Source organism: Geotrypetes seraphini, chromosome 1, assembly GCF_902459505.1.
Source record: "Geotrypetes seraphini chromosome 1, aGeoSer1.1, whole genome shotgun sequence".
In the NCBI taxonomy this organism is placed as follows: domain Eukaryota; kingdom Metazoa; phylum Chordata; class Amphibia; order Gymnophiona; family Dermophiidae; genus Geotrypetes; species Geotrypetes seraphini.
In genome coordinates this window covers 371,187,461-371,259,549 of record NC_047084.1, presented here as the reverse complement: position 1 = coordinate 371,259,549, position 72,089 = coordinate 371,187,461, and the positions used below count along the sequence as shown (strand labels likewise).

Genomic DNA, 72,089 nt, shown 5'->3' with positions numbered 1-72,089 from the left:
GGTCCGCTATTATGTATTTGGCATGTGTTCTGAGTGTGTGACTGAGGTATTCTGTTAGGATGAATTTTCTATGTAGCACTGTTTTCCTGATAGTTGAGGACATATTGTGAGGGGAGACAGGTTTTGTTGATCCTTTTTCTGTATTTGTGATTTATAAAATGAGTTGTACAGAAAAGTGCATTTTTTTCTTTAATAAAATGATTTAAATATAAAATCATACCTATGGGCTTTGTGGATGGGATTAGACTGAACTCACGGGGATAGGGCAAGGACAGAGCTTGTGGGGATGGAGACAAACTTTGTCCCTGTGTCATTCTCTTACTAAGGAGGAAAGCCGTATAACAGCCCCGACTGAGGCCAGGGTTGAACAAGAACGTCCATGCTTTACTTCTTGGCTCATATCTTTGGCTTGTCGCAACCATGGTTCCTGATAGGCGCAGCATACCGGGCTATCTGCAACAGATACTGACTTGGCGTCTTCCTTCCTACCAAGGAACCCTTCAGGCTCTTCCCTAGGCAAGGAAAACATACTCCCAGAAATGAACAAAAATTTATGCTTTTATTTCTGACCCCTGGTCAGCCTGCATTGATATTGTCAGCAGGTTGCAATAACTTTTCAATACAGTCACAAAAAGGAAATCAAAGCTCTGAGCCAGCCTGGCCACACTGGCTTCACAAACTACACAGTCTGGCTCTAGTTCAAAAACAAAACTGTGACAGGACTTTTAGTCTTCCCTTTACCAAATCTCTTCACCAGCATAGTACTTCTATAATTGCAATGTCATTACTCTCATATCACAAAAGAGCAGGAGAAAGGAGCAAACAAATACATGCTGCAGAAAAATAAAGCTTTCAAAAGACAAAAAGAATCTCCCCCAGGAACTCCTATGCAGATTCTCCTTTTTTTACTAAGACCTCAGGAGAGCTTGTAAGCAGGTTAGTTCACCAACTCTTAATATTTCCACAAAGAATTCATACAGTGGAAAGCACATCCAAATGGAATCCACATGACATTACAGCATGTTCTCTAGTTCAGCCTGCATTTGACTATCACTGGCTGAAAAGCCTCCAGCTGTGCTGAAAACCTGGGCTTAGCAGAGCAACTGTACTTTGAAATGCTAATGAGTTCAAGGCTTAAGTCCTTCTTCACAGTACATACAATTTAACTCTTCAGGGTCCTGCTTTAGTAGGCAGGGCCGGATTAAATGGTAGGCACGTGCCTCGGGCCTGAAAACATCAGGGGGCCCACCAGCGTTAGGGTAAGGCAAAGAAGCTGTCCGGGCATCTCTTCCCCTTCCCTCACCTTCATAGCAACCATATGGGCATTCAGTAGTTGCATGCACGCAGCTGCCGCAAAGCTTCTCCTCTGATGCGAACTTGCAGAAACCAAAAGTTGCATCAGAGGAAAAGCTTCGGGGACCTGCGCTTGTGCAGCTTATTTTAAATGTGCTTTTCTTGAGTAATTGGAAATGTTTGCGAAAGACCATGTGTAAAAACAACACGGGCAGCAGTGCAGTAGCTGCTCTTCCAGGGCAGCCTGTGCTAGAGAGTTGCGCGGGGACAGAAGTCTCACCCGTCCCCGTGAGGAATCCCTCCGTCCCCACTCGTCCCTATAAACTTCAGAAAGTTATTTCATTTAATTATGCTACTGAATTAAAGGCTCTGGTAGAAACCCATTTACAAATAAGCAAAAAGACTATTAATTTGGAAATATTAATTGGGAAGAATACATACTTTGTAAACAGATTTCTACCAGAGCTTCTTTTGTTTATAAATTTTTATCAACACAACTAATATACTACTTTATCCTGAAGCAAAAAAAAAAGAAAAAAAGAAATAGAATTCTTTTCCTACCTTTGTTGCCTGGTTTCTGCTTTCCTCATGTTCTCATTCAGTTCCTTCCATCCACTGTCTCTCTTCCTTCTGCGTCTTCCATTTGCTCTGTTACTGTGCCTCTCCCTTTCTCCACCCTTCCAAATTGGTCTGGCACCCATCTTCTTCCCACCGCTCCCCCCATAGTCTGGCATCTCTGTTTTCTTCATTGCCAGCGTCTTCTCCCCACTCTCTCTTCCCCATTTCCTTTCAGCGTCCTTCTCCCCCATGTCCTGTCAGCGTCCTTCTCTCCCCTTTGTCTTCCCCATGTCCTTTCAGTGTCCTTCTCCCCCTGTCTTCCCCGTGTCCTTCTCCCCCCTCTGTCTTCCCCAAGGCCTTTCAGCGTCCTTCTCCACCCCCACCCCCCGTCTTCCCCATGGCCTTTCAGCGTCCTTCTCCACCCCATGTCCTTTCAGTGTCCTTCTCCCCCTCTGTCTTCCCCATGTCCTTTCAGCATCCTTCTCCCTCTGTCTTCCCCATGTGCTTTCAGCGTCCTTCACCCCCACCCCCGTCTTCCCCATGTCCTGTCAGCGTCCTTCTCCCCCTTCTGTCTTCCACAAATGCTTTCAGTGTCCTTCCCCCCCCCGTCTTCCCCATGGCCTTTCAGCGTCCTTCTCCACCCCTTTGTCTTCCCCAGTGCTTTCAGCGTCCTTCTCCCCCCCTCCTTCTCTCCCGCCCCGGGTGCAGCACAGCCGGCCAGGTCCCCTTACTTTTGTGGCGCTTCCCCGACCGACAACAGCCCCGGTCTGACAAACCTCCCTGCCCTTAACCGCGAATCTAAATTTCCTTCTTACAGCTGCTGTAAGAAGGTAATTTAGATTCGCGGTTAAGGGCAGGGAGGTTTGTCGGACCAGGGCTGTTGTCAGTCGGTCGGGGAAGCGCCACAAAAGGGGACCTGGCCGGCTGTGCTGCACCCGGGGCGGGAGAGAAGGGGGGGGAGAAGGACGCTGAAAGCACTGGGGTAGCCTTGGTAGCCACTCGAGCCGCGAGGCTACTCCTCCTTACCTACCCTGCCTGCAGCACAGAGCCGAACAGAAGTCTTCCCGACGGCAGCGCTGACGTCGGGAAGACTTCCGTTCGGCTCTGTGCTGCAAGCAGAGCAGGTAGGGAGAAAAGCCGCGCGACTTAGTACATCCAGCCCCGCAGGAACCCCGCTACCCTCAGAGGTGTCCCCACGGGATCCCCGTGACCCTAGGGGGCGTTCCCACGGGATCCCCGTGACCCGAAAGGGGAACCCGTGGGATTCCCGTCATCCCCGTTCCCGTGCAGCTCTCTAGCCTGTACTTCCTGGCGGGATAATTCCTGTTCAGGATCTCATTCGAAGAGAGGGACAGGTTTGCTGGAGTGTGGTCCAGGACTTTAATTTCCGTGGTGGCAGGGGGGTGGATTGGTTGGGGTTCGGTCCGGTGGCCGTTCATTTCCTGTCGCTAGCAATTATATTGGTCTCCACAGCACCAGGTGGACAGAGCCTGAGCTCTATTTCCCTTCTCAAATAAGATCTTGTCTATCCCTTCAAGTTTTTCAAAAAAAATTCTGAAAACTACTCTTTCAGCATTTTCTATCAGATACAATTCTTTCTATTAACTACAACTCTTGTTAACCAAGTTGAGCCTTGTTTCGCAAAAAAGCGTGGGATGAACAGAGGATCTAGAATCAGAAAGGATAGTAAATATTGAAGAACTAAGGCCAGTACTGGGCAGACTTGCAGTCTGTCTGTATATGGTCTTTTGGATGAGGATGGGTGGGCAGGGCTTCAATGGCTGGGAGGGTGTAGATAGGCTGGATTAATTTTTGACGGAGAGTAGTTGGAACCCAAGTACAGCACCAGGTAGAGCTTGCCCAGAAATAGCTAAGAAGTAAAAAAAAAAAATTAAATTGAATCAGGTTTGGCAGACTGGATGGACCATTTGGTCTTTATCTGCCGTCATCTACTATGTTACTATGACTCGGTATACAAGTCCAAGATTTAATTTAGTACTTTCTTATTCTTTGTCCCTGGGCAAAGAAACTTTAGTAAATCAGTTCAAGGCACTAGCAGAGCCCAAAGCATACTGTCAGCTTTGTGACAGCACTGACATCATAAGTGAACCAGAGGCAACTGCCTTTTTTTTCACATATCACCATGGCCTGGGTCTCTCATGTTCCCCCAGCCTCTCAGTCAGCAGATTTTGCCTCTGCCTCCCTATTTATAAGCATTGCTTCTGAAATGGCTTTCCAGGCTCTGCATATCAATTGGGCTTCCCACATATTTGAGTCGCATTTTGTAGGAAGTCTGAGACGTCTCAAGGGTTTAAGTCCCATGAGACTTCCAAACCTCCTGCACAGTGTGGCTCAAGTATATGGAGAGCCTGATCGTTGTTCAGAGCCAGGAATGTCATTTTAGAGGTAGGGCTGCAAATACGAAAAAAAAATTGGATGGGGAGCGGATGAAATCTTGGGCATCAGTGTGCAATTTCTAGGCACCACGGTGACCTAGCACCTGAGATTTGTCAAGCCCTGGCTTAAGCAACTGGGCATTAAATCCAAATAAATACATAAATGCTATAGATATAGAGAGGTGTAGATGTATAAATGACATCCTATTTGTTTGTCTTGCCTGTTTAGATTGTAAGCTCTTTCAAGCAAGGACTGTTTTCTTATTCTTTGACTCTGTGCAGCGCTGCATGCATCTGGTAGCGCTATAGAAATAATTCATAGTAGTAGAATATAGCCTTCCACATAACATGGTTAAATTGTAGTAAAATACAAGAACACAAATTCATTTTTATATATACTATATTTATACATGAAATACAAATTGAAATGCACTGGTGTACAGGTTATACATTAAAAAAAATCTATTATGTATATATGATCAAATAGTTAAATATAGAAAACAAGGTCTGCCAAGACAGGAAAAGTACTCAATAGTAGTGCATTCATAAAAAGTCACAAATTTCATAATAAAGTTTATTCAATCAGAATTATTCTTAAGAAAAAAAAACACTTGCAAGGGTTAATACAATGCTATATAATTTCACACTATATGTAGAACTAAAGATTTGTACATGGTTCATGGACAAAACAGGATTTGCAATCTGATTTATTTTAATATCAATTACAAAATGTTTTCAATGATCTTAGAGTACTGCTACAGTTGACAGCTAGAAATATGGAAAAAAAACCCCTTTGGTTTAATTCTGAAAATAATACAAAGTATTGCACTGTAAAAAAATTCCCAACATGGTGCAAAAAAAAAAACCAAAACAACAACAAAAAAACCCCAACCAAAAACAGATCAGAAAAATTCCACGTCACTGTAATGAGGAAAGGATTGTAAAGCATATGTACAATTGAAAAAAACTTAACTTTTATACTGAATTAATGTGTAGTTTTCTTTCACATGAATAAAAATATACCAGCCAAGTGGATCACTCTTCATTACCAGATGACAGAGAAAGAAAAAGATAGCAGCTACATTGACATGCTAACATGTCTAGTTAGCAAAAAAGGAGATCCCAAAGGCTTTAAAACAATACTGATATTGAAGTGTGCCAGGGATATTTCCTCAAGCATTTATTGCTGTGTCTGTATGTGTGAAACTTAAGTGTATCTAAACATACAGCCTACTCAATACTACTGTTGCTGGTACAGTCAGATGCCAAAGCTGGAATTCTTACACTAAGGCCCTCTTTTACTAAGCTGCAATAGAGGTTTCTACCTGGCCTGGAGCACTAAATGCCCCGATGCTCATAGAATTCCTATAATATATAGTGTCAAGGGGGGTAGTCAGACCTCTCCTAAATAACTTCTATATAAAGATAAGTTCTGTATGAACCTTTCCGGCCCTCAGAAGCGCCACCAAGTGTTCAATAACTTTCATAACACTTGGCTTTATGCACCCAATCGTCACCGGGTCGTTTCTACACCAATGCTTTTTAGTAAATTTGCTATAAAGATAGTACTTAGCTTGGGCGGTGGACCAAGAGGGATGAAATCGCCAACATGTTTCACCCTTGGGGGGTTTCCTAAGGGCAGTGATCCCTCAATTACACCATAATTTCACGACGCGGCCACCCAAAATGTGACCCAAAATGTGGGTGGCCGCGTCGTGAAATTATGGTGTAATTTAGGGATCGCTGCCCTGAGGAAACCCCCCCAAGGGTGAAACATGTTGGCGATTTCATCCCTCTTGGTCCACCACCCAAGCTAAGTACTATCTTTATAGCAAATTTACTAAAAAGCATTGGTGTAGAAACGACCCAGTGACGATTGGGTGCATAAAGCCAAGTGTTATGAAAGTTATTGAACACTTGGTGGCGCTTCTGAGGGCCGGAAAGGTTCATACAGAATTTATCTTTATATAGAAGCTATTTAGGGGAGGTCTGACTGTACCTCCCCTGACACTATATATTATTGGTGCTTCTATTTAGATTAACTATATCAAGCCACGTGCCAATTCATAGAATTCCTATAAGCATCTGAACAGCATCAGAACCTTTAGTGCTCCGGGACAGGCACATGGGATTTCTTAGGGAGAGAAGGAGATAGTGGATGCTATGAAAGGGCCTTTAGGCCTTTATCTGCCATCATATTTATATGTTTCTTCTCAAAGCTAAGCTCATCCAATCGAAAGGTACTAATATAAAGCTGCTTATGAATAGAAAGCATATAGTGACAGAAAGAGGGTATGAAACCGAAAATTGCATCAAGTATACTTAGGGAACAGTAAAATAAAATACATGCTTGAAGTATGCTAATCAGCTTTATATCTTACTTAAAATGTTGGCATATCAATTAAGCTAGCAACTAGCATTCTGCTAGTTTCCCTTAACTCTATGCCTATTATTCTACTTAAGAGAAAAAGATTTGGGAATTCCAAGATTTCCATGCATGTATAACATTCAGAACTCACATAACGACTGAGACAAAATCAGAACCTTTTGCTTGAATGGGCATTTGATGGCATACATCTTTGTTTAGAGCAGGGGTGTCCAACCTGCGGCCCGAGGGCCACATGCGGCCCTGTGAAATATTTTGTGTGGCCCCGATCGAAGGTGATGCAGTGTTTTCCTCTGCTGCCCCCAGGTATTTACCGTCTTGCCGGCTCCCTCCTCTGTCTTTGTGCGGCCCCAGAAACATTTTTTTGGCCAATGTGGCCCAGGGAAGCCAAAAGGTTACACACCCCTGGTTTAGAGATTCAAATGTTCATACGCCTCCTAAAATTCCCATATCATAATCTTGCAATTTTCATTGTAGGTGTGAGTTCCCAAATTATTGGAACAGTTAGAGAATGTGAGATGACACACAATAAGACATCCTCAAACCAGAAAGACTATGGGCCAAAAGTAGCACCATCTAGTTTTTGGCTTTTAACTTAATAAACTAGAAATCTTGCTTTAAATCCTGGAGGTATACTTACAATACTAAACAGTGTTACATATTTCAATGTAGGTTTTACAGTGTGTTAAAAAGAACAGCTACTGTGCTAGCAAAACTGTTAACTCATAGCTACATTTGCATCAGGGCTCATCACTCCATATACTGGGAACACTACTTACAATTATCACAGATGTTCTGTAGCTACTAAGCATTTATTATTGCAGTCAATGTGGGTTACTGTATTTTTCGCTCCATAAGACGCACCCTAGATTTAGAGGAGGAAAACAAGAAAACCCATTCTGAACCAAAATTCTCCCTGCCAGGCTCTGCACCTTGTCCCCTCTCCCTGCCAGGCTCTGTACCCTGTCTCCCTTCTGGTTGTCTAGTGGTAGGTAGGGACAGGGCACAGGGAAGGTCGGCCGGCCTAGTGACAGGCAGGGCCCCCCACTTCAAGGCAAGCAAGGAGGCAGGCAGGGCCCCACAAGTGTATAATATTTCTTCTCTATCCGTGTATACCATTTCCTCCCCTTCCATTAAGTATCACATCTTTGTATCTTTATTCCTACCCTTTCCAGCATTACTCCATGTCCATGTCCCTATGCTCCCTCCTCCTTCAGCATTTCTTTGGCTGTCTCTTTCCCTCCCCATGTTAAGCTTCACTGCCTTCCTCCTGTACTCCTCCCCCCCACCCTGAGGCAGGCAGGGCCCCCCGTACCCCCTCCGACCTCTCCCCGGTACCTTATAGTTCCTCCATGTCCCGCCCGAATGTGAAGGGAGTCAGAGGAGCGGCAGTGGAGGCAGCAGAGGCCTGGATGTGCCGCCCAGCACTGCCTTGGGGGAAGGGAGGGAGGCCGGAACCAGCCACCGCTGCTGCTAACATAGCCGCTCGCTTTCGTCAGGGCCGCATCGCCATGCCGATTCCCAGCGGCAACCGGTTCCGATGGCTACTGCTCGCGCTCGGCCCGAGGGGAGTGTGTGGGAAGCAGGACTTGCTGTCTCCAGCGGCAGAGCGGCGCACAAGGCTGCCTGCCTGGTCAGCAGATGCGGCTGCCTCCTCTTCCCTTTTGTAGCGGCAGAGCGGCGAACAAGGCTGCCTGCCTGGTCCCGCGTCACTTTCCGTGAGTACGGAAGTGGCGCAGAACTAGGCAGGCAGCCTTGGGCGCCGCTCTGCTGCTACAGAAGGGAAGAGGAGGCAGCCGCGTCAGCCGAACAGGCAGGCAGCCATGTGTGTCGCTCTGCCGCTAGAGAGGGAGGGCACCAAAATTAAAATAAGGCAACAAGGGGGGGTAGTGGTTTGGGTATTCGCTCCATAGGACGCACCCTTTTTTCCACCCACTTTTTTGGGTGGAAAAATTGCTTATGGAGCAAAAAATACGGTAACTACTCAACTATGTTGCAAACAGGCCCCACATTCCTTCACTCTAGATTTCAGAGTACTGTTTTTGTGGTGTGCCCTTTTTGTCATAGCTCAAATAAGGTCTTGGAGTCACTGCATTATTGGATAAGCCTATGGTAGGCCTTGTTCTTAGTACTCTGGAGAAAAGCTTCTGAAATGTAAGCATTGGTGTATACTATATACACCCACAAACACACCCCACACACTCTTAAGTTCTTTTTTTAAATAAATATGAAGAGATGTATACATCTCTACATTGTACTGGAATTCCCAGTCTCTGTTCAAACCTCTTACAAAAGGGGCAATGTTTTAAATTGGAAAAGCAGGAACTTACTTACAAGTGGTTGTTCAGGAAGACAAAAAATTACCTAGCTTTATTTTTTAAAGGTTTAAACATAAATATAATTGCAACTTGATCTTCAGTTGGCAATGATTGTCAGAGCTGCGATAGCTATTCCATAAGATCTAATCACATAAAAAAAAGACTACTATACATCATAAAACAAAATATTTTTACCATGGGGAAATTTTTTCCCCCTCAGATCTTTGGCCTCTCATTTTATTAAGAATCCTATTTGCAAAAACAGTCTCTCCTCTGCATGCTATTCATTCAAGATAGATTTGCGCCCACTTTCAAAATATAGCCAAACCCTTTGAATTTCAGAAAAAAAAGCAGCCATGGAAGTACAAATGTTAAAAAGATCTTCTGATTCATTTGAAGATCACATAACTGAAAACAGACCAAATTATTTCCCTGGGAGGTCAACCGTTCACAATTCAATCAATAGTCAAGTGAAATTACACTATTGTTTGCCATGTTTTTCAGAAAAGTTTCATAAAACAAAGAGAGAGACATTGGTTTTATTTAATAGAAAATTCCTACTGTCTCTTCCCAGACATTCACAGTGACCTTCAGAGGTAATACTCTTTCAGATTCACAAAAGATAAATCCATCTTGTGAACCATGTGCCCTTTCCAGATCAATAATAATCTTGCCGTAAGTTTATCCATCCATATTTATTAAGGGGTCATTTAACTAAGGCACTCTAACAGATGTGGGGCTAGATTCACTCAAGATAGTGACTCAGTCGCTGTTGGCCAATACTCTGGCTGATTTTCAAACAGCGATTGATTCACTATCAAGTTTGAATGCAAACTCACTGACTCAATCTCTCAGTGAGCGATTGAGACATGCGAAGAGCCCTAACAGTAGTGACAGGAGAGGTAGCCATGCTAGCACCCCCGAGCCACTGTCCCCTCTCCCCCCCGAACCCTTCAAAAATGGCAGGAGGGATGCCCACTCCCTCATGCCACGAAAACTCCTGCCCGCCTACCCACTCCCCTGAAAAAACTGGCAGGAGGGATGCCCACTCCCTCCTGCCACAAAGGCTCCCACCTGCCTGCTCTCACCCCCAAAATGGCAGGAGGGATACTCACTCCCTTTTGCTATGAAAGCTCCCGCTCGCCCGCTCCCCCCAAAAAAACAGCAGGAGGGATGCCCATTCCCCCTGGTGCTCATACCTTTCTGTTGGGAGCAGGAGGTACCGAAAACATCTCCTGCTCCTCCTCTGGTCGCTACGCCATTGGGCCTTAGGCCCCTCCCCGGTGCATCATGTGATGTGCAGGGAGGGGCTTAAAGCCCTCATTGGCTCAGACGCCTCGGGCTCCTCCCTTGGAAGGGGCCTGAGGCATCTGAGCCAATCAGGGACTTCTTTAGGCTCCTTCCTAAGGAAGTCCCTAATTGGCTCATTGGGCATCCCTCCTGCCGTTTTTTTCGGGGCAGCAAGCAGGCAGGATCCTTCAAGGCAGGAGGGAGTGGGCTTTCCTCCTGTCATCTTTTTGGGGTTTGGGGGGAACAGTGACTCGGGAGGGCCCGTGATTGTCAGGGGTCATTGGGGGAAGGCAGTTAGCAGCTCTGGGGGATTTTTTTTTTTTTAAATGGGGCAGATATTTTGCATGTGTAATACACGCAACATATCTGTGCCATGGGAAAAAAAAATGGAAAAAAAAACCCCCAAACAGGCAGACCTGTCGGTAACACAGTTACCGACAGGTCTACTGCAATCGGGTTTTAGGACTGGTAAAACCCACTGCTAAATAGCCAAGCAATGTAAGTGAATCAATCGCTTGGCTATTTTACATGGGGTTTTACTGATCTGCTTGGCTGGATCGGAAAATGGTCAATCAAGAGGAAAAACACTCGGTGGGCCGTTTTGTTAGCTGACTTTAGTGAATCTAGGCCTTAGTGCTTGCTAATGGTGGGCTGCATGGGACTTAACACATGATAATTTGTTAGCATGTACTAAATCTATTAGTGCACCTTAGTAAAAGAACCCCTAAATATGTAAATATAGATATCTGTAGATATCATCAGGCATTAAAGAATATGGCAGTTTCATATTACGTATAATATTTCAGGTCTCACCATACAGTAGATAGCACATTCCAGTCTTTAAGTATTCATTCATGTGCCTGTGTAAGAAACATGCATTCCACTCGATATTGAGACTGCAGAAGATAGTCATCTGTCTCCTGTGGTCCACGGAGAAATCAAAAATTCAATGCCAGATAGGTGGATAGCTATTCAGCCAGCTGGGAGCCATTCCCAACCAGCTAAATAGCATTGATTATCAGGCCATTATCTACAAATATGTACAGTATGCCTTTAGTACTTATCTGCACTCCAAGAGCCACTATGGCAGAAAGCTCAATCTCAAAGAATCAAATTCAAATGCTATTTTAGATCTTACAATTCTGTACTCCATATAATGTTTGACAGAGTTATTATCAAGGGCTTCTAAGAGCTACACACTGGGTTCTGCTGTTCTATGCACCGAGGGCATAATTCTATAAAAGCACCAAGATTTAGACATTGGAAGTGTGTAAATAACCCAAATACTGGCATACACATGCATCTGTGTGCATAAATGTCCGTATTCTGGCTACACAAATGTTGCCTAAACATGATAGTGCATAGTTTGCAGGGATGTTCATATGGGCAGGGTTTAATCAGGGTGCACATTTACATGCATAGATTATAGAAAGCACAGTTACTTACCATTACAGGTGTTATCCAGGAACAGCAGGCAGCTATTCTCAACATGTGGGTGACGTCATCCACAGAGTCCGGATGCGGACAGCTTCGCAAGCAGACTTGCTTGTAGAACTTTTAGAAAGTTCGCGACTGCCGCATCGCGCATGCGTGAGTGCCTTCCCACCCAGTGCAGGGAGCGCATCTCCTCAGTTCAGATAGCTAGCAGAGAAGCCAACCAGGGGAGGTGGGTAGGTTGTGAGAATTGCTGCCTGCTGTCCCTGGATAACACCTGTTATGGTATGTAACTCTGCTTTATCCCAGGACAAGCAGGCAGCATATTCTCAACATGTGGGTGACCTCCAAACTAACTAGAATGGGATGGAGGGAGAGTTGGCAATTCAGGAGAATAAATTTTGTAATACTGCCTGGCTGAAGTGGAAAAAGTATCCAGACAATAATGAGACGAGAATGTATGAACCGAGGACCAAGTGGCAGCTTTGCAGATTTCCTCAATAGATCTAAGGAAAGCTACTGATGCCATCATGACTCTGACTTTGTGGGCTGTGACTTGACTTTGTAGATGCAGTCCAGCCTGAGCATAGCATAAAGAGATGCAAGCAGCTAACCAGTTGGAGATGGTATGCTTGGAGATTGGATGTCCCAACTTGTTCGGATAGAAGGAGAGAAAAAGCTGAGGAGCAGATCTGCGTGCTTGAGTGTGTTGCAAGTAGAAAGCTAAAGAATGCTTATAGTCCAAAGTATGAAGAACTGATTCTCCAGGATGAGAATGAGGCTTTGGAAAAAACACTGGCAGTACAATAGACTGACTGAGATGAAATTCTGAGACCACTTTAGGTAAGAATTTAGGATAAGTACGGAGGACCACTTTGTCATGATGAAATACTGTGAAAGGTGGATCAGCAATTAAAGCTTGTAGCTCGCTGACCTTGCGAGCAGACGTGAGTGCAATGAGAAAAACCACTTTCCAAGTGAGATATTTCAGATGAGCTGAAGCCATTGGTTCAAAAGGAGGCTTCATCAATTGAGCAAGAACAACATTGATATCCCAAACCATGGGAGGTGGTTTGAGAGGTGGTTTGATATGGAAAAGTCCTTTCATAAATCTGGAAACCACAGGATGAGCAGAGAAGGGTTTCCTTTCGACAGGCTGATGAAAAGCAGCAATTGCACTGAGATGGACTTGAATGGATGTGGATTTGAGGCCTGATTGAGATTAGTGCAACAGGTAATCCAAAAGTACAGACAAGGAGGTAGATTGCGGCTCCTTGTGATGAATGGTACACCAAGTAAAAAACCTAGTCCATTTTGATGGTAACATTGCCTAGTGGCAGGCTTTCTGGAAGCCTCTAGAATGTCCTGTACATATTGAGACAACTGTAGAGAGGCAGTCAAATGGAGAGGTACCAAGCTGTCAGGTGTAGAGACTGCAGGTTGGGATGAAGCAGAGACTCTTGACTCTGTAAGCAGAGAGGGAAAAACTGATAGAAGCAGTGGTTCCCTGCTGCTGAGTTGAAGTAGAAGGGAGAACCAAGGTTGCCTGGGCCACTGAGGAGCTATCAGAATCATGGTGGCATGTTCCTGTTTGAGTTTGACAAGTGTCTTGAGAATGAGAGGAAATGGAGGGAATGCATAGAGAAACAGATTCGTCCATTCCAGGAGAAAAGCATTTGCCTCCAGTCGGTGAGGAGAGTATATCCTGGAGCAGAACTGAGGCAGTTTGTTGTTGGGGGGAGATGCGAAGAGATCTCTCTGAGGATTCCCCCACTGAGAAAAAATGTGATGAAGAGGCGAGGAATTGAGTGTCCATTCGTGAGGTTGTAGAAGACGACTCAATTTGTCTGCCAAACAGTTTTTCTCTCCTTGAATGTAGACAGCTTTCAGGAAGGTGTTGTGAAGGATTGCCCAATTCCAAACCTTCAGAGCTTCCTGGCAAAGAGGGAGAGATCCAGTTCCTCCCCATTTGTTGACATAATACATGGCAACTTGGTTGTCTGTTCGAATAAGGACTACCCGGTCGTGAAGATGCTGAAAAGCTTTGAGAGCACTGAAGATCGCTCTGAGTTCCAACAGAGTGATGCGACACTGACGATCCGTGCTGGACCAAAGGCCTTGAGTATAGAGACCATCGAGATGAGCCCCCACAAGCGTAGGTCGAGGCATCTGTCGTGAGGACCTTCTGATGAAGGGGTGTTTGAAATAGTAAACCTCTGGAGAGATTGGAAGAGAGTATCCACCAGCAGAGAGACTGTCTCAATGAAGGAGTCACTTTGATTTGTTGAGAGTGGGACGCAAGCCTGCGCCCACTAGGATGCCAAGGTCCACTGAGGAATTCTGAGGTGAAGGCTGGTAAAAGGAGTCACGTGAATGGTAGACGCCATGTGATCTAGTAGAACCATCATGTGTCTTGCTGAAATTGTCGGCAGTGAAGACACTGTGTGACAAAGACGAAGGAAAGCATCCTGATGTTGCTGAGGAAGGAATGCTCTGAGTTGGATAGTGTCCAGGACAGCTCCGATGAACTGTAACATTTGAGAGGGCTGTAGCTGGGACTTGAGGAAGTTGACCTCGAACCCCAAATTTTGAAGCACCCAAATAGTCCATTGGATCGCTACAATAACCTCCTGAGATGATGAAGCTTTGATAAGCCAGTCATCCAGATACAGGAATGCCTGTAGACCATGGCTCCGCAGAGTGCTGCTACCACCACTAGGCACTTGGTGAACATTCTTAGGGAGGAAGCCAGGCCAAAGGATAGCACTCTGTATTGGAAATGCGGCTTTCCCACCCGAAATCTGAGGAACTGTCAAGAGGCTGGATGAATGGGAATGTGAGTGTAAGCCTCTTTGAGATCTAGAGAACATAACCAATCATTCATATCTAGAAGGGGATATAAGGTTGCCAGAGATAACATGCTGAACTTTTCTTTGACTAAAAATTTGTTGAGTTCTCTGAGATCCAAGATGGGGCGCAGATCGCCCGTCTTCTTCGGAACCAGGAAGTAACCCCCTGCTCTGCTGTTCCAAGAGAACCTTCTCGATGGCACGGAGACGAAGCAGAGCTTGAGCTTCCTGAAGAAGGATGGTCTGGGATGGATTGGAAGGATACTCTCTTGGAGGAAGATCTGGTGGAATTTGAAGGAAATGAAAAGAATATCCTTCCTTGAGGATAGACAGCACCCAGAGGTCTGATGTCTCCCAGTGATGGTAAAAATGATGGAGGCGACTTCCAATGGGAAGGGGGGAGGACAGGCAGAATTATGGAGGTTATGCTCTGTACTAGATGGTCAAAAAGGTTGAGAGGCCTTAGGAGCAGCAGGAATCTGAGGTTTCTGCTGCCTTTGTTGTTGTTGCTGTGGTTGTTTCTTAGGAGGCGCTCTGATATAAGAAGCTGCCCTCTGTGGGAAATGCCACTGGTAAGATGGTAGAGGCCTGAAGCCCTTAGATGTTGAAGGCTTAGGCTTAGGACAGAAGATGGAAGCAAATGACTTCTCATGTTCAGACAACTTCTTAGTGGCCTCCTCGATGGAGTCATCAAACAAGTCACTGCCTTGACAAGGAATGCTGACGAGGCCATCCTGAAGATTAGGGTCCATGTCAACAGTGCGAAGCCAGGCAAGCCGGCGCATGGCCACCGAGAAGGCAGTGACCCTCGAGGAAAGCTCAAATGCATCATAGGAAGATTGAAGGAGATGCATGCGGAGTAGATTCAGAGTGGTAATGGTATTCTGAAAACCTGCAAGACGGTGTTGAGGAACATACTTGAAATATGCAGGCAGTGTGTCAACCAAATGCTTGAAATAAGAAATGAAGATAAAATTGTAATTCAAAAACCTAATTGCCATCAGAGAATTCTGATACAAATGGCAACCAAACTTGTCCATGGTCCTGCCCTCTATTCCAGGGGGGACAGTGGCATAAACCTTGGAAGGGTTGTTCCTTTTCAGAGATGTCTCCACAAAAAGGGATTGATGGGATAATTGAGATTTCTTGAAGCCCTTGCAGTAGACCATTCTGTAACGGGATTCCAGCTTGCTTGGTACAGCAGGAACGGAATAAGGTGTTTCAAGGTTCCTCTTGAAAGTTTGAGAAAGTCTATTAATGGGTATTTTAAAGAGACTCCGCAGGAGGTCGAGACATACCCATTTCTTCTAAATACTGGAATCAGCATCCAAATTAATATTGAGTTCCATAATCATTTCACGTAGGAAAAAAGAAAAGGATATCTGTTCCAAGGCAGGCTGATCTCGAGGGGAAGGCCTCGAAGAGCAGAGAATGAGGGCGAAGCTTCCCTGGAGTACTCACACCTGAGACCTGAATATGCAGGTATAGACGACTCACTGGGAGAAGAATCCCTCGCAGGAGAAGCAGATGGAGGTGGTGCCCTCGACTTCGGAGTAGAAAGCTTCGAATAGCCTCGAGGTGTCGAGAGACGAGGCATGTCTCGAGAAGATGATCTGTGCCTTGACTGATATGGAGAACTGTGCCTCGAACCAGGCAGGTCTCGCTGAGAAGAAAGTCGAGGAGTTTTTGCCCTATGCCTCGGGAAGGGTGATGCCTTATGTGAGGAACGAGGGCTGGAGGTTGGAGATCGAGACACCACAAGAGATTGAGCTCCTGATGTCGAGGATCTCGAGGCACTGACAAGGACTCGGCTCCTAATATAGAGTGAGGAGATTCAGCTCGAGGCCCAGCCAAGGACTCGACTCCAGATGTTATTGCTGAGTGTTCAGGCTGGACTGCAGGAAGCAGAGTCGAGGCAGGAGTATGTTTGGCAAGGATATTGCCCAACTGACGATCCAAAATGTTCTGGATCAGAGCCTCCAAATGTGACTCCGAGACTGGAGGATCTGGCACTTTTGGCGCAGCAACAGTCTCTGAGGAAGAACAACTCTTTGACTTGGAGACATGCTTCTTAGGCAGCTTTATAACCACTACTGGCATCTGACCTGAGGGAGGCAGCGAGGCAAGAGTCTCGTCAGGAGAAGACTTAGCAGATTTACTCGAGTACGAGGTCCCTTCGAACGAGGAAGGCTTGATCAAAGATGAGGTTGAGGCAGAAGGCGGAACCCCCGTAAGCTTGACCGGATGTGAGGTCAAGGTCGAGACCAGGGCAAGGGGATCCATACCGCCAAAGAGTTTCTCCACCTGAACTCTACGACGCTTGTGGGCTTGAGGTTGAAGGGTAGCACAGCGAGTACACGACTCCGGACAATGGTCAGGTCCCAAACACTTTATACAACACCTATGTGGGTCAGTGAGGGAGATCGCACATTGGCAACCGCTACACTTGAAGCTTGTGACCGGCCTGGACATAGACGGAAATATGGCCTCAGCAAAATCGAAACCTGCCGGTGGAGGCCACAAAGCAGGTCCTGCCTTGACAAAAGAAATAAAATTAAAGTTAAAGACTTTTTTTTAAAAAAAGAAATGAAAAAAACGCACAAAAAAACAGTGACCCTGAAAAATAACAAAACACAAGCCGCGGTGAAAAAAGGCACAAAGTTTAGAACTGAGTCTAGTGCAGAGCGTCAAAAACAAGACTTCTCGGCTCTGTGGAAAACTGAGAACTGAGGGGACCCGCTCCCTGCACTGGGCGGGAAGGCATTTGCGCATGCGCGGTGCGGCAGTCGCAAACTTTCTAAAAGTTCTACAAGCAAATCTGATTGTGAAGCTGTCCACATCCGGGCTCTGTGGATGATGTCACCTACATGTTGAGAATAGGCTGCGTGCTTGTCCTGGAATAATACTATAATCTTGCGATTTAAGCATGATTATTTTATACTAGCTCTGTGGCTGGTCTAAGTGATTACATATTAATTGACTGGTATTCTATAATGAAAAGTACATGCATACTTTTGTTTATAGAACAGGCTACAAGGAAGCACCTTTTTATAGAATTGCTCTCTGAATGCATAGTTGAAGCACAAATGTTGACACGCATATACAATATAAGCCCATTCTATTTCATGTCTAAGTTTTCAGTTCCAGAATTTGAGCTTATCATAAAGGATTGTACAGAAGTTATGACCAAATTAGTACAGTGTTACAATAACATGATAATTAGGGTGGCGTTTAAAAGCCACCTTATACTTATCCATCTTTCTTTAGTACCTGATGGTCTGGTAGCCTCAAGTGGTATTTTAATCCATTAACTTGAATGGATAAGGAGCAATAGGAAATTCTAAATCTTTCAATTTCAGGCTTGCTGCTTACCAGTTCTTTCAGTGAGGATATAGGATATAATAACACATGGGTACGTGCATATATATTTAAATGAAACATAGTATTGCAGTGCTATTTTTCTGAATACAATGTTTGAACTGTTCTTCAGCAAATTAAAGGATGGTTTGAAGAAAATTAATGACCATCACTGGTAACAAATTTCCTAGTGCACAATTTATCTACTTCCCTATCATTAAATAAAATCTAATATACTGTAACTATAAATACATTTTAATTCCACCTTTGCAAGTTAGGCAGCTTCCAGCTTGAATTGTTTGTCTAAAAACCCTTAAACTTTAGATCAATTTGTAAATTTATCTGGTACTTTTGAAAAATTTTAAACAGCTTGAAATGTCATCAAATACAAAACTGAAGGAGAAAATACTATAGCCTGATTAATGGCAAGCAACCAACCTGAAGGTCTGAAAAATAAAGAAATTACATAAAGAAAATAAACATGCATATCAAACAAAGTGTATGTATACAGCACGAATACTACTTTTAACATCTTAAACTGCATAGGTAAAATTAAAACAAAAATGCAATGTGCAATACTGTGAGCCCTTAAAGCACCATGATAAATCTTTCTAAAAGTCTATCATTTGGGCCCAAATTCTGTAACCAGCGCCTAAAGTTAGACTCCTATTTCGGAGGCGCCCAACTAGATAGGTGCCTATCAAGAAAGCGTGATTCTATAACAAGGTGCCTCTAAAAATTTAGGTGGCCTTCAAAAAATTAGGCGCTATGCATGTTAGGCATGGGCGTGGCTACATGATAGGCGCCTTCTTACAGAATCACTGCTCTTAAGCGTGCTTAAGTGCTCGCATGGGCGCTTAACTTTTAGTTGTGCCTACAGCTGGCCTATTTAATGGGCGCCTCCAAAATAGGTACCGCTCAGTGTGATTCACTAAATAGCACCCAATTTTATTTGAATTGCGCTGAACAGTGCCTATATTGGCGCCTAACTTTTGGGCGCTTCTTATAGAATTTGCCCTTTGATCCCTACATTACCATCAATATTTATCAAGACACAGTGTGTATTCCCCACCCCCCAAAAAACAACCAAAAACATGATATCTAATCTGAAACACAGACAATATGGGGGGGAATTCTATAATCAGTGTTGGTATTGGCGGTTGCCAATAGTATATCAATCACGAATCGGCGCCGATTATAGAATTTCACTTTTTTTTTTTTTTACACTGGAGCCTTAAATGTAGGCCAGCATTTTAGAAGCCTACATTTAGGGTACCAGTGTCACACTTATGAAAGCACCTAGGAGCACTTAAGGATGCCTAAGGCCACTTCCGGTGCAAGCCATGCCCATGTCAATCTTAGGCATCCTTACGCACCTCTAAGCGCTTCTGTAAGGGCAACATCGGCGCCGCAAATGAAGGTGATCTTCGGTACATTCGTTTTTTTAGAAACGTGATTCCGGATTAGTTGGTTAGCCAGTGGTAGGGTACCCTATTGCTGGCTAACCTTTGGCACGTCTTTGAGAATGTCCCCCTATGTCTTCCAGGTCCCAGTGCCTGTGGTTTGAAGATGTAACATGAGGTGAGAATACACTTATTTTTGTTTTGTCTCTGAGATAATCTCTTCTTTTCATCCAAAGTGCTCACTTTATCAAATAGAAGCATTCTATTAGAATCTGATAAACTACTCAAAATAATTCATCACTTAGCACACACCACGATACTGGAGTCAGAAACAAAACTAAAGCTGAATTTGGGAAATAAGCAGTTAAAAATAATTAATATTTCAAATACTAATTAGTCTTTGACCATTACCACTTAAATCTCAGTGGTATAATTGATATACAGGGATAGCTGTTTACTAAATCTCAGATTTAGACAATAATTTACTCAGTTAAACTTAACTCTGCTTTTTAACCAGATTATAGTTTTACACTAAATCAGCAGACCACAAACCATTATGACAATGGTTTCTAAACAAAGGACACATTAGGTTAATAAATTCAGTATCACAAAGTAAAGGCAGCAGAGAGGTATCCACCTAAATCAACAAGTCAAACATAAACAGCAGTTAAGATAAAAAGAAAAAACTTGGCTACAATAACTTTACATTATAGTAGACTGTGACTAAAAACTAAAAATTTAAAACTTCATCAGCAAGGTGCTTTCACTCATTCCTGCCCCTGTGCTGCTTTCTCAAGGTAGTATACATTTACCAAATGACGATTCAGATGCTTACTGTATTCTCCTTCTTTTCTAAATGTACGATCACAAAATATACACATAAATCTCTCCACAGTCACCTTGGATTTAGCTGACTGTGGTACAGCAGCTTTACTTTCCACTATTTCTGGTATGGACTGAGCACTATTTAACCCAGAATCATCACTTCTTTCTGAAATATTGTCACTTATGTCACTGCCATCATGGCTGTGGATTCCTTCATCCTCATCCATTTCCACAGATTCAGCCACTGCAGCATTACCTTGGGGGTGTACAAATACTGCCTTTTTTGGATTCTGTTGGCATTGCTGTTGTGTCTTTTGTTCAGTGGGAGTGTCAGTATTAGACTGATCTTCTATCAGCTTCTGATTTGCCATCTCCGGAATTTCAAATGTTTTGTGTATCGAGTCTTTCTGATGATCTTCATAACTGAGGCCTTTTGGGCACCCATCTACCATTTCAAGAGGGTCCACTGGATGACTATCCTGCACCTCCACGGGATTTGCTGAGTACCCATCAGGTGCATCCACAAGATCTGCTGTGCACCCATCAGGTGCCTCCATGGGGTCTGCATGGTGCTTGTCAGGTGCTTTCACGAGGTCTGCTGTGCACCCATCAGGTGCCTCCATGGGGTCTGCGGGATACTCATAAGGTGTCTCCACAAGGTCTGCTGTGCACCCATCAGGTGCCTCCATGTGGTCTGCAGGATGCTCATCAGGCACCTCCACAAGGTTTGCTGTGCACCTATCAGGTGCCTCCACAGGGTCTGCAGGGTGCTCATCAGACTTCTCCACAGAGTTTGCAAGGTGCTCATCAGGTGCCCCAACAGAGTCTGCCATGTACCTTTCAAATGCCTCCACGGGGTCTGCAGGGTGCTTGTCAGGCACCTCCATGGGATCTGCAGGGTGCTTGTCAGGTGCCTCCACAGGGTCTGCAGGGTGCTCATGAGGTGCCTCCATGGGGTCTGTGGGGTGCTTGTCAGGCACCTCCACGGGGTCTGCAGGGTGCTTGTCAGGTGCCTCCACGGGGTCTGCAGGATGCTCATGAGGTGCCTCCACAGGGTCTGCAGGGTACTCTTGAGGTACATCCACAGGGTCTGCGGGGTGGTCATGAGGCGCCTCCACGGGGTCTGTGGGGTGCTCATGAGACACCTCCAAGGGATCTGTGGGGTACTCGAGAGGTGTCTCCACGGGGTCTGCGGGATGCTTGTCAGGTATCTCCATGGAGTCCCCTGGATGTCTACCAAGGACTTCAATATCTGCTAGTACTGTTGGGATTTGCTTACTGGAAAGTTCCTTGGGGCCACTAGATGGACCTTGATATTCTGAAATGTAGCCAGTTTTAGTTTGCTCAACTTCTGCAGGCAACTTCTGAACTTCTACTTCTACCTCTACAGCTTTTTGTGTGGGCAGTTCATTCTTCTTGCTTCTACCTGCATTAACAACATGAAAAATACTCTCTTCTGTCATGGAAGCAACATCAGTAGATTCTGACTCCTTGTGCCAATTATCATCAGAACAGTCAAGCATTCTGTTATTGTCTTCCTTCACCATCACAGGTTTCTCAGGAATTAATTTCTCTTTGCCTTTTTCTTGAGCACCAAGTTTTTTTATTTTCTTCTTGTACTTGTTTCTTAACACTTTCTTTTTCCTGCCTTTCTTAAGGCAGGATTTTTGCTTTTTGGATGCTTTGCGTTTGATATGTTCCTTCTGGATTTCCTGACAATCTCTGGCTTTGTGTTCTAGCTTCATTTTCTTTTTTGTTACATATTTGTCATCTGCGAAATCTTGCTTTACTGAACTGGGTTCAGTTTCAGCTTTTCTTTTAACACCTTTTCTTTTACTGAATTTAACCATGCTTTTTTCATTTTTCTCATCTACCACATTCTTGGGCTCAGGGGTGGCCTTTTGGCTTCTAGTTGTCACTTGACCCATACAAGCACCAGTGCTTGTCTTCTTATCTTTTGAGCTCTCTTTGTTCTCCACTTTGACAGTTCTCTCTTTTTTTTCCTCTGCCTCACCTTTAAACTTTGTGTGCTCTGTGTCTGGTTTCTCACCGGCAGCAGAGTCTGAAAAATCTGCTTCACATTTTTTAGTCCGTAATTTCACTTTGGAGACATCCATTGTGATGTCTGAGCAGTCAGGATGTCTTGATTTTATGTGATACTGCAGGTTGCATTTCTTGGATGCAGCATAGTCACACACTGGACAGAGGAACTGCCGTGGATTGACATGAAGCTCTACATGTTTTTTGAAGTTACTCCGATCTGCTGTTTTGTACTCACAATGCGGGCAGGTTAAGGGTTTGGGACCATTGTGAACCTGCCTTGCATGACGAGTCACTTCATGCTGGTTTGCCGCCACATAGCTGCACTGTTCGCATTTAAATGGTTTCTCACCTAAGGAAACAGATAAATGTTAGTATAGAACTAAGCACAATTAATCCTATTAATTATGAATAAAAATACTGCACATATCACATATAGATGTCATGCTTATTTGTTCAAGTTGCACAACATGCAAATCACTAACAAAATTAAGTGTCATTTCATATTTGACAATGATGCACTTACATGGTCATATAATATTTTACACATAAGGCAAACATTATTATAAGTAAGAATACCTACCAGGACTGATCACTCAATAGTTAAGTTAGTAAACTGAATCCATACCCAACTGGTCCATTGAATGCATTATAGAGAAACAGAAATTAGAGTTGATAAAAGTCTTCATCCACATATCAGAAAAATCAAATTTACCAAGTCTCTGTATATTCAACAAGTTCAATCAAGTATGATCAAGAAAGAAAATTTCCAAATTATGTCATCTGAACTTCTCTCAAATAGTAATACCAGTAAATAACTGTTTTTTCCTCATTAGATAAAATCAATCTTTTGGATGATAAAAATGCAATTTCTTTTGTGAATTATTTAAAAACTCACTATAGCAAGTAAGGAAAATTTGTTAATCTTTTTCCTATTATTAATGATCCAGAAAAAGAAGCAGCAGCAATCAAAATCTATTTATACAGAGATCCACTGTCAATCAGCAGTCAATTATTAACAAACTTAACCGGACAAGTATGTCCCATTAACTTTGTCCAAACGTTCATCTGCATTTGTCTGGGTAGAAATGTAGAAAATCCAGATAAAATCTTGAGCAGTTATTCCAGTTATTTGTGCAAACTGACTTATTCACACTGCTTTAACTCAAGAGCATTCAATATGCATTATTTAGCTAAGTATGACATTCTCAACTTGTCAGGCCTCAAGGGATATCTTTTTTACTATTCGTTTTAACTTTATGTTAATACTGGATGGGTAAAAATTAAAGACACTAGTGATATAGTTGCCACAAGACATAAATTTACAAAGTAATGAGTTGTTTTGCATGAATTTTACGTGCTGCATCTCATTACCATTTAATTCACAAAAACTTAAAATATGTGTTACAGTAATGTAAAGTATGTTAGTACTCATTAACAAGCATTAAAGGGCAAATAATGCATGTTTTGGCTATGAAACATCTTTATTGGATAATAGATTATGGGGCTCATTTTCAAAGCACTTAGACACACAAAGTACCATAATAACCTATGTGTGTCTAAGTGCTTTGAAAATAAAGCCCTTAAACACATAATTTCTGAGTTTTGTAAAGACTTTAGGATCCTTATTGCCCAAATTACCATACAGTAACTGCAAAGCCTATGCATTAACTGTTGAGGTGTATCTAGCATCTTCCTATACAGTTAATTCAAAGACTACTCCTGGGGGAATTCTACACAGTAGTGCAGAATTTGTGCAATATTCCCCACCCCTGTGGAGTGTGCAGAATTCTGCAAAGAAGCTGCCATCAGGTCTGTCCTTGGTCTTTTCCCCCCTCCCCTGCAGAGATTGCATGGCAGGAGGAGGAAGTGAACTGCTATACATCAGGTTGCTTCCTCCTCCTCTCCAGCTTAGTCTCAACTATTTAGGTGAACCTCTCTACAGCATCACAGTTCACCTAAACAGTCTAATCTAAATTGGCAGAGGAGGAGGTAGTAACCCAATGTGTAGCAGCTCACATCCTCCTCCTCCTGCCAAGTGATCTCTGCAGGATAGGGGAAGACAACATCAGATGCCATGAGGAAGGAGGGAGAAGAGAGCAAGAGCAAGGTGCATATGCCATGTTGGGGGTCATGGCAAGTGCGTATACCATGTTGGAGGTGGGGGTCAAGGCAAGTGAATGTGCCATGGAAAGGGGTGTGGGAGACAGAGCAAGGTATAAGTGTGCCATGAGGAGGGTGGGTGGAGGGCGTAGAGCAAGGTGGGAGTATCCCTTGTGGTTTTGGGAGGCAGTGAAACAGAGTGTGCAAATGGATTTGATGGGGGAGGACAAGAAAAAAGAAGGGGCCAGACTTAGGCCTAGATTCACTAAACTCACCTTTGTTGGGCGATCCGTGGCCGAGTCTTCCCGGGCAACCGATTCACTATGCATACTCATGCAAATTAATGCGATTGGAGGCACGCCCCACAGCGACCCCATGGATTGCTGCAGATCGATCCAGACGCATGCACACACCATCTTCTTTGTCGGTAGATGCGGTTTGCACATGCACTGGCTCTTCACACAAGCGAGGTTAAAACAGGAGGGGGGGTTTTACTGGAACTATAATAATGCAGCAAGAAAAAAACTGAATGGGGAACACGCACGTATGGGAAGAATAGGCACGTTTGAACAGAAAACATTGCAGCCAGGAATACGCTTTTGACCCGTGGGTTAAAAAACGAGCTTGCACTGCAGGGAAGGGTGGCAGAGAACAGGAGAGTCAGTAGGGACAGGGCAGCAGAGAGCAGGAGAGTCGGCAGAGCTTGCCTTCTTGTGTTTTTACACAAGGGAGATGTGTTTAAAATGTTTTATTTCAGGGTTGCAGGGCTGGGATTTAAGAGCGGCAGAGAGCAGGATAGTCGGCAAGGACACGAGCGACTGGTCCTCAGCAGTCACTTCTTTTTGGATTGGCCAGCCCAATCGGTGCTCCTTCATTGGTTTAGTGAATCGCTGCCTTCCTACTTTGCATGCCATTTCCCCTCATTTGCATGTGCAGATCGGATCGGGTGGGAGGTTGATCGGCCAGGAGGCTAGTGAATCTTGTCAGGGTCGGAGAAGGCTCGAAAAGCTTAGGGGCTCCTTTTACTAAGGTGCGCCAGTGTTTTTAGCGCGCGCTAAACTCACGCTATGCTTCTAAAACTAATGTCAGCTCAATGCTGGCATTAAGGTCTAGTGTGCGCTATTCCGCAAGTTAAAGCCCTAACGTACCTTTGTAAAAGAAGCCCTTAGTAAATCTAGCCCAAAGTTCAGAATGCATCACAGAGACAGCTGAGAGTATGCCAGTGGTGTGGGGAAAGATCAAGCTTGAGGATATGCCATCAGAATGGTAAGGAAGTGATACAATGATGGCTGGGGAGAGAAAATGAGAGGGAGAGGTGAGGACGGATGAGATGTGAGGACGTGTAGGTTACTACATGTGCAAGACAAAATTAAGAGTCTTGCTGGAAGTTAGCAGAAGATAGAGCTGCAATTAGAGTGCAGGACAGAAAGGGAAAGGCTGGAGCCTAAGGAGGGAATTTCAGGTCTTAGGATGTAGAAATTCTGTTTAAAAACACTACAAATAATTAATGCAGAGTTTTGCAGAAGTTTTAAATATTTTGTGTAGAATTTTCAAAAATATTGCACAGAAATTCCCCGATAAAAGACAATAAAGTTACAGTTGCACTTAATCCCTATTAAGGTGGCATTAACTGTTCTGCTTTTTTATTTTTATTTATTCAATTTTCTGAAACCGTTCTCCCAGGGGAGCTCAGATCGGTTTACATGCATTTATTCAGGTACTCAAGCAGTTTTCATACCACATATTAACTGCAAGATACAGCCCACACCCATTCCCCATTATTCAATTAATACGGAAGCTTATTCCAACGGTCAACCGCTCAAACTCAGGGGCGGGAAATTTCATGGCGACATCAGGAAGTATTTCTTCACAGAAAGAGTGGTTGACCGTTGGAATAAGCTTCCGGTGCAGGTGATCGAGGCCAGCAGCGTGTTGGACTTTAAGAATAAATGGGATGCCTATGTAGGATCCCTACGAGGGTCGATCTGAAGAATTGGTCACTAGGTATAGACTTAAGAGGATGGGTCAGTAGAGTGGGCAGACTTGATGGGCTATAGCCCTTTTCTGCCGTCATCTTTCTATGTTTCTACATGTCAAGTCACCATGTTAACTGTTGGTGCCACTATGTACTAACAATCACTAGGTTTTACTAAACTGTGGAAGAGCTTCTTACCGCGAGCTGGTGAGGTAAATGCTCCAATATTCATAGGAACTGAATGAGCGTTAAGAGCATTTACTTTGCCAGCACATTAGAAGCTCTTCCACAGTTTAGTAAAAGGAGCCCAATAAATGCTATTTCTTGTGTTAATGATTTAACACGTGCTAGGGCCTTAACGCACAGAATAGTGCGCACTAAATTGCTGCACGTGCTAGCCGCTACCGCCTCCTTTTGAGCAGGCGGTAGATTTCCAGCTAGCGCACGCTAATCCGGTGCATGCATTAAAACCGCTAGCGCGGCTTTGTAAAAGGAGACACAAGTTTTTTAGATTTGCAAGACATTGAGCTTCAGATGAGATTCACACAGCGCTGTTTTGACAGAGCTGATGAATGAAGAGATCCTCCAAAGGATTGTGTTGCTGAAATGTAATTAAAGCTGAAATTCTGATTTGTGCTGTCGGAAGTGACTTTTTACATTTACTGTAAACGCTCAAAAATAATTCCAGGGCAATAGGTGTGTCATTCTAGACAAGTGGGTTATCTCCCCAAGCCATATGCAGAAGGAATCCACTTTGGATTTTTCCTGTGTCCCTCCTACTTCCCTGGGAGCTCTATTGCCACCTGCAGATTTTTTCTTATGCATGCAAGCCAGAAGGATGTGTTTCTGTTCTGCTCACACTTTTTCTTATTTAATTTGGTGTTTTCGACTTTATTCTGTGTTTTCAGTTCTCAGAGCTTTCACCTTGAATTCAACTCTGCCTGCATGAAGAAGAAGCAGACTCTGGTCTGCAGCTGACAGGCTGATCCCTGGTGGTAACTGTTAGCCAGCCTGCACATATATTTTTGGAGCTCGGGGGTTGTCCCAGCTTTTCATCCTTACCTACTGCTTAGCAGGGGTTTGAGCGCAGGCTGTTTGGCATCCGTAGGAGGCTCAGCGGAGTCTAACAGGGTGCTGGCTGCATTTTTTAAAGCCTACACTTTTGGTAGCGAGTCTGCGGGGGTGGAGGAACAGTCAGATACCGTGCCTGAAGATTAGCATTGAAGGGATGTTCCTGCTTGAGGCAGTGATTCTTCTGATTTCCAGCTACTGTAAGAGAGCTGAGGCAGACTGCACCACATTGCCAACACAGATCACAGTGAGTAAGGCTTTTACAGCCTATGAAGTGAATAGGGAGGGTCTCTGAAAAACAGGGTTTTGAAGGTTTGTTTCCCTGTGTTCCTCAGCTTAAAAATCCTAAATTCACCACTTTTTGTGTTTGTGAAGTTTGGGTTTTTAAAGATATTTTGGAGCAAAAATCTTGACGGTGGTCATATTGGATTTTTAGCAATCTTTTTTCAAAAGTTCCCTGCAGTTCCAAAACTTCAATTTTTGCCTCAGAACTGGTTGGGATGAAGTCCTTGGGCTCTTCTACCCCAAATTCATGCCAGGATTGTGCAAAATGTGTGCTTCAGGAGCGTTCTTGCGCTACATGCCATGTGGTGTAGACTGGAGATGCAGCAGCGGCTAGCTTACCCTCTGTTCTGCATACTAAGGTGACAAAAAGGACAGCTAGCCCTTTGAGGAGGCCATCTCTATTTGCGTTCCACGCGTAAGTACTCGGATGTCCCGCAGCCCAAGAAACACAATGTAGAGTCATCACAGAGTGACTCAGCGCTCCATAGTCAGGATGCCTTCTCTGACTTTCTCAAATTTGGGGGAAAGCTTTTCATTAGAACCATGCTTCTGCACAGTCCCCCTGCGCCTCAGACTCATCTCTTCACATCAAAGTCTCACTCGGCATGAACTCTGAGGACTTTCTTAGAGATCAGACTCAACAGATTAATTCCATCCGGCCCACTCCAAAGTGGAGCTTTTTTGGGCTCTTCAGCCAACCAGGAACAGGGCATTGGTTTGGTAGGATTTTTCTGCTCTTTCTTTTTTCTTCCAGGTGTAAGTACTTCTGCAACTACAGTAAGCTGGGAAACATTGTGTCACCAAAGCTGCTGCTCAGGTTACGGCTTCTGTCTCTCTGCAGACAGAAAATATTACCCAGGCAGAGGGAATGGTTCCATGTGTAAGCTGTCTTCAGCTTGAATACCTCATGGAGCAAGTAAAGGAACTGAGAGAGTAGGTGGTAAGACTGAGAAGCATCCTTGAGAATGAGAGATACATCCGTGAGAAAGCAGTTACTGACCGTAAAAGGTGTTATCCAGGGACAGCAGACTGATATACAGTATTCTCACATGTGGGGTGACGTCATCTATGGAGCCCCAACATGGAGTTTTTAAAGTGCATCGCCACTTTAAGAACTTGAGAAAATTTGTGAACTGCCTGCACCACACATGTGCGAGTGCCTTCCTGCCCGACATAGGCTTGCGGTATCTCAGTTCCATAAGCAAGCTAAAAAAACAATCAGGGGAGGTGGGAGGGTTGTGAGAATATCTGCCTGCTGTCCCTGGATAACACCTATTATGGTAAGTAACTGTGCTTTATCCCAGGACAAGCAGGCAGCATATTCTCATGTGGGACACCCTAGCTTACTAGAATGGGATAGAGAGAGTGTTGGCCATTAAGAAAATAAATTTTGCAATACTGCTTGGTTGAAGTGACCTTTCCATCTGGAAAAAGATTCCAAACAGTAGTGAGGTGTGACTATATGAACTGAGGTCCAAGTAGCAGCTTTACAGATTTCATCAACAGGAGTGGTATGTAAGAAAGCAACTGAAGCTGCCATAGCTCGGACTTTCTGGACTGTGATGTAACTCCCCAGTTGCAGCCCCAGCCTGAGCATAACAGAAGGCAATACAAGCTGCTAACCATGTAGAAAAAGTTATCATGGATACAGGACATCCCAACTTATTAGGATCAAAGGAGACGAAAAGTTGAGATGTTTTATGTGGCTGAGTTCTCTCTAAGTAATAAACCAGAGCTTGTTTACAAGAGCCGTTTCTCCAGGATGAGGATGAGGCTTAGGAAAGAACACAGGAAACACAATAGATTGATTGAGATGGAATTCAGCGACTACTTTTGGAAGGAACTTTGGATGAGTGCACAGCACAGCTTTTTCATGATGAAACACTGTGAACGGTGGATCTGCCACCAGTACTTGAGTTCACTTACTCTTCGACCAGATGTAAGGGAGATGAGAAAAACCACTTTTCAAGTAAGGTATTTAAGATGAGCTAAAGACATTGGTTCAAAAAGAGGCTTCATAAGTCTAGAGAGAACAACATTGAGATCCCAAACTAATGGAGGTGGTTTGACATTGAAAAGTCCTTTCATGAATCTGGACACAAGAGGATGAGCAGTTAGAGGTTTACCATCAACCGGGCTGTGAAAAGCTTTGATAGCACTGAGTGAACTTTAATTGAAGTAGTCTTAAGACCCGAGTTGGACAGATGTAGAAGATAATCCAATACTGAAGATATAGAGGTGGATTTAGCATCATGGTGATGAAGAGTATACCAAGTGGAAAACCGTGTCCATTTCTGATGGTAACTGCTGCATAGATGGTTTTCTTGAGGCTTCTACGATTAGTCTGACAGGATGAGAAAGATGAACCTCGGGCAACATCAGCCCGAGAGGTACCAAGCTGTCAGGTGTAAAGACTGAAGACTGGGATGTAGAAGAGATTCATGACTCTGCATGAGAAGAGATGGAACAATCTGAAGCATTGATTCCCTGATACTGAGTTGAAGTAGAAGGGAGAACCAGGGTTGTCTGTGCCACCGAGGAGCTATCAGAATCATTGTGGCTGATTTCTGTTTTAACTTGACCAGTGTCTTGAGGATGAGAGGGATTGGAGGAAAAGCATAGAGAAAGTTTTGTGTCCAATCCAGAAGAAAAGCATCAGCTTCCAGTCGTTGGTGAGAGTACTGCCTGGAGCAAAATTGGGGCAGCAGGTCTATCCGAGGAATCCACCCATAGAGAGAATATGTGATGCAGAAATGCAGAGTTGAGCATCCACTCGTGTGACTGAAGAAACCTGCTGAGCCTGTCTGCAAGAGAATTTTGTTTCCCTTGACTGTATACTGCTTTCAAAAATACGTTGCAAGGAATTGCTCAGTTCCAAATCTTCTGGGCCTCTTGACAAAGGAGAGAGCCCATGCCTCCTTGCTTGTTTATGTAATACATTGCCACCTGATTGTCTGTACAGATTAGAAGGACATGGTTGGGCACAATGTGCTGAAATGCTCTGAGGGCATTATAAATCTCTCTGAGTTCTAAGAGATTGATATGGCAGACCAGTGACCTTGAGTGCAAAGACTGTACAGATGAGCTACCCGAGTGTAGGTAGATGAGTCCGTGGTTAGAACCTTCTGATGTGGAGCTGTTTGGAATAAAAACCCTCTGGAAAGTTTAGAAGAGTTCATCCACCACTGCAGAGATTGTCGAAGTGAAGATGTGACTAATGTGTTGAGACAGTGGGTTGAGAGCTTGAGACCACTGTGATGCAAGAGTTCATCAAGTTGTCCTGAAATTGAAGTCTTGCAAATGGAGTAACATGCACCGTGGAAGCCACATGACCCAGGAGTACCATCATTTGTCTGGCTGAGATTGATGGAAGATAAGTCTGATTGCAAAGCTGAATCAAATTCTCTTGTCTTTGCTGAGGGGAGAAACACTCTGAGATGACTGGTGTCTAGCAGAGCTCCAATAAATTGCAGATTCTGAGAAGGTTGAAGTTGGGATTTGGTAAAATTGATTTTGAACCCCAACCACAGAAGGAAGAGAATTGTCAACTGAGTTGCTGATATCACCACTTGCGAGGTTGGATCTTTGATTAGCCAATCATCCAGAAAGGGAAACACCTGGAGACCCTGAGCCCGAAATGCTGCTGGCACTACAACCAGGCACTTGGTGAATACTCTGGGAAAGGATGCAAGGCCAAAGGGTAGGACTCTGTATTGATAATGGTGCTGTGCTACCTGAAATCTGAGAAATTTTCTGGAGGTTGGATGTACTGGAATCTAATATAATAAAACGGTAAGCCGAGCATGCGCACTTCCTATGCGTGCGTCCGTTTTCCGTGAGCTGTAGCACCCATAGGAAGTGCGCATGCGCGGCTTACGGTCTGGCCTCACAAGGCAAGACAAGTTCACATGCGCGCCCTTCCCTGCTCTCCACCTGCGCAGCGGCGGCTGCCGGCCCCTAGCACCCCCTGCCCTCTCCGTTGCCTCCCGGCTCCAGCAGCGTAGGCAGCACTTTAAACACGCTGCTTCGCGCCCTTCTCTGCCAATTTCCTCTGCCGCGTCTGTCTCCGATGATGTCATCAGAGACGCGGCAGAGGAAATCGCCAGTAGAAGGCCGCGAAGCAGCGTGTTTAAAGTGCTGCCTACGCGGCTGGACACCCGAGGTTTGTCGGCGGTGGGAGGGTCAGGAGCAGGCCGGATCGACAACGGCAGTAAAAGAAGGGGAGGGGCCGAACGGAGCAGGGAAGAGAAGGTAAGAGAAGGGAAAGGGAGAGTGGGGGAAAAAGCTGAGCTGAGAGAAGTTTTCCATGGACTGGCTCATGAAAAGCTGCAATGGCACTGAGGTGGACTCTGATGGAAGAGGACTTAAGGCCAGAGTCAGACAAAGAAAGCAAATAATCCAACAATGTCTCCACTGCCAGAGAAGTTGGATCAAGATGATGAAGAAGACACCAGGAGGAAAATCTCGTCCACTTCTGATGGTAACATTGCAGAGTGGTTGGTTTCCTGGAGGCATTCAGAATGGAACGAACTGGCTGAGATAAAAGAGTATCATGAGATGTCAGCCCGAGAGATACCAAGCTGTCAGGTGCAGAGACTGGAGGTTGGGATGAAGAAGGGTTTCCTGCTGTTGCGTAAGCAGAGAAGGAAACAGAGGAAGAAGAAAAGGTTCCCTGGAACTGAGTTGAAGTAGAAGGGAGAACCAATGTTGCCTGGGCCACCTCGGAGCAATCAGAATCATGGTGGCTCGTTCCCTCTTGAGCTTGAATAAGGTTCTCAACATTAGAGGCAGCGGAGGGAAGGCGTACAGGAACAGATTCGACCAGTCTAGGAGAAAAGCATCTGCTGCCAGACGGTGAGGAGAGTAAAGTCTGGAGCAGAAGAGGGGCAGCTGGTGATTGTGAGGAGCTGCAAAGAGGTCTATCTGAGGAGTGCCCCATTGAGTGAAGATAGACTGCAGAGTTACAGGATCGAGTGTCCACTCGTGAGGTTGGAGAATTCTGCTGAGTTTGTCCGCTAAAGAATTCTGTGCTCCTTGAATGTAGATAGCTTTCAGGAAGAGATGGTGATCTATGGCCCAATTCCAGATCTTTTGGGCTTCTTGGCATAAAAGGCGAGAGCCTGTCCCACCCTGTTTGTTGATGTAGTACATCGCAACCTGATTGTCTGTGCACAACAGAAGGACCTGAGGAAAGAGAAGATGTTGGAAGGCCTTGAGGGCATAAAACATCGCTCTGAGTTCCAGGAAATTGATTTGATGTTTCTTTTCCTGGGCTGTCCAAAGACCTTGAGTCTGGAACTCGTTCAAGTGCGCTCCCCATGCATACAGAGAGGCGTCGGTGGTGATGACTAGTTGGTGAGGAGGCTGATGGAACAGAAGACCTCTGGATAGATTTGAGGATACCAACCACCATTGAAGAGACTGCCGAAGAGATGATGTCACAGATATGTGTCGTGAGCAAGGATCCGTCGCTTGGGACCACTGAGCAGCAAGGGTCCATTGAGGAGTGCGCAGGTGAAGACGTGCGAGGGGCGTGACATGAACTGTAGATGCCATGTGCCCCAAGAGTACCATCATTTGCCTGGCTGAGATGGAAGGCAGTGAAAGTACCTGCTGACATAGAGACTGAAGGGTCTGAAGACGATTGGATGGTAGGAAAGCTCTCATGAGGAGTGTATCCAGGATCGCTCCAATGAATTGAAGTCTTTGAGTAGGGATGAGATGAGATTTGGGTAGATTGATCTCGAACCCCAGAATTCGTAGAAACTGGATGGTTTGGTTGGTGGCCAGGAGAACTGCTTGAGCGGATGTGGCTTTGATCAACCAGTCGTCCAGGTAAGGAAATACATGAAGGTGGTGAGAGCGTAAAAATGCCGCTACCACAATGAGACACTTGGTGAATACCCTTGGAGATGAGGCTAGACCGAAGGGCAGCACCTTGTATTGGTAATGACAATGATTGATCATGAATCGGAGATATGGTCTTGAGGTTACATTGATCGGTATGTGAGTGTAAGCCTCTTTGAGATCGAGGGAGCATAGCCAGTCGTTTTGATTTAGAAGAGGATAAAGGATGGCTAAAGAAAGCATTTTGAATTTTTCTTTTACCAGATGTTTGTTGAGATCGCGAAGATCTAAAATTGGTCTGAGATCTCCTGTTTTTTTGGGGACTAGAAAATAACGGGAGTAGAATCCCTGCCCTCTTTGATCTAGAGGAACTTCCTCTATAGCGTTCAGAAGGAGTAGGGATTGGACTTCCTGAATAAGGAGGGCAGATTGAGTACTGTGTAAAGCAGACTCTTTTGGCAGGCTTTGAGGTGGAAGAGTCTGAAAGTTGAGAGAGTAGCCGTGGCGGATGATGTTGAGGACCCATTGGTCCGAAGTGATTACTTCCCACCGGCTGAGGAACAGAGAAAGTCGACCTCCTATAGGCTGAGGCAGGAGAGCAGGAATAGGGATACTGGCTATACTGTGGAGAATGAAGTCAAAAGGGCTGTGACTTCTGCTGAGGAGGTTGTTTCACAGATTGTTGCTGCTGCTGCTGTCTGGGAGGCTGACGTTGTTGTTGCCTCTGACGCCTGGGTTGCTGAGCAGTGGCAGGTAATGGACGAGCTGTGAAGCGGCGTTGATAGGCCGACTGCTGTCTATATGGTTTTGGCGGAGGAGGCTTCTTTTTATTTTTAAGCAGGGTATCCCAGCGCGTCTCATGAGCAGAGAGCTTTTGTGTGGTTGAGTCCATGGAATCCCCAAAGAGCTCATCCCCTAGGCACCGGATACCCGAAGCCAGGCCAAACGGCGCATAGCCACCGACATTGCTGTCGCTCTGGATGTAAGTTCAAAGGTGTCATATATGGATCTAACCATAAACTTACGTAGTTGGAAAAGAGACGACAAGCAGGTATGAAAAGGTTGATGCTTTCGTGAAGGAAGATACTTTTCGAAAGAAGCCATGGTGGTAAGGAGATGCTTTAAATAAAAAGAGAAATGAAAAGCATAATTACTAGCCCTATTTGCTAACATAGCATTTTGGTAGAGCCTCTTACCAAATTTATCCATGGCCCTTCCTTCTCTGCCAGGAGGGACAGATGCATATACACTGGCTCCTGAAGTCTTTTTAAGGGTGGATTCGACAAATAAGGATTCGTGTGGAAGTTGAGGTTTGTCGAATCCAGGAATGGGAATTACTTTATATAGAGAATCCAGTTTACGTGGGGCCCCTGGGACAGTTAAAGGAGTCTCTAAATTCTTATAGAAAGTTTCCCTCAAGATGTCATGAAGGGGAAGTTTCAAAAATTCCTTTGGAGGCTGGTCAAAATCAAGGGCATCCAAAAAAGCTTTAGACTTTTTGGATTCAGCCTCCAAAGGAATGGACAAGGATTCACACATCTCTTTCAAAAAACAGGAGAAAGAGGAAGTGACCTGTTTGGAGGATGGGTCAGGGACAGCCGAATCCTCCTCCTCTGAGGAACATTCGCCTTCAGAAAGAAAGGGTTCCTCTGAGTCTCCCCACAGATCAGGGTCTCTGACATGGGAAGAATGGTCCCGAGACTCAGGTGTCGACGTTTGTAAGTGTCGGGTCTTGCGCACCGACTTACCCGACCTCATCGATACCGAGTCAGGAGATGTTATCGGTCGCACCGGTGCCGAAGTCTGTACCGATTGATGGTGAGCTCTCGGCTCCGGTGCAAGGACTGGCATCGATACCGATGAGGTTAGGTGATGCGGTACCGAAACAGTGGAAGCAGGTAACACGGGTTCCACAATCGGTATCGATACAGGTTGTTCCACAACCGGTACCGATAGCTCGGTGCGGGCCGGCACCGGAAGGTTCGATGTCATGATAGCAGGAAGGAGCCGTTCTAATTGCTCCTTAAGCTGCGCCTGAAGGATGGCCGTAATGCGGTCATCAAGGGATGGCACCGGTACCGCTTTTTTCTTCTGCGGTACCTGCGGTGCCGCTCGACGCCCCGGAGATGAGGAGCCCGATGTCGAGGGACTCACCTCTATAGGGGCGGAGCGCTTCCGCTGGCGTCTTACAGGCGGCAGGATTGGACTCACTGCACTCGAGGCCGGAAGACGTTCCAGCGGGGAAGGCTTCTTAGCCGGCTTACCTGACTGTTGAGACGCCGGTGTGGAATCACGCGGCGTCGAAGACGAGGGTGCCGACTGAATCGGTGCCGAAGCCGGAGTCGAAGGAACGGGGTCGGACATCTCGGCACCGAACAGTAATCGCTGCTGTATTTGGCGATTCTTTAATGTCCGTTTTTTTAGAGTAGCACAGCGGGTGCAAGTAGAGGCCTGATGCTCAGGACCCAAACACTGTAAGCACCAGTTGTGTGGGTCCGTGAGAGATATAGGCCTAGCACACCGCTGGCACTTTTTAAAACCCGGTTGAGGGGGCATGAACGGAAAAACGGCTTCCGCCAAATCGAAGGCCGAGGCTTCGATGGTGGCAGAAGGCCCCGCCGGGGAAAATCAAATTAAGAAAAAGAAAAGAAATTTTTTTTTTTTTTTACAAAAAAGAAAAAAGAAACCAAATAAGGGCAATTAGCCAAAAGTTTACGCGAGCGGGAAGGCAATAGAAAAAAAGTTTCAACAGCCGTTGAAAAAAACGCGTCTTCTTAGCTCCGCGGAAACTAAGAAACTGAGGGACCGCGCGCCTCTATCGGGCGGGAAGGCACTCGCGCGTGCGCGGTGCGGCCGAGCTAGAACTTTCTAAAAGTTCTTAGAGTGCAATCACTCTAAAATTGTCCGTACCGGGGCTCCGTCGGTGCCGTCACCCATCAGTCAAGAATATGCTGCCTGCTTGTCCTGGGATAATGCTGCTACTGCTTCTACACAGGAAAGGGGGGGAATAGGAGGGAAATGCTGTTGCTGCTGCATAGGGAAGTGGGATGGAAATGCTGCTGCACAGGGAAATGGGGAAAAATGACAGACAGACAGCGGGAGGGAGGGAGACAGAAAGAAAGAAAGACACAGGGGCAGGGAGAGGGACAGAAAGACAGACAGAGAAAGGGGGCCAGAGAGAGAGTCAGCGGGAGAAGAAAAGGGGGCTGCTTTGGGGGGAGGCGTGTGCTTGGGGCAAACAGCTTTGCTCTGGGGGGGAAGACAGAAGGGGCCATGGAGAGACAGGGAGAGGGATGGGGGCTGCTTTGGGGGGAGGGGTGTGCTGGGGGGAGACAGAAGGGGCCATGGAGAGATAGGGAAAGGGGGCTGCTTTGGGGTGTGCTTGGGGCAAACAGCTTTGCTCTGGGGGGGGAAGACAGAAGAGGGCCATGGAGAGACATTTGGGGGGGAGGTGGGTGCTGGGGGCAGACAGCTTTGCTCGGGGGGAATGGGGAGACAGAAGGATACAGACAGCGGCCAAGGAGAGAGAGATAAAGAAACACAGACAGACAGACACATCTATTCTAGCACCCGTTAATGTAACGGGCTTAAAGACTGGTATGAATATAAGCTTCTTTCAGATCTAGAGAGCATAGCCAATCGTTGCGATCTAAAAGGGGATATAAAGTTGCCAGGGTCACCAACAGGGGCATCAACACCTTCTTCCTTCTACTGGCTATGCCTCTCTTTATACAGCCCAGCATCCTTCTGGCAGTGTGCCTTGTCACACTGTTTTTTCGCCTTTAGATCTTTGGACACTATCACCCCAACGTGATGAACAATGTCTAGGCGCGGAACATTGATGCCGTTCTGGAGAGGCAGCTGCGTTACCCCTAGACCTGAGAGTGTTATGCTGAGGCTGGGACAGTACTGAGGGAGTCGATACTGGTGTAAGCAATTTGAATGCATCACTCAACTCCACTTGGAAAAGCGCATTGAGCTTTTCATGAAAGGAAAGCACCGGTACCTCTGGTGCCGTGGCTTGCCTCGGAGCGGGTGACCTTGATGAGGAGGCACACCTTGATATTGAGGTAAGCCGTAAAAGTGGTCGTTGCTGCTTGGTCAGCATCAAGGGACTCGATGCAGGATTGACCTGCGATGCTGGTTGGGAAGCTGATGGTTTCTTAACTGGCTTACTGGACGGAGCGAGGTCTCCTGATGCCGGTGTCAATGTCTTCGACGTCAAAGATTACGATGTCTTCTCGGTGTTCATGCTTGTTCCAAACAACTTCTCCTGTTGAAGTTTCCGGCTTTTGATGGAACATTTCTACAAAGTAGAACACCGAGCACAGGATTCAACCCAGTGTTCAGGCCCAAGGCAATGCAAGCACTAACTGTGTGGGTCGGTGATAGAAATTGGCCTTTGGCACCTACAGCACTTTTTGAAGCCCGTTAATGGCCTGGGACATGGATGGAAAGACCATGTCAGCCAAATCAAACTCAATGGCTGAGAGAAAAAGCGAAGTGCTCGACAGAAAAAAGCTTTCTGTCCTACATCCACCTTTGGCACTGAGTTTTCTCATTCACTTTCTTCTATTTTTCTCCCTCGTGCTCAGGCCTGGGGTAGGTGAAGGATCAATCCCCACTCCACCTCCAAGCCCCGATGGGGGCTAAAAAAAATCTTTCTTCAGAGAAACTGCAGCAGCACATAACATGGCTGCCATTTCTGCCAAAAACAATGACAAGGTCAGCCTCTGATGGTAGAAGGGAACTCCCCAACCCCATTTTCAACATTGTAAACAGTCTACTACAGAAGGGAAAAGAGAGAGCCAGCTGTGATAAGCTGCTGGCTCCCGCAGGTCACATAATGCCAGTCTGCTGGCATGCTCCACCACATGACTGGCACACAAGGGCCTGTCTATGAGGGCCTACCGTAGCCCAGAACTCTGGGGCAAGTAACTTGTCCAAGGTCACAGGAAGCTGCCGTGGGAGTTGAACCTGCTTCTTCTGCATTCCAGCCCACTGCTGTAATCATTAGGCTAGTGTTCTTCAATGCAAGGCCTGCGGGACAATGGCAATCTGAGGGAACCTTTTTTGATGGTCCCTGACATCATTCTGGGGTTTGATTTTTTGAGTCTGCATGCATGTAGCAGGACTTACTAGTAAGCCCTGCTGTGTGTTTGAAGATGCCACTGATCAGGCACCTCTTCTACTCCTCCGGTTTAAAAAAAAAAAAAAGTTAAACAATGTAGTATTCATTGGAGTACGTGGAAAGAACGCAGGCTAGAGCTGTGCAGTCTTGAATCGCAATTGCTGCTGAGCTGTTGAAGGTAGCACTTCCTCCTGCGTTAAATTTTTAGTTAAGGTGAGGTATCGGGAGAGAGTCCCATCAATTCCCCCCTTTAACTTTGGGCTGAAGGGGAGGGGACTGGATTTTTAAAAAACCCAAACCTCAGGCATTAGGCCCCCTGGAGATGTTTAGTCACTGCACCTTCTCTGCTGTCTCTCCGCCTTTTGCTCTATCCCCACAACCAGCACTCTTGCCTGCTCCCCTGCCAATGGCACCCATTGTCTCTTCTCTCTGCCTCCTACTCTATGGGGTCTGAGGATTCCTCTATCTCCCCCAAGGTCCTATAAATATGCAAGTCTTTGTTGGAGATTAACACAGGCTGACACTGGACAGCCTGACAGTCTTCCCTCACCTTCTCCTACAGCAGCGTCCTGTTGCCGCACAGGAAGGACTAGTGAAAACAGGACTGCCTGCTGTCAGCCTGCATTAATCTCCGTGGAAGAGGTAGGAGTGAGTTAGAAGAAAGTGCCAGTCATGCAGAAGAGGAAGGGGTGTTTCAATTACTACTGAGGGGAGGGAAAAGAGGCACAATAGTAAGATGCTGGCTCGGGGGGATAGCGGAAAGAGAGATGCTTGCTTAGGTGGATAGACAGAGAGATGCTTGCACAAGGATGAAGAAAACGGAAGAGAAGAGAGGAGAATGAGAGAGTGCACATGGATGAAGGGAAAGGAAGAGAAGAGAGAGAGGAATGATATATGCACATGGATAGAGGGGATAAGAAGGGAAGAGAAGATTCAGGGATGAGTTGGTGCAAATGGATGGAGGAGAGGGGAAGAGAGGGATGAGAAATCAGGGGTCTCTAAGTCCCTCCTTGAGGTCCGCAATCCTGTTGGGTTTTCAGGATTTCCCCAATAATATGCATGAGATCTATGTGTCTGCACTGCTTTCAATGCATATTCATTGGTGAAATCCTGAAAACCTGGCTGGATTGTGGCCCTCAAGGAGGGACTTTGAGATCCCTGGATGAGATGTACACATGAAGGGAAGGGAAACAAAGAGAAGAGATGGATGAGATGGTGCATATGGAGAAAGAGAGAGAGAGAGATATAGAGGAGATGGTACACAGGAAGATTAGATAGATCTGAGAAGCAGGCATTAAAATAGAAGAAAGTGAATGTGAAAACTCAGTGCCAAAGGTGAATGTGGTACAGAAAATAAAGAATTAGTAAAAGAAATAATGAATGAAAAGGAAGCTCTGGAAATAGAATTAAGAAAAGTGACATGAACACATGTACCAAACACACCTACACCCCAAACACAAGAAATGCTGTCTGGGGGGAGAGCCACACACAAAAAGAGCAGATATACGAAGAATGGAGAAAGATAGGAAAAGAGAAAAGGGCGATAGATTGATGGATTGGACAGGAGACCTAGCAAGACAGTTAAGAGAAGACAGAAAAGCAGAAACCAGATACTGGAATTATGAATAGAAAAATAAACTGACCAGACAATAGAGGCACAAAAAGTAATTTTATTTTCTATTTCATGATTAGAAAATGTTAATTTTTGGAATGTACATCTGCCAGAGCTGATCAGAACTCGGAGGGGGGGTATTCAGTTAAAATGTGTTTGATTTAGGGCAAGGATGGGCAATCTGCAGCCAGCCATTGAATTTTATGTGACTCCTGAGACCATGGGAAGTATACACAAAAAATGTCATTAACTGGAGTTTGGATGATTTTAAATACTGTATTTTACAAATATTTTCAGAACAGCTACTCTAGAAGTTTGTTTTATCATTTTTAGTTAAGTTTTGTACTTATTTATTTATCTCGGGTGTTCTATAGAGCTCTGTGTATTTCTATTTATGACATTATGTAATGTTGCAGCCCTCTAAGGTTTTCCATCGATGACTTAAGGAAGTGAGAAACACTGGTTTATAGGTTCGTTAATTCTAGAAGGAGCAGAGGATTAGCCTAATGCAGTGGTCTTCACTAATTTTTAAGCTGGGGCCATTATGGATCCAAAAGGCCTGAAGGAGAGCTGACATATATCTTCCTATTTGGGGTCATGACACTAACCAATGCTTTTTGACTTCCAGCCCCACCAGAACAACATAACATAACATAACTTTATTTTTCTATACCGCCTCAATCAAAAGAATTCTAGGCAGTTTACACAAAAGAGAAAAACTGGACAATCAGCGAAATACAAAATATTAATAGTAAGAATACAGCATAAAAATTTAAGTTAATGCAGTAAAATTATTATGTTGGGAATAAAACATCGAATTAAGAGATGAATTTATTAAATAATACTGTCTTAATTTCTTTTCGGAAGGCACCGTAAGACAATTTGGCTCCACTAATATAGTTGCCCAACCAGGACTGTTGTTTACTTGTTTGAAATACAAGCATCCTGTCTTAAAAAGACCTAGCTTTACAGCAGGGATCTCAAAGTCCCTCCTTGAGGGCCGCAATCCAGTCGGGTTTTCAGGACTTCCCCAATGAATATGCATTGAAAGCAATGCATGCATATAGATCTCATGCGTATTCATTGGGGGAAATCCTGAAAACCCGATGGGATTGCGGCCCTCGAGGAGGGACTTTGAGACCCCTGCTTTACAGCCTTTACAACTGACCTCGATCACACATGCAGAAGACAGATAAACCCTTTTCAAATACAGGACCACAAATAAAACCCTAAGATGTAAGATGTAGGCTCTGCACCCAGTACAACATTTCTTCCTAAACAGTGCAAAATATAAAGACAACAGATATAAATTTCAAAAACTAAACAAAATAAAATCATGTATACTATATACATATACCGTCACTGTTTGAATATCGGGGGAGTGTATCTGTGTTACTATGGGCTCCTTTTATCAAGGTGCGGTAGGCGGTTAACGTGCGGAATACCGCACATTCAACCGCCTGCTGTGCTAGTCGTTAACGCCTCCATTCATGAGGAGTTAGTTTTTTGGCTTGCTGCGGGGGTTAGCGCGTGATGAAATGTCTGACGCGCTAACCCACATAGCGCACCTTGATAAAAGGAGACCTATATGTTTTTCTGCACTGAATTTCTGCACTGAAATGTGAGTATGGTTTTATGTTTGCTACTGTATCCATATCCTTCTCTACTAATGTTTAACTCAGGCCCCAGCTATTGCAGATGCCAATTATGGTTATGGATAACATCAAGTAGCAGATTCTAAATATCAGAATATAAATAATGATATGAATATCAGATTATAAATACTGCGGATGTAATGGAGATCTAGAAAGGCGCAGAACTTATCTAAAGCAATTATTGATTATGATATTCAGCAAAGGTCTCAAAGGCAAGATCATCCTGAAAACTAATTTTTATAGTTCTTAAAAATGGATGCTGTTTTGCTACCAACCTGAATGGGTGCGCATATGCCTGGTTAAATGAGTCTTCTGTGAACTTGAATACGGACACATGCTGCACAGATATGGACGTTCTCCTGCAAACAAAAAAAACCCCGTTGTATTACAAAATGGACAACAAAATATATGAATGTTTCTTTTTTTATTTCAAGTACCAAAATACCTTGCACCAGTGCATGAGAAGTGAAACCAATCTAACTAGCTTAATTTCAAGTTAATTTCCAATTAATATTCAAGCAGCAAAGTGCAAGAAAATATTTCTTCAAATATAGTTTTTATTAATTTTGAATATACATAATGAAACAATAACAGATTCTGAAATAGTAAAAAAAAAAAAAAAAAATCTGAGTAAAAAGAATCAAATCAAATCAGCCATATGAGCAGCACAAATTTAGGGCTCCTTTTACGAAGGTGCACTAGGGTTTTTAGCGCACACACAAAATTTCCGCGCGCTATACCGCCTCCTAAAAAGGAGGCGGTAGTGGCTAGTGCGCTCGGGAATTTAATGCACGCAAGGCCCTAGCGCACCTTTGTAAAAGGAGCCCTTAGTTAAAAGTAATCAAATTAGGTAATCAAATTGTTTATAGTTGAAGGTGAAGAGAAAAACCCATCTATTTTTCTGTTGCATTTACAATTTACAAGTAGTAAAAGTAGTTAACTTCCATTAATATTCAAGCAGCAAAGTGCCAGGAATTCTTTTTTTTTCTACTTGGAAGTATTTTCTGATGTATGAACTTTAAAGAGTACCTTAATAGCACAATCTAATCCATCCTTTGAGCAAATACAAAGTAATCCATTTAAATCTAGTTCAAATGTGTGCCAGAACAAATCTGCCAAATCTAAACTGACTCCTCAATCTGCAGAGACTAAACAGTTAAGCACAAGTACTTTGTCAGTAAATAGTTGATTCAACCACATGGAACAGTGGCTGAATCAGCAAAAGGGAATTAGAAAAGTAACTATGCAAACTGAGAAAACCTTGGACAACTTTTCAAAATACACCAAATTAATTTTCTTTGTAAAGTATGTACTATATATAACATTTTCATACAAATATATTACAGATGTACTGCAAATCAATGTTTTCCAACTTGGGGGGCAGATTCTCAAAACTAAAATCTACCTTTAATGTGCTTGCAAAACTGGCTCCAGCCGGTTTAGCCTGTAAGTATTTTAGCGGCAAATTGTCAAAACAGCTTACCAAGAACTTTTCCGAGTTTTCTAGCAGTCTCCGATACTGCCATGCAAATGTACTACAACGAGATGATTAATGTTAAAATGATCACTCCCATAGGAGAGGTCTTAAACAACCTGAGCCAATCAGAGTCTTAGACCCCTCCCTTATCCATCCCAAGATGCACTGGGGAAGGGAAGGCCCGCCATTTTGAAGAGGCAGGCCTGCTGGCCAGAGGGAATAGGCATCACTCCGTCCAGCCATCTAAGTAAGGTAAGGGGGAGAGGGCGGGGGTCTTCGGAGATATGGCGGGGGTATTTGCACGGCAGCAAGCGAGAGGGCATCTCTCCCGTGGCTGACAGGGTGTTGGGGGGGGGTGTTGCTTGGCAGCGAGAGAGAGTGAGCATCTCTTCCACTGCCGAAGGGGTGTTGGGGGTATGTTGCTTGGCGGTGGGAGAGAGTGGGCATATCTCCCGCTGCCGGGGGAGGGGATGTTGCTTGGTGATGGAAGAATGAGTATTTCTCCCACTGCCAAGGAGTATTGTCTATTTTCCTTTTGAGGTATTTTTATACCTTTACCCCAAATCTTTTTGACTTAGAGGGGTATTGCTTGGCAGTGGGAGAGAGTGAGCATCTCTCCCACTGCCAACGGGAGTTGTTTGGCGGGGGAAAAGAGTGGTCATCTCTTCAGCTGTTGGGTGAAAGCGTTTATTTTACGCTATCACCAGAGATAGGCACATGCAAATTTAGTGAATCGCTACTCTCTCCAACCTCATTTGCATGTACATTTTTGGGAGAATGACTTGCTTTTTTAAAATCACTACTATAACAGTTGCGACAGCAGCCTCTCAGTTTTTAATGCAAATTTTTGAGAATCTAGTCCTTGGTCTTTAAGGTACATTGAACCAAACTAGTTTTTAATATGCAAGATGGAAAGATTAGGTTCTTGCCTTGGTAATTTTCTTTCTAGTAGACACTCTATTCCTGAACGTGTGGGTAGTCAATCCCTTCTTGCAAGAATTCTTGTAGGGAGCTTCATTAGCATTCTTTTGCTCCACCTCCCATCCTTCTAGGCTGTCTTTCAATTCTTCAGTTCGTACCAAAGCAGATGGTCAGCCCTGGAGAGGAAATAGAATAGGGAGGGGTATTGGAACACTCCCCTAGAAACATGTCTGTTCTGCTCATATCATTAAAACATACAACAGATAAACAAACTTAGCCATTTGCAATACATAACAAGGTGAAAAAACAAAAAGCCACCAATTTGATTGCAACCTGCACAAACAGTGTAGGAGATGTTATAGATATCCTCTAGCTTCTTCAACGCGACAGTCCAGAATTGAACGCAATACTCCAGATGAGGTCGCACCATGGAGTGATACAGGGGCATTATAACTTTCTTAGTCTTGTTAAATCTTCCCTTTTTTAATAATTCCTAGCATCCTATTTGCTTTTTTGGCCACCACCACACATTGGACGGAAGATTTCATCATATTGTCTACGATGATACCCAGATCCTTTTCTTGGGCCCTAATCCCCAAGATGGACCTTAGCATCCGGTAACTGTGATTCAAGTTATTCTTCTCAATGTGCATCATTTTACATTTGTCCACATTAAATTTCATCTACCATTTGGACACCCAGTCTTCCAATTTCCTAAGATCTGCCTGCAATTTTTCACAATCCGCATGCGTTTTAACAACTTTGAACAGTTTAGTGTCGTGTGCAAATTTAATCACCCCACTCGTCGTTCCAATTTCCAGATCATTTATAAATAAGTTAAATAGCACCGTTCCCAGTACAGCCCACTGCGGCACTCCACTGTTTACTCTCCTCCATTGAGAAAAATGACCATTTATCCCTATCCTGTTTTCTATCTGATAACAAAATCCTAATCCATAACTGAACTTTGCCACCTATCCCATGACATTTTAATTTTCTCAGGAGCCTTTCGTGGGGAACTTTATCAAAAGCTTTTTTGAAAAACTGGATACGCTATATCAACCGGCTCACCTTTATCCACATGTTTATTCGCACCTTCAAAGAAGTCAAGCAAATCTGTGAGGAAAGGATCTCTCTCGGCTGAAGCCATGCTGACTCCGTCTCATTAAATCATGCTTGTCTACATGTTCCACAATTTTATTTTTTATAATCGTTTCTACCAATTGCCCGGCACCTAATTGAAGCTTACCGGTCTGTAATTTCCCGGATCTCCCCTAGAACCCTTTTTAAAAATCAATGTAACATTGGCCACCCTCCAATCTTCAGGTACTACAGATGATTTTAGCGATAGGTTATAGATCACTAACAGCAAGTCAGCAATTTCATTTTTGAGTTCGTTTAATACCCTGGGATGTATACCATCTGGTTCTGGTGATTTATCACTTTTTAATTTGTCGATTTGGCTCAGTACATCTTCCAGATTCACTGAGATTTCTTTCAGTTCCTCCGCATCATCACCCTTGAAAACCATTTCCGGTACATGTAGAAACATAGAAAATGACGGCAGAAAATGGCCACGGCCCATCCAGTCTGCCCACACCAAAGACTCACCCCCTATCTACCTCCATGAAGAGATCCGACATGCCAATCCCATCTTTTCTTAAAATCTGGCACGCTGCTGGCCTCAATGACCTGTTGTGGAAGATTATTCCAGCGATCAACCACCCTTTCGGTGAAGAAATATTTTCTGGTATCGCCACGGATGCCCTCTTGTCGCCGTGGGTCCTTTAAGAAAAAAGAGATCTTCTTCCACCTCGATACGGCCCTTGACATATTTGAACGTCTCGATCATGTCTCCCCTCTCTCTGTGTTCTTCGAGTGAGTATAGCTGCAACTTATCCTGCCGTTCCTCATACAGGAGATCCTTGAGTTCTGAAACCATTCTGGTGGCCATTCGCTGAACCGACTCAACTCTCCGCACATCCTTTTGATAATGCGGCCTCCAGAATTGCACACAGTATTCCAGATGGGGTCTCACCATGGATCTGTACAATGGCATAATAACCTGGGGCTTTCGGCTGACGAAACTTCTATGGATACAACCCATGATTTGCCTAGCCCTGGAGGAAGCTTTCTCCACCTGATTGGCAGTCTTCATGTCTTCGCTAATGATCAAGCCCAAGTCGCGTTCTGCTACAGTCCTTGCTAGGATCTCGCCATTTAGGGTGTAAGTCCTGCATAGATTTTTGCCACCAAGGTGCATGACCTTGCATTTTTTGGCATTGAAACTTAGTTGCCAAGTCTTTGACCAATGCTCCAGCAGGAGTAGGTCCTGCGTCATACTGCCAGGCATTGAGCTTTTGTCGGGCACTGTGCTTTCGTCTGTTGAGCTTTTGCCTACTATGTTGCATAGTTTGGCGTCATCGGCGAATAATGTAATTTTACCTCGGAGCCCCTCAGTCAAGTCACTTACGAAGATGCTAAATAGGATCAGGCCCAAGACCGAGCCCTGCAGCACTCCGCTGATCACCTCCGTCGTATCGGAGAGGGTACCGTTAACCACTACCCTCCGACGTCTACCCCTAAGCCAGTCCCTAACCCATGCGATTAATGTTACCCCCCAGTCCCATCGAACCCATCTTGGGACGCTATCAAACACTTTGCTGAAGTCCAAGTACACGACGTCCAGGGATTCCCCTGTATCCAACTTCCTTGTTACCCAGTCAAAGAAGCTGATCAGATTTGATTGGCAGGACCTTCCCTTCGTAAAACCATGTTGATGGGGATCCCGTAGTTTCTCCTCGTTCAGGATTGTATCCAATTGGCGTTTGATTAGCATTTCCATAAGTTTACTTACTATCGATGTGAGACTCACCGGTCTGTAATTCTCAGCCTCTATCCTGCTTCCCTTTTTGTGGAGTGGAATGACGTTAGCCGTCTTCCAATCCAACAGAACTCTTCCTGAACTTAGGAAAAGATTGAAGAGCGCGGATAACGGTTCTGCCAGGACGTCACTCAGTTCCCTGATCCCTGGGGTGCAGTTTGTCCAGTCCCATGGCTTTGTTCACCTTGAGTCTAGATAGCTCATCATAGACACTACTGGGCGTAAACTCAAAATTTCGAAATGGGTCTTCTGAGCTTTCCCTTGTCGGCAGCTGAGGGCCGGATCCCAGTGCCTCGCAAGTGAAGACCGAGCAGAAGTATTCATTTAACTGTTTGACCTTTTCGGAATCCGATTCTACAAAGTTCCCGTCGGGTTTCCTAAGGCGTACTATCCCATCCGTGTTTCTTTTTCTGTCACTAATGTACCTGAAGAAGGATTTATCGCCCTTCTTGATGTTTTTCGCAAGGTCTTCCTCCATTCGGAGTTTGGCCTCCCTGACTGCCATTTTGACCACTTTAGACTTGACCAGATAGTCTTCCTTGGATTCTTGCTTCCCTGATTGTTTGTGGAAGATGAACGCCCTTTTCTTCTTTTTTATGAGGTCTGAGATCTCCGTAGAGAACCACTGTGGTCTATTGTTTCTTCGCCGTTTACTTACTGATTTGACGTAGTGATTGGTTGCTTCTCGTATGGTTGATTTGAGAGTTGACCACATCACCTCTACATTATCTGTTTCAGCTTGGTTTTGCAGCGCCCTCTGGACGAAATCTCCCATGCTTTTGAAGTTTGTGCCCTTAAAGTTGAGGACCTTGGTTGATGTGCTTGACTTTGTGAAACCTTTCCTGAGGTTGAACCGTATCATGTTGTGGTCACTGGAGGCTAGCGTATCGCCTACCGAGACCTCGGTGACACTTTCTCCATTGGTGAGTATTAGGTCTAGTATCACCCGATCCCTAGTGGGCTCCAATACCAATTGTCTGAGTCTAGCTCCCTTTATAGAGGTCAATAGCTTCCTGCTGCCGCTGGTCGTAGCGGAAAGTTTGTTCCAATCCACATCAGGCATATTGAAGTCTCCTAACAATACTGTGTCTCCACGCAAAGTGATATTCTCAATGTCCTCGACTAATTCTATATCCATGTCCTCGACTAATTCTATATCCATGTCCTCCTGTTGTCTTGGAGGTCTGTATACTAAGCCAAGAAACAGGCATTTGTCTTTCCCTCTAGCCAAATTCACCCAGAGGGATTCCCCGGTGTACTTGACATCTGCGATCTTGGTAACTTTGATGTCCTCTTTAGTGTATAGTGCAACCACTCCTCCCAATTTGCCCTCTCTGTCCCGCCGAAGTAAGTTGTATCCCGGAATAGCCATATCCCACCCATGGGAGTCCGTGAACCAAGTCTCGGATATTGCTACCACATCTAGGACGGCGTTCCTCATTTCCGTCTGTAATTCCAGAATCTTATTGCCCAAACTGTGGGCATTAACATACATAGCCCTCCATACCTTATGTTTGCTATATGTCTGTGTAGATATTCCTGCTTGAGCTAGTTGGACTCCTATAATACTGTCTGCAATGTGTGCACTTACCTCTGACTCGGAAATGCAGTGTGTACCTACCTCGGACTCAGAAATGGATTGACAACTTACCTCGCCAAGTTGGTTACTTGCGCCATCACATGAGAGGGTACCCTCTCCAAACTTACCTAGTTTAAAGCCCTACGAAGTAGGTGGGCTAGACGGTGTCCAAAGACGTTCTTTCTTCTTCCATAAAGACCAAAGCAAAGAATTCAGTCTTTCCGCTATGGTCTTATCCTCCCTGAGCGCCCCTTTCGCTCCTTGATCATCCAATAGTCCCACGGATTCCCTCACAGGTTTTCTGCTTCAGATGTACCTAAAAAAATTGCTAAGATATTTTTGCCTCATTTGCAAGTTTCTCTTCATATTCTTTCTTAGCTGTCTTTATCAATGCTTTGTATCTAACTTGCCAATGCTTGTGTTTCTTCTTATTTTCTTCATTCGGATCTTTTTTCCATTATTTAAAGGATTTCTTTTTGGCTCTAATAGCCTCTTTCACTTCACCTTTTAACCACGCCGGCTCTCATTTCCTCTTTTTTCCACCTTTGCTGATAAGAAGAAAACATCTGGTCTGGGCTTCCACGATGGTATTTTTAAATAACATCCACGTCTGGTTTACAGTCCTAATCTTTGCAACTGATCCTTTTAACTTCTTTTTAACCATTTTCTTTATATTATCATAGTCGCCCTTTCAAAAATTAAATGCCTGTACAGTAGATTTCTTTTGCGACGTTACTCCAGGTATCAGCTCAAATTTGATCACGTTATGATCACTGTTTCCCAGCGGACCCAACACAGTTAACTCCTGTACTATGTCTTGCATTCCACTAAGGACCAAATCTAAAATAGCACCCCCTCTTGTCGGTTCCCAGACCAGTTGCTCCAAAAAGCAGTCATTTATGACATCTAGGAATTTTAACTCCCTAGCACTCCCCAATGTTGAGGTAATTGAAATCAGTACTGGTGTGTGTGAAACAAGCAGCAGCGGTGTGGCTGGATTAGAACACAGATAGGTTTTTCTGCTTAGTTTTGACAGTGCTTGGTGTTATTACACTACAGAGTTTATCTTTTGAAAGTGATGCTAACTGATCCTGTGGATGAAACAATATGTGGACAATGTGATAAAGTTGCAGAATACAGTGCTGTGGAATTTTTTTGAGCCCATGAAGCATTAACTAAGGCTTTTTTCTCCACACATATATATATATATTGTCACACCCCCGGTACCAAGTAGTCAGAATGGCTACCGGGAGGTGTGCAAAACACAGTCCCTGGCGTGCCTTCACGGGTTGAAGGCCCTGCTGTTGTTACTATGAAGAGCAAAAATAAAGTTCAGGACAGCTTGATTCTCCTCAAAATAATAAGTCTTTAATGCACAACCTAGCTTCATTCAGCCGTGTGCTTAACACTCAAAAGTTTAAGGCAAAAACAAAAGAAACAAATGCAAACAGGACTTAGTCCTACATGAGACTGCACTCAGCCTTTCCTCAGGTAAGTATTACAGTCCTTAATCAGCTTGTTCACAAAAGAAAAGAACAACTGCAAAAACAGGAGCTGATAAACTTGCACAGTCTTTGTAGCAGTCCTTCATGAAAGTTCATTGCTCCTAATAAAGCACATTGCCTGGCTTCAATCAGGCGTCTCTCCAACCAGCTTCAATTAACTGGTGGAGATGGGGAATTGCTGAATCCACAATTAAAGCTGCCAATACTGGCCCCACAATCCCAACCCAAGGATCTTCTGTGGATTCTCCCCTCAATTCCCACTAACATTCAGTGGTACAGTTCTCCAAACAGAGGAAAGAAAAACAAAACATACTTCCCTCTGAAATATTGCACAGTCCCTCAGTAGTGAGCTTGGTAATGCTCACTCTCCCAGCACAAGTCTCAGCATTCAAAAACAAAACACAATCAGCAATCCAAAAAGCCAAAATCAAACTTAGCTCAGTTCCATGGGCGCTTCCTCAGGTTCCAGGTAAGTGTCCATCTCTTCCTCAGACTGAGAGCAGACCGGCTGGTTCACCAAGGGAACAGCTTCCAAGTCTTCCATCTCAATCTCATTAGTCGGCCAAGAGTCTCCTTCCGCTGCTGGATCCAGACTGACTCTTCCAAACTTGCTCTGCTGGCTTTTACCAGACCTGAGAAAGCCACGCCCTAACCTGAGTGGGGGATGGGCTGGCTTTTGCTGAGCCTTCTGCTGCTGCTCAATTAGCTTCAGCAGCTGAGTGCTAGCCTGATTAAGAGCCTGCCTACTAGGGTGCATTTTGCTAGGGGCTGCTTTAGACTTAGAGAAGTTACTAACCTCATCCTGCTTCCCCTCCCCCCAGGGCTCCTGCTCTTGGGCACTCTCATAAGGGCTAGAGTCTTGCTGTCTGTCTGCTGTTAGAAGGGCTGCCACATTGATCAGCTCTCCTAAAGTTTAGGGGTTTTTGTCTTTTTCCTGGCACAAACCTAACTTCAGTGCCGGGTTTGTGACAATATATATATATATATGCTATGTTGAGCGGAGTACTGCAATTTTCTCTCACCCCGTCAGTAGAGTGATTACTACTAGAGAATGACACGCGGAAAAAAAATCTGTCCCCGTCACCAGACCACCGTCCCCTTCACCACCCCGTCCCCGCCGTCCCTTTAGCATCCACCCTTCCCTCTTGCCACCTCACTGCCCTTCAGCACCCCTCGTGTGGTCCATGCATCTCCCTCCCTCCTCCTTACCTTCTCAGCGCATTTTAAAGTTTCACACTTGTTAAAAGCCATCAGAGTGTACGTGCAGTCGCGTGCGTGGGTGGAAGCTTCTCCTCTGACACAACCGGAAATTGCGTCAGAGGAGAAGCTTCTACCCACACACACGCGACTTCACATATACTTCCGCGGCTTTCAATAAGTCTGCAACCTTAAAACATGCTGCGAAGGTAAGGGGTTGGGAGATAGATTCGGGTGAGTAGGTAGGAAGGAGGGGGCCTGTTCCCTCCCTTAACTGTGGGTCAAGGCCATTCACCGTTCCACGGGGCAGTGTATGGTCTTGTCCCTGTACCTGCGGTGAGCACTCTTCTCCCCTCCACCATTTTGGCGGGTTACCTGCAGCTACATGCGGCTAGCCGCAGGTAACATCCACCGTGTCATTATCTAATCACTAATGTCGAGCATAATTTTTTTGTTTTCTCTTTGATATTTGAATTATGTTCTTTTGAAATAGAGTAATTGAAATCACCCATTATTATAGTGTTTCCCATTTCTCCAGCTTTCCTAATCTCTGAAAACATTTCTTCATCTGGCTACTCATTTTGTCCCGGGGGACGGTAGTATAACCCAACCTTTATATTCCTTCCCTTCACACATGGAATTTCTATCCATAAGGATTCCACACTGCTATCTATGCCTGTTGGGGGTACACGGGCTGGCTGCCGCCCACCTGCCTTCGGTAGCAGCATGCAGCTATAGGGAAATAACCTTACTGTCTAGAATGTCTCGCCTATTACACTGTAATAATACCTTTCATGTATTTAAATGTCTGTATCATATCTCCCCTGTCCCTCCTCTCCTCTAGACTACATTTTTAGGTCTTCCAGTTTCTTCTCATACTTCTTTGTGCAGCGGAGCACATAGGAAAATGAAGTAGAAATACTGCTGGAAATCAAGAAACTTGAGATGGAATGCGTGCCGCGACCAACTGATTTTTTTTTGTGTGTGTGCGCGGTTATGGCATAAAAAGAAAAGCGAAACCTTCCATAAGGACTGTGAAAAGGTATAGGTCGGTTGATATGACAGACCAACATTGATGGTATAATGAAGGCAAGCACTGATGAATCTAAAAGAATTGGGCAGTTATGAACAAGTTCCACTGAATCAGTTCAAAGCCCTCTGGCATATTTGTTGCTCTTTCAGTGGCTGCCCAGAAACAGAAGGCATAGAAGGAGGTAGTTTAGGAGATCTCCTTGAAGAAAAAGACTTATGAAGGGCATAATCAAAAAACATGTCTAAGTCCCCTTTTGGCCTAAGGCCCTGAACGTTGAAAGTAGAAGCAGGTAAAATGTCCATTATCAAAAAAACATCTAAAACGAGGTTTTTTTTTATAATGGCCTACCACTACATTCAGCTTTTTAAATGCCTAGACCACCATTACGTCTACACTTACCACATATAAGGAACCAAAAAAAGCCTAAGTCCCAAACGCCCAAAGCCAGGCCTTTTAGGCGAAGGAGGAGCCAGTCCTTTCCCTAAAAGCTGGATTCTGTAACCGGTGTCTTATCAAAAACAACACTGGTTACAGAATCCAACCCCACCCCCAGCAACTATCGCAAATAAATTATATTTTCGTTTCAGATCAATTAGTTCAGCAAGTAACAAAAGCCACCATAGATCCAATCATTTTGTCAGATCATGGTGGAATTTGGATTGAATTGAAAATGGATGAACAAGATTCTAGTAGACCTGTATGGAGATTTAATAATACATTGCTTGCAGATTCAAAATTTCTTGAAGAACTTTAATTAAAGATGAAGGAATATTTTCAATTCAATGTCTCAGAAGAAATCTCATTAGAAATAATATGGGATGCTTTTAAAGCTACCATGAGGGGACAGATCATTTCATATGCAGCACATATAAGGAAACAACTTAAAAAGGAATTTTCTAATTTGGAACAAGATATTAAGGTATTGGAGGCAAAATTGGCTGCGAAATGGGAACAAATTACTTTACAGGCCCTCTTAAAAGCTAAATATAAACATAATGAGATTTCTTCACAGTTGGCCAGGAAAGATTTGTTTTCTCAACAAGCTCTGTATTATGGAAGCTCAAATAAAGCGGGAAGATTATTGGCCAATTACCTTAAAGCAAAAAAAAAGAAAAGTGAAAATTGTTGCGATTAAAGATGAAAAGGGAGAAACACACTCTCAAATTGGAAATATTTTAATACAATATTTAAATTTTTATAAAGCCTTATATTCTTCTGAGCTTTATTCAAATAAGGAAATTGAAGGTTTAGAGTTCTTAAAGTTAATTAAGGGGCCTAAAATTCCCAAGCATATAAGAGGAAGTCTTGATGCGCCTGTATCACTGAAAGAATTACTGACAGCGTTGAAGTCCCTTAGAGTTGAATCCGATGGTTTCACTGTAGAGTTTTACAAATCATTCCAAATTACCCTATGACCTCATCTTTTAAAATTATATCAGGCTCAACTAACTAAAGATTGCATTTCAGGTACTATGGCGGAATCTTTAACTATTGTTTTGCCGAAGCCAAATAAAGATCCTATGTTGGTTTCAAATTACAGGCCTATTTCCTTGATTAACGTAGATGGTAAATTATTGGCTAAGTTATTGGCTTTGTGCTTGGCCAAGGCTCTCCCTTACATTATAGGTATGCACCAAACGGGGTTCATTGCTCACAGACATTCTTCAAATAATACTAGGCTGGCTTTTCACATCCTTGGATGCAGAGAAGGCCTTTGATCGTGTGGAATGGACCTTCATGTATCAAGCAATGGATTGGTTTGGAATTGGTTCCGGATTTATACAAATGATTCAAACCTTGAATAGCTCCCCGTATGCCAGATTATATATTAATAATACTTTTTCAGAGCGTCTTTATTTGGAGAGGAGTGTTAGACAAGGATGTCCATTATCTCCTTTACTGTTTGATATTGTTCTGGAACCCTTGTTATTCAACAGGCAGAGGAGATTCAGGATATTCCTTACGCAGGTCGGGAATATAAAGTCTCTGCTTATGCAGATAATATTTTGCTTCATTTGAGGTATCCTGAAACTACCATTCCACATTTACTTGGTTTGATTGATAGATTTGGGAAATTTTCAGGATATAAGATAAATTGGAGTAAATCAGAGGTTATTCCACTAAACGTACGGAGGGGCATAATCGAAAGGGACATCTAAGTCCGTTTACGTCCATCTCGCAAGTCATCCAAAATAAAAAACAGCTTAAGACATATTTTCGAAAAATACGTACAACTTTTTTTTCGTTTCGAATATCGTCTAATTATATGTCCTGCCGATCTGATCGTCCAAGTTGCTAAATCGTCCATCTTTATACCACATTTTCGTCCAAGTCCAAAATGCCTAGAACAAGCCCTGTTGGACGTGGGAGGGGTCTGCAAAGTGATGGACTTCACACCCAGACATACCACCTAAATGGTGGGGTACCTTACAGGGCACTGCTGTGAACTTCACAAAAAGGGTGCCATGTCTTCTCCTCCCTACAGCTAGTCACTTATAGGTTATGGTGAGCCCCCCAAACCACCTTCAGAATCCTTTAGACCCACTTATCTACCACTCTAATAGCCCTTATGGCTGCAGGAGCCACTTATATGCTAGTAAAAAAAGGTTTTGGGGATGTATAGGGCAGTGCACATGTTTAAGTATCAATGCAGTGATTACAGGGGCTTATGGGCATGGGTCCTCCTCTCTATGGGTCTCTAACCCAACCCCCAAGATGACCTAAGCTGCCTCTGTGCTGGACGACTAGGCTTTCCTATGCCAGGCGGCCAGGTGATGATGATCTGGAGGCTGAATTTTAAAGGTGTGATTAATATTTTTATGGGGATGGGGGGGGAGTCAGTGATCACTGGGGTAGTGTGTGTGTGTGTGGGGGGTGTCTGTATTATGTGTTTTCAGTGTTTATCTGGTGAGTTAAGGTGGGTTTTTGTGACTTAGACCATGTTTTACAAGGTCTAAGTCACAACGTCCAAGTTCCGTCGATCCCAGCTTGTATAACTTTCGGTTATACATGCTGTATGACTAAGTCTAAGCCTGACCACGTCCTGCCCAAATCCCACCCTCGACACGCCTCCTGAAATGCCACGTTTAGCTTTGGTCATTCAGCGGCACTATGAAGGCCTAGGTCGTTTAGAAATACGTCCAAAACCAGTTTTTATTATCGGCACTTGGACGTATTTGGGAAATGTTCGTCCAAGTGCTGATAGGCTGGTTTTTGGATGTATTTCTCTTTCGTTTATGAGCCCCACACTGTTCCAAAGGATTATTTGACACGTTCCCTTTCCTTTGGAAGGAAGGAGGTATAAAATATTTAGGCATTTGGATTCAGAAGACGTTGGAAGAGACGATGTAAGTAAATGAAAAATCCTTATTACTGAAGGTCTCAGAAATGTGTGAGCATTGGAACCCATTACATCTGTCTTGGTGGGGGAGAGTTCAGACGGTAAAAATGATGATTTTGCCTGTGGTTTGTTACCAAATGGGTATGTTACCGCTTTATTTTCAAGGGTCCTTTTACAAAAAGTTAAATAATATTCTGACAAAATTTTTTTGGCTTGGGAAAAATGCGAGAATTGCTCTAGTATCTTTACAAAAACCAATTGTGGAGGGTAGGGTACATTTTCCCAATTTTTATAGGTATCATCAAGCCTATATAATGTGTCAAGGTATGTATTGGATCCTCCCTGAGCTCATAGAGTATCTTCCAGATTGGCTATATCTAGAATGGAAAATTATGTCCCCTATGCGACTATCTCATGTATTAAGTATCAGACTACCTAGATATGCTAAGGACAACGTAATTTTATTGGATACATGGAAAACAATTAAATTTATTGATAAATTAACAGATGTTCCTATAATGAAATCTACTTTGTAGTCCTTATGGTTGAACTCCAATGTATTTTGAATAGTTAAATTATTTATTTATAATCACATCATATATATTATTATATTAATAATGAAGATGAGGATGGGAGAAAATGATTGTTTAATGTAATAATTGTATAGTGAATAGTGTGTTTTGTGCAGTTTTTCTGATTTACCATTTGTATTGCACTATCCAAGTTTGAAAATCAATAAAGATTTAAAAAAAAAAAAAAGATGTCTGTGTGGAACACTGTCAAAGGCTTTGCTAAAATCTAAATACACCATATCTAGCAAACACCCTCTATCCAATTCTCTGGTCACCCAGTCAAAGAAATTGATCAGATTTGTCTTCAAAAGTAATTTTAAATCCAAAAATTTTATAAACTGCTGAGATGTAAAAGTCATGAAAATCAGCTTATTATTAAATGTTTTTGAAGACCAGCAGAAGAAAATATGTTCAATGGCTAGTTTTTATCTCAATGAGATACAATTGTCTTCTCTCTCTCTTTTTTTGACCAACACAATAGCAAATATTGGGCTCCTTTTACAAAGCCACAGCAGAAGTTTCTACCACAGGTCGGTGAGGTAAATGCTCCAATGCTTATAGGAATTCTATGAGAGTTGGAGCATTTACCTCACCGGTCCGTGGTAAAAACCTCTACCACGACTTTGTAAAAGCCAGAGATTATACATAAATTTGCAATTTAGTTTTTTAGTATGGATAGTAAAATTTTAAGCAAAAAAGGTTGAAAACCTATGGGAAATCCCACAACTTAATAATCTAGTCCCCTAATGTTATTTGGTGTGGGAGCTTCAGAGGATTGGGTTGGCCCTCTGCCTACATGAAGTCTTTTTCCTTTCCCTACGTGACGCCTCATTTATTTTTTGGAATGAATGTTACTGTCCTATCTGAAATTGGAGTTCTTTTTCTTGGCTTTTATGTTTTTAGCATGTCAACTGCCTAGACCTGTTCCCCAGATAGGGCAGTAGTAAATATGGAATAAACAATAATGACCCCTTTTATCAAGTTGTGCTAGAGGTTTTTAGCATGGTCCAATGCGGTAAATGTTTCGATGCTCATGGAATTCCTATGAGGGTCAGAGAACTTACCTTGTCAGCCTCTAGCACAGTTTGATAAAAGAGGCTGTAATTCATTTATAAGATATAAGCTAACATAAGAAAACATTAAGAGGTCTATTTACTAAACCACATTAAGATTTAGCAGTTAATAGACTTAGCGGAGTCTGCAGTTAAGGAAGAGTAATCTTAATTGTTTACTCCTTGGAAGTGTGTGCAAATTTTGGAAAATTCTGCACTATTTATTTATAGTGGTCCTTTTTACTATGCTGTGATAAGATTAAAATACAGTCCTGTGGGGTGTGCTTAGGCATCCCACAGTGGTTTATGCATGTGTGCGTGCTACCCATGTGCTATAAAATAGTTTTTATTTTATAACTCTGGGGAGGGAGAGCAGGCATGTTCAATATGAACAGCGCTGTGTATGCCTTTCAGTGCTATAAATTAGAGAATGACACGGTGACGGTTTACCCGCGGCCACCGCATTTAAGCCGCGGGTCACTGCCGAAAACGGGGAAGAAAACTAGCAGTCGCTGCGGTGACGGGGACAAGGCCATTCACCGACCGCGGAAACGGTGAACAGGTTTGTCCCCGCGGGCCAATGTACCCCCTTCTAGGAACCGCTATTTACCGTATTTTCACGCATGGTATACAAAAGTTTTAAAACATAGTTCCCACCCCGCCCGACGCCCGATTCACCCCCCCAGCAGGACCGCTCGCACCCCCACCCCGAACGACCGCTCGCACGCGCTCCCACCCGCACCCGCGATCGGAGCAAGAGGGAGCCCAAGCCCTCTTGCCCGGCCGACTCCCCGACGTCCGATACATCCCCCCCCCGGCAGGACCACTTGCACCCCCACCCCGAAGGACCGCCGACTTCCCGACAATATCGGGCCAGAAGGGAGCCCATACCCTCCTGGCCACGGCGACCCCCTAACCCCACCCCGCACTACATTACGGGCAGGAGGGATCCCAGGCCCTCCTGCCCTCGACGCAAACCCCCCTCCCCCCCCAACGACCGCCCCCCCCAAGAACCTCCGACCGCCCCCCTAGCCGACCCGCGATCCCCCTGGCGACCCCCACGACCCCCCCACCCCCCTTCCCCGTACCTTTGGTAGTTGGCCGGACAGACGGGAGCCAAACCCGCCTGTCCGGCAGGCAGCCAACGAAGGAATGAGGCCGGATTGGCCCATCCATCCTAAAGCTCCGCCTACTGGTGGGGCCTAAGGCGCGTGGGCCAATCAGAATAGGCCCTGGAGCCTTAGGTCCCACCTGGGGGCGCGGCCTGAGGCACATGGTCGGGTTGGGCCCATGTGCCTCAGGCCGCGCCCCCAGGTGGGACCTAAGGCTCCAGGACCTATTCTGATTGGCCCACGCGCCTTAGGCCCCACCAGTAGGCGGAGCTTTAGGATGGATGGGCCAATCCGGCCTCATTCCTTCGTTGGCTGCCTGCCGGACAGGCGGGTTTGGCTCCCGTCTGTCCGGCCAACTACCAAAGGTACGGGGAAGGGGGGTGGGGGGGTCGTGGGGGTCGCCAGGGGGATCGCGGGTCGGCTGGGGGGGCGGTCGGAGGTTCTTGGGGGGGGCGGTCGTTGGGGGGAGGGGGGTTTGCGTCGAGGGCAGGAGGGCCTGGGATCCCTCCTGCCCGTAATGTAGTGCGGGGTGGGGTTAGGGGGTCGCCGTGGCCAGGAGGATTTGGGCTCCCTCCTGGCCCGATATTGTTGGGGAGTCGGCGGTCCTTCGGGGGGAGGGATGTATCGGACGTCGGGGGGGGGGGGCATCAGGCTTTCAGGATGGGGACAGACCTTCAAGGGGGGACAGTGCAGGGAAGTCAGGGAATTTATATTAATTAATTTTTTCTCTGCGTGTTTTGTTTTTGTATAGTTATTAACTAATATTTAACTAAGTTTTAAAGTTTTAAAGAATGTTTCCTTTATACGTAAATAAAGAAAAGTGAATGGGATTGCAGTGGCGGTGATGGGGCGGTGAATGGGGTGGCAGTGGCGGTGACGGGGCGGTGAAGAGGATGGTGAGACGGGGATGGTGAGACGGGGACGGGGCGGTGACGGGGATGGTGAGACGGGGACGGGGCGGTGACGGGGACCAATTTTTTCACCGTGTCATTCTCTACTATAAATAATAAATAGTAGTAGTAGTTCTGTGCTAACTGGTTAGCACAGCTACACTGCCATGTGCTAACTGATTAGCATGTGGTTAGAGCATAAGCCCTTACCACCACCCAAACTCATGCACTAATGGCTGCATGCTAATGGAAAAATTAGTACATAGTCATTATTGCTGAAATACATAAATCTGTATGATCCCAAATCTGTGCGATCTTTATAGTATCCAGGGGCTGGTGTGCTTTAGTAAACAGACTCCATCATGACTAATTGGCACCCATTCTGTAAATTGAAATCCTCAATTTGACTACCTTTTTCAAGTTGTTGCATATAACATATCTATCATAATAAAACCCTTAGTGTGCATCCGCACTTCGAACTCCATGATCCGTGCTTCCATGTCACACATGTGCAGTAGAAGGAGCCAGCGGCGGTTTCCCCATCACCCTCCCTTGGCGACACTGACGCCTTCTACTGTGCATGCGGAGACACCTTAAGCACGGACGCATGGAGGCGGTGACTTCCCCCTCCCGCCCTCACTCTGTCTAACAGGACCAAGGAGAGCACATAAATAACGGAAGCAGGCATACCGATGCTCAGCATTTGGACTGTGGTTGGCGATTATTCAGGCTGGGGAGGAGGCAAAAGGAGTGATTTAAGGATAGGTGGAAGAAGGGGGCTGGAGCTGAAGCGTCTCAGTGCACAAGAAAGAAAGACACACACACACAGAAAGAGAGCGGACAGTGAGAGAGACAGAAAGAAAGAAAGACTGACAGGGGGCCAGAGAGAGAGACAGACAAAGGGGGCCAGGGAGCGAGACAGACAGAAAGAAAGACAGACAAAGGGGGGGCCAGGGAGACAGACAGACAGAAAGACAAAGGGGGGGCCAGGGAGACAGACAGACAAAGGGGGGGGGGGCCAGGGAGACAGACAGAAAGACAGACAGGGGGCCAGGGAGACAGACAGACAAAGGGGGTCAGGGAGAGACAGACAGAAAGAAAGACAGACAGGCAGGGGGGCCAGGGAGAGAGACAGTCAGAAAGACAGACAGGAAGCCAGGGAGAGAGACAGACAGAAAGAAAGACAGACAGACAGGAGGCCAGGGAGACAGACAGACAGAAAGACACACAGTGGGCTAGGGAGACAGACAGCAGGCAAGGAGAGAGACAGTCAGAAAGAAAGACAGATAGGGGGCCAGGGAGAGAGACAGACAGGAAAAAAGATAGACAGACCCAGGCAGGGAGAGAGACAGACAGAAAGACAGCGGGCAGGGAGAGAGACAGATAGAAAGAAAGATAGACAGACAGGGGGCCAGAGAGACAGAAAGAAAGACAGACATCAGGCTGGGAGGGAGATAGACAGAAAGACAGACAGCGGGAGGGAGAGAGATAGAAAGACAGAGGGAGGGAGAGAGACAGAAAGAAAGGAAGAAAAAGACAGGGGTAGGGAGACAGAAAGAAAGAAAGACATATATTCTAGCACCCGTTAATGTAACGGGTTTAAAAACTAGTGCTAAATAATTACAAAGCAGACTGTAAACAAACACTTTCTTACCTGTATGCGTTCGTATATGCTGAATGTAATTATTCTTTCTGTCAGAAAAGTATGAGCATTGTGAGCAAGTGTATACTTTCCTGGGAAAGTGATTCCGCAGATGTTTCTTCCAGTGATATTCACTGACTGTAGTATATGTGCAGATAGTACACTTATAAACTCTCTCACTTTCTCCTGCTTTATTGTGGTGTTTTAAGTGAGCTAAATAGTGATCATATCTGTTTGTGTTGTAGCCACACCTATTGCAGCGAATGGGTCCTTTGGAAAAATCAGCCTCTTCTGCCGTACAAATATCAGACTCCTTTATCTGCGATTGCTTTTCTGCATCTTCCCCCACAATAAACTTCTTGGCACTGTGTACCTTAATGTGATGGACAAACTCCTTTTCAGACTCAGCCTCATACTGGCATGGCTTGCAACGAAATGGCTTACTCTTCAAACCTTTACTTTTGTCATCTGCACTCTCTGGAGTCCCCGAGTCTTCCACCGGAACATCTTGCTCCGGGTTACAATTACTGGGACTTTGAAAAGTTTCTGTCACCTCCTTCTGAGCTTCCCCTTTGGGAGCTTCTGAAAGATCCCACTCCATGTATTCAAACCCATCAGAATCACTCTCCACTGAACTTTCCAAATCTTCTTCTTTACTATCCAAAAGGCTTCTATAGCCAACAGTTGTAAGTTCTGCCATTTGTCTTTCTTCCCCAGCCTGATAATCACAGTTGCTACCTCCAACCTCTCCATTCAAAGCAACATTGGCAAGCATTATCAGCTGAGGAGCTACCAGCTCAGCTTTGGAAATATCATGGAAACCATACATGTCATTGGTAAGTGCCATCCCCATATTAGAATTTCCTGGAAATAGCGTGCTGCCTCCAGGCTGCCCCAAAATCTGTGTTGCCATTATGGTAAATCTGAAAAAAAGAAAAGAAAAACAAGATATCAAATAAAACTATTCTACCTGTTGTTCATTTAAAACTTACCAAAAAAGAACTTGTGAACGAACTGAAGACTGAATAAAGCAGAATTTACTGAAATATCAAATTTAAGCAATGACACAATAGAAAAAAATTGCTGAACACAGAGTGAAAAAATAAAGAAAATTTATAAAATAATTTATTTAAATTTCAGAATTTAGTATTGTACACTACCTAATGAATTTCACTAGGGATATGCTCTCTTTTTCCCCATAGGAATCATACTGAGATGACTTTGAAGACACCTTGTTTACTCTCCCTAGAACTGCTTTTTGGCATCCTAATTAATTTTTCTTAGATCACTGAAAAGTAAACAAGTATTTTCCCTGGAATGATTAAAATGTTCCAATTGTTCACACTGCCTTATTTAGGCCCCCTTTTATCAAGCCAAGGCAGAGCATTTTAATGCATGCTAGTAAGGTAAAGGCCTGCACTAAAATGCTATACTGCGGCTTGATAAAAGGTAACTTTATTTTGGCATTTCCATAGCATCTTAAACTAAGATGCTACAAATTAGATCCTCACACTAAAGAGCATGCGGAAATAATAAAATGACTTGTGTAATGTCTCAGCAAGCAGAAAAGGCAGAAGAACTTAATCTTCTAGTTCTCAGTTCAGTATGCCAATTAGAGATAGAAACTGTCTTTCAAAATTAAAGAAATATGAGGGGTGTTTAATAATTTATCTACCCGAGTATGAATGAAAGTAGCAAGTGTGTTGAAACAAGTCTGTGCTTGTAGTGATATGTCTCAAGGTTACTCATTCACAGCTGCGGATCAGTGCATGTCTAACATTCCAAGAGACAGGATGTCAGGAGAGTCCGCATGCGAATCAAGTAAGAAACTGCATGTCGGTAACAAAAATCTCATGCACGAATACAGGATGTCCGGGGCAGTACTTGGAGAGACCTCCCAGTTAAGGGACTTGGAAGTTCTGATCGACAAGTCGATGAAGCCATCCACACAATGTGCGGCGGCAGCAAAAAGGGCAAACAGAATGCTAGGAATGATAAAGAAACAGATCAGAAAAGGTTATCATGCCGCTGTACCGGGCCATGGTACGCCCTCACCTGGAGTACTGCGTCCAGCACTGGTCGCTGTACCGGAAGGAGGACACGGTACTACTCGAAAGGGTCCAGAGAAGAGCGACTAAGATGGTTAAGGGGCTGGAGGAGCTGCCGTACACCGAAAGATTAGAGAAACTGGGCCTCTTCTCTCTCAAACAGAGGAGATTGAGAGGGGACATGATCGAAACATTCAAGGTACTGAAGGGGATAGACTTAATAGATACGGACAGGTTGTTCACCCTCTCCAAGGTAGGTAGAACAAGAGGGCACTATCTAAAGTTGAAAGGGGATAGATTCCGTACAAACGTAAGGAAGTTCTTCTTCACCCAGAGAGTGGTAGAAAGCTGGAACGCCCTTCCAGAGGCTGTTATAGGGGAAAACACGCTCCAAGGATTCAAGACAAAGTTAGACAAGTTTCTGTTGAACAAGAACGTGCGCTGGTAGAGCTAGTCTCAGTTAGGGTGCTGGTCTTAGACCAGAGGGTCGCCGCGTGAGTGGACTGCTGGGCAAGATGGACCACTGGTCTGACTTAGCAGTGGAAATTCTTATGTTCTTATTTGGAGTACCGTTCAGTGATAAAATTTCTCACAAAAGGGAAAAGCCAAAGGAGATCCATGAATACATAACTGAAGTTTATAGAGAGTCTGCTCCATCATCCTACACAGTAAGATTTTGGAGCAAGTAGTTTAAGTGGGGTAGAGAGTCCATTGAAGATGACCCTTACACTGGACGGCCTGTGGAAGCAACTTCCACAGAAATGGGCAAGAAAGTTAGGGATTTAATTTTGTCAGACAAATTAAGGTTTCCCGAATAGCATCTCGGCAGGTACAGTTTGGAAAATTCATGAAAAGTTGGGCATGTCCAAGGTTAGTGCAAGATGGTTCCAAAAACATTGACATGTCAGAAGACAACGAGGCTCCAGTGCTGTCAGGAGAACCTGAAAATGCTCCATGAAGACCAAGTGAATGTTTTTCATCATTTGGTGACTGGAGTCTATCACAGAGATCCTGAGTCCAAAATGGAGTCAATGCAATGGAAGCACAAGTCATCCCCCATCCAAAAAAAGTTCAAGACAGAAAAATCTGCAGGCAAAGTCATGGCAACTGTCTTCTGGGATGATGAAGGACTTTTGTTTCAGGAGTTCATGCCACACAAGACAACCATAATCGGGGAGAGTTACGCCAACACAATGATCACTTTGTGGGAGTTAATCAAGGAGAAAAGACGAGGAAAACTCACAGCAGGCATGCTGCTTCTTCAAGACAATGTGCCAGTGTACATGTCACAACAATCAGAGGCTGCCATCCGAGAATGTGGGTCTCAGCAGCTGAATCATCCACCCTACAATCTTGACCTGGCTCCCTCGGATATTTCATGTTCAAAGTTTTGTGTGAACAGCAGTTTTCAAGTGATGAAGACGTCGAGGAAGCTGCGACGTCCTGGTTTGAAGGTGTTAAAGCAGTGGTCTCAAACTCAAACCCTTTGCAGGGCCACATTTTGGAGGGCCTCAGAAAAAATAGTTAATGTCTTATTAAAGAAATGACAATTTTGCATGAGGTAAAACTCTTTATAGGTTATAAATCTTTCCTTTTGGCTAAGTCTTAATAATAATATTGTAATTTATAGCTAAAAAGACATATGATCAAGAAACTGTTTTACTTTTGTGATTATGATAAACATACCGAGGTCCTCAAAATAGTACCTGGCGGGCTGCATGTGGTCCCCAGGCCATGAGTTTGAGACCACCGGGTTAAAATCATTGCAGGAAAAATGGATGAAGTGTATGGAGCTATCAATGGACTATGTTGAAAAATAAAACATTTTTTAAAAACTCTTTTCTTTCCTACTGAGATAGATAAATTATTGAGGGTCACTGAGCCAGGCATTTCATTTGAAAGATGTCAGTCCAGGTCACAACGATCTAGCAACTCCAAAAAAGTAGATCAAATTTATCTAACTCATTTCCAGGAATAAGCAATGGCTTTCCTAAGTCCCTGCTACCTTGACCATGCCCCTCTAGCAACAGATTCCACAGCTAGGTAACAAATTCTGCAGCTTTTTAGCTGCACACAAATGATTATTTAGAGCTTTGCCAACCTGAAAGCCCTGGCTACAATGGCACAACATACAATCAGGAAATCACTGTGGAAATCCATGGTTACTGATCAATTCAATAAGAAATGCTGGTTTTAGGAGTTTGGTTAGATTCTACACTGACAATAGGAAATCAAAATTTGAAAAAAATTCAGATGGGATATGCACAACTGCATATGCTATGTAGGTTGAAGCCAATGTTAGTACCCTATGATTTCGGACAATGGTGCGAGCGATGATCCTAGGTAGACTAGACTATTGCAATGCACTGTATTTGGGGTTGGTGAAAGCTAAGAGCAAGGCATTACAAGTGTTGATGAATTCAGCTGCTAGAATGATTATGGGTGTATCACAGATGACCCATATTATGCCGGTTTTGAAGCAGCTCCATTCAAGTTTATTAACTATTTGATATACCGCTTATCAAACCGTCTTGGTTTACAACAAGATTTAAAAACAGGGGGAGGGGGAGAATCAGACTGAAATGCATAAACAGGAAAACATAGTGACAAGAAACATAAGGGGGAATGGGGAAAATACAATATTCATATTTTTTAAAAAGGACCACATAAAAGGGAGAGATAGAAATCTACACTCCCTGAGGGAAAAGAATTTCTTAGGATGTAAAGGCATCTTTATACAGAAAGGTTTTTAAATTAGATTTATATATTGGTAATGATATTTCTTGTCCAATATGGTTTGGAAGCGCATTCCATATGGTGGAAGCTACAACAGAGAATATGGTTTTGCGTGTAGTATCATAAAATAAATGCCAAAATGGAAGGATTGAAAGGAAATTTTGTTGTGTTGATTATAGTAGCCGCAAATTAGTTTGAGGGATTAAAAGTCTGTCGATAAATGCCGGAGAGTTTTCTTGTTGGTCTTGAAAACAAGGAGTAAGATTTTGAAGATAATTCAATGGGCTATGGCAGCCAGTGAGCGTGTTTTAGTAATGGAGTGACTTGGTCATACTTTTCAGCCTTGTAGATGAGTTTAATTGCAGTGTTTTGTATTATTTGAAGATGTCTGATTTCTTTTGGGTTAATACTCTGATAGAGGGAATTGCAGTATTCCAAATGCATAAGAACTAAGGAGTGGATAAGGATGGTTAAGGGATTTTTGGTCCAAAAGACCTGAAATGGAACAAATCATTTTATATAACAAAGGATGCAATACAAAGTACTATTGATAATCCAGTAAGCACTATGAGATTATCTACTGAGAAGGAGAGGAAATATTGCATGCAAGAGTTAAAAATTCTATGTTTTCAGTTGCTGGTGTGAAACTTTGGAACACAATACCAGGTCAGTTGCATTTATGTAGTCCTAGAGATACTTTTAAGAGGTTTTTAAAGACACAGCTTTTTGTTGTGTTTATATGAAAAGAGCAAATATAATTGATGGTTGAATTGGATTTGTGGTATTTCTTATAAAGCAGAAAATATAACCCCCCTCTTCTATTAAACTGCACTAGCAGTTTGTGGCGCTAAAAACTGCTATCGCAGTTTCGTAGAAGAGGGGGATAGTGTTTATCTATGAGATTTTGTAAATAAGTAGGAATACGGGCAGCAATGTGGACAGCAGAAGCTTTTATTAGATATAAGATGTATTGTTTAAATACTTTGTATGTTGACTGTAAACTGCTTAGAATTGTAAGCAGTATATACATTTTTTAAATAAATAAATCTCTTCCAACGTAACATCCCCTAAAGCCATCAGACTAGTCTGTTTTAATGATTTGATAAATAGACAATTAAGAGATGACAAAAAACATCTGTAAGGTGCAAGATACGTTGCCTTGGTCATCTACATATAAATACACATAAAAATTATCACAGAGAATAAAGCATTTTCTTTTAAGACTTCTTTTATTAAACTGTGCTAAAGGTTTTTAGCGTGGGCTGGCGAGATAAGTGCTTCAACACTCATAGGAATTCTATAAATGCTGGAGCATTTATTGTGCCAGCCTGTACTAAAATCCTTCAGCACTTACATAGCATATGCAGTTGTGCATATCCCATCTGAATTTTTTTCAAATTTTGATTTCCTATTGTCAGTGTAGAATCTAACCAAACTCCTAAAACCAGCATTTCTTATTGAATTGATCAGTAACTATGGATTTCCACAGTGATTTCCTGATTGTATGTTGTGCCATTGTAGCGAGGGTTTCATGTGATCACGTGTCAATCACATGAAGGTGCCATTTAGAAAATCATGCCTTCGGGAAATGTAGGCCAGGGTTTTCAAGGCCTATATTTCCGATATCTACCGTTGACATAAATCATGCCTACGTAAGTACTTTATGGTGCCTAACGCTTCCTCCAGCATTAACCACACCTACAGTAGCATTAGGTGTCATAGGCGTCTCTGAAGGCACAATTCTGGTGGGGGTTTTAGGCGCCAATAGTCGCCTTGACATTTTTTTAAAGTAGCATTTAACGGCATTTCCCTTTTAACTTAGGTGCTGGTAGGACACCTACCGGCGCTTAAGTTAAGGCTATATTTATAGAATATGGGCCTCAGTTTATAGAAAACAGTTATGTGCATAACTACTAATTATTGCCAATTAGTGCTTTAAGGCCAATTATTGATGCTTGTCATCAAGTGCCAATTTAGTGCTAATTAGGAAATTAATTATGCACATAACTGACCCTATTCTATAACTGTGTGCCCTATTATGTGCCTAACATTGGGCACTATTTATAGAATTTGAGGGCTAACTTACAGTTAGAGCATGCTAACAGGAAATCACATTAAAACATTTTGGGGTATTTTGCTCATTTGCACATGCTAACCCCATGCATTAGTAATTTATAAAAAATATTTTTGGGCCAGGCATGTCATGGGTAGACAGTAGATGTTTCTGCATTATCCAGCAAGTGCATTATGATTACGTAGTAGGTGCTAAATGGATAATACAGAGCTAGTGTGGAAGCAATTAGTGCCTCCTAAACACGGGATGCTAGTGAATCACCTGCAAATATTTAAAAAAAAAAAGAAAGAAAGAAAGAAAAGACCTAAAAAAAAAGCGCCATGTTAAATCTGGGCTTAGCACCCTGGAAAGTCTCACATTAAGCCCAGATTTTACATTTTAGTAAAAGGGCCCCTTACTGACATGCACAGTATACTGAGTTTATTCAAAATGGTCAGTGAAGATGGAAGTAAACATAGAAACATGACTGCAGATAAGGGCCAAATGGCCCATCCAGTCTGCAGCATTCACCATCTCCTCCTCTCCCTAAAAGATCCTGTGCCTGCCCCACACTTTCTTGAATAAAGAGGCAGGACTGGAGAAGGGCCCCTCTACAGCGTTTCCTATGGTGTTCCCTAGGTATAATTGCTATAGAAATAATCAGATCAGCAATCCTTTCAACCTTCCAATTAACCTGGGGAATGGAAGTAAACAGAATATGAAGTTGAAGTCTTCCTGCTTTACTAAACAGGAAACAAAACAAAACAAAAACCCCACAAGACAAAATCATAGTGGTGTCCGAGCCTCCAAGTGAAAAGAGCCCGCAGGAACAAAGTAAGGTTCAACGACCAACTCTCTACAACATTCCAGTGTGGCACCCACTGCCTCTGCATTCCTCAACTAGGCATGCGGCCATTTTCTCAAATAGCAAACACAAAGCAGTTCTCAGCAAACCATAGCGATCTCCTCCCGAACCTCTCCCACCAATACTTTACTATGTTAAAAGTGGAAACCTGAACGCAGATCGTAAAATGAAGATAGGGGCTCTGTCTGTCAAGATTTTTGTTCTAAACTTCAAGACTTTAACTTTTTAGTCCCCTCCTCCAATAACATCCCCCTTCGACGACGTTGCTGTTGAGTTGGTGTGCGTGAGACGTCATGCTGTGCCCCAACTATCAAAGTTAATGGCCTTCCCGTTTTTCACTTCCAACTCTTTATTTGTCCCACACTGCTTCCCAACTCTACCCTACCGTGCTTGTTTGCTTTTGTTCTGATTTGCTCTACTAGAATATAGCATATCAAATTTAAAAAAAAATAATAAACAAACATATTAAAGTGCAACGGTTAGAAAGGAGACAAAGATAAAGGCCTACAACATTTGGCTTCTCTCTTCCCTAAATACTGCATTTACTTCATATTGCAAAGAACATTTTTTAGGGGGGAGGGGGCGTGTTGCAGCAGAAGCGACTTAGCGCAAGGTCAAACCGCACAAGTCAGCACCCGAGGGGAAAAAAAAAATCCTTCCTCCAGCCTCGACCAGGGGAGAGAATTAATCACTTTTTCAACCCCTCCCCACGGCCTCTCCTCCTCCGTTTTCAGGAAAGGGGTCGGAAGGTAATTCGTCCCCGAGACTTTGCAGAGAGGAATAAGCGCTGTCCAGCTCAATGCACCCTTCAGCCCCTCCCTAAAGAGACGCTCACACACTCTGGGCCGGAAATCACCGACACGGAGGAAGAGGAAAAGTTTTCATGAGTTTCAGGACTGTGGAGAGAGGATCAGCTTCCCCCCCACCCCCGGCCTTCCCCGCGGAGAGGCGACTGCCACCCTTCTCCCACGTTTCCTTGGAAGCGGTGACTGCAGCCCGGGCTCTGCGCCGCTGCCCCTCCCCCTCTCCCCTTAGCCTTGGTGCTGATCCTGCGCCGCCCGCCAGCCCAATCCGCTCCCCTCCCCCATTCTTTCCCTGGAGACCGGCGCAGCAGTCCTGGACAGCGCCTCTCGCTCTCTCTTTACCCGTCAGTCCGCTCTGTACAACTTCTAAGCCACCTCACGAGTAACTACCGAGAGGAGAGTAACGAGGACTCTGCCGCACTCACCCCGCTCTACCGGGGGCAGCCAGTCATTGGGGGGGGGGAAGAGGAAGACTCACCGCCGCGCGCCCGTTAGCGGCTCCTTAAGGTGGCTATTGTGACGAGCGCCGCTGCAGAGGATTCCGTCCTTGGCACGCGTGCGCGCGGGGGGCTGCGTTTACTACCGGATCCCTCGCGCTCGTTCTCCCTTGGCGGCGGCAGAAGCAGCCGTGCCCGCATTCCAACACAGACCTCAGACACCAACCGTCCCGCCCCCTTCCGACCAACCAATGGCAAGCGCCGTCCCCTCTACCTCAGCAAACGAAGCGCACGCAGGAGGCTCAATTTGTGCGCGTTCTCGCGTACATTCCCTCACTCAAGTTCCTCTGCGGCTGGCAAAAGTCTGTTTACACTAAAAGGAAGGAGCAGTGTGTGCGCGTGCATTCCTATGTCTTACAATCACTAGCGTCTACGGCTAACTTTTTCCTTTCATGTGTCTAACTTAGCAACGCGCACGCGCACGTCACGAGGCTCCTTCTGCCGCTGCTTGATATTCTGCTTCGCGCGCTCTCCAGGGTGCGGGACTGGGGGCGGTGATGGCACCAGCGCCATCTCCACCCAGCCTTACTCTCGCGCTCTCTGCCCTGCCCAGCTCAGAGGTTGGAAGCATCCTTCGCAGACATGCCACCACCCCTTGTCACAGTACTGAGCCGAGAGAGGGGGAGGTGCTTCTGCTCTGGTGAAAGAAATAGTAGAGCAGGAGCTGTCCAGAGCCTCCCTGCCTTAGCTCCTTTTTTGTGAAGGACACGATGGAGGCTTTGTTGAGGATTAAGTAATATAAAGAAATAAGTTAACCTGACTCACTCCAATATTAATTAATGTTAAGATCACCATAGAATAGTTGTAGGAGTCTACCACTTCCTGATTGGGGAGATACTGGTGAAGGATATCAAAAGACTTGAAGCGGTCCAGAGGAAGGCGACGGAAATGGTAAAGGGTTTGAACCAAAAGAAGTATGAGAAGAGACTGGAAGACCTAAATGTGTATACTCTGGAGGAGATGAGAGGGACAGGGGAGATATGATACAGACCTTTAAATACTTGGAAGGTATTAATATAGAACCAAATCTTTTCCAGAGAAGAGAAAATGGTAAAACTAGAGGGCATAATTTTAGAAGGAGGAAGACTCAGAAGCAATGTTAGGAAATTCTTTTTCACGGAGAGGGTGATAGATGCCTGGAATGCCCTCCCGAAGGAAGTGGTGGAGAGGAAAGCTGTGATGGAATTCAAAAAAGCAAGGGATAAACATAGAGGAGCTCTAATTAGAAAATGAAGAATGTAAATTAAAGAGCTAAGGCCGGTACTGGACAGACTTACACAGTCTGTGTCCCATATGTGATGATTTGGTGTAGGATCGAGCTGGGGAGAGATCAATGGGAACTCCACTAACTTGGAACATGAGGATGTTACTGGCCAGACTTTATGGTAAATATCCTGCAAACAGGATGGTTGGATAGGCTGGAGTGAGCTTGGATGGCAACTTCAGCATTTGGAACCTAGGACAATATCAGGTGGACTTTACAGTCTATGACCCAGAAATATCAAAGAAGAAACAAGTTAATTTAATCATGTATTTTTATTGGGTATAACTAATGGGCAGACTGGATGGACCGTTCAGGTCTTTATCTGCCATCATTTACTATGTTTTTATGCCTGGGGTCAGGAAGGATGAATATTTTTATACCTAAGCTGCAATACTCCAGTCATGGTACATGGGCTTGTGCACATTGTGAAGTTGAATGCTATGCCATTGATAGTTTCACTACCAGCAGGGCCTCCTAAGGCAGACAGGTTTCAGCGAAAATGTCGGAACTAACGATATACCACCCATCTGGGAGCAGCAGACGGGCAGTGTTGGAGGTAGATCTCGTTTGATGCGACATTGAATTTGTACTGCAGTTTTGATTATCCTGGTGATTAGGATGTCCAAGTACCGATTTAGGACACTTTTTGGATGTTTATATTTTTTGATTATGCTTTTATTCTCTTATTTCCTCTTCTAATTTGTTAAGTAATAGGGATTGTTCTTTATGCCATTTAATCAAAAGCAGGCAAAAAATTTTTTTTCAAAATCTCTGGAAACTCATACTTGAAT

At 44.3% G+C, this 72,089-nt stretch overlaps 1 protein-coding gene across 1 annotated transcript; it reads right to left on the bottom strand.

The window, feature by feature from the left end:
• Positions 1-18,795: 18,795 nt before the first annotated feature.
• On the bottom strand, positions 18,796-70,181 carry REST (RE1 silencing transcription factor). The gene is made up of 4 exons (XM_033915188.1): positions 70,016-70,181; positions 61,045-61,955; positions 42,104-42,187; positions 18,796-22,501 (listed from the first exon to the last, which is right to left on the bottom strand). The coding sequence occupies exons 2-4, from the start codon at positions 61,943-61,945 to the stop codon at positions 20,052-20,054; spliced, it is 3,435 nt and encodes a 1,144-aa protein (XP_033771079.1). The 5' UTR covers positions 61,946-61,955; positions 70,016-70,181; the 3' UTR covers positions 18,796-20,051.
• Positions 70,182-72,089: the final 1,908 nt, after the last annotated feature.

Excerpts from the sequence above, each read along its gene's own strand:
- REST (XM_033915188.1), bottom strand. The coding sequence starts at position 61,945 with ATGGCAACACAGATTTTGGGGCAGCCTGGAGGCAGCACGCTATTTCCA. Across the intron at positions 42,188-61,044 it reads GCATATACGAACGCATACAG|GAGAACGTCCATATCTGTGC; the intron begins GTAAGAAAGTGT and ends TTTTGTTTGCAG. Across the intron at positions 22,502-42,103 it reads GCATATGCGCACCCATTCAG|GTGAGAAACCATTTAAATGC; the intron begins GTTGGTAGCAAA and ends CTGTTTCCTTAG.